The sequence below is a fragment of the Pristis pectinata genome, chromosome 9, assembly GCF_009764475.1.
Source record: "Pristis pectinata isolate sPriPec2 chromosome 9, sPriPec2.1.pri, whole genome shotgun sequence".
Classification (NCBI taxonomy): domain Eukaryota; kingdom Metazoa; phylum Chordata; class Chondrichthyes; order Rhinopristiformes; family Pristidae; genus Pristis; species Pristis pectinata.
This window is the reverse complement of record NC_067413.1, coordinates 94,155,189-94,227,277: the sequence shown is the minus strand read 5'-3', so window position 1 is coordinate 94,227,277 and position 72,089 is coordinate 94,155,189. Positions and strand designations below refer to the sequence as shown.

Here is a 72,089-nt window from a genome sequence, read left to right as displayed (position 1 = left end):
ACTTTAGCAATGGACTGAGCAGGAACGATCTCGTGACTAAATTTGTACGCCCTTTTTCTTAGGTCCCATCTTACCTGATGAACCTTATGCCTATATTGGGCAGCCTTTCTTCCTCCAGATTCATCAGCAGTCTACAGATCAGTTTCATTTTTTTCTTAATCATCTTGTACAGTCCCAAGAGTTCCCTTGTCTTTCCAGGAACTGCGTTTACGCTTGTTCTCCGTAGATCACTCCAATCCCCATTCCTGGAATATACCAAAGAGCCACAACTGGCAAAGCAGCCAACCCCGTATTGAAATAAACAGGAGACTCAGCAGTTCAGGCAAGAGATTATGGAGAGAGAAGAACAGTTAATGTTCCAGGCCAGGATTGATGTCTTTGCCCATTAAAGTTGCTAGAATTCTTGTCAAGTCAACTGACAAAGCTTGAAGGAGCCCCATCCACTGTCAGCTAGTGCATGAGCTGCTGTAAAATAATTCTGTCCAAAGTTGTAGCTCAGCAGCAAACCTCAGAAATACACCCCTTACTGCATTTTTACTTTATCTGACAGCAACAAACCCCCTAGCCTGCTTGAATTAGATTGATACTTTATTGTCACCAAAATAAGAGCAATTTTCTGCAGTCGATTCACACAGACCTAAACATTAATTGAGTTACTTTATATAGAACACTTACTTCAGCCCAAAGAGGACTTCATTGTGTTGTGCCGAAACTGCATTAATTTACAGAGGTCCGCTGAAAGACCACACCATTGAATATTCTCCTTTTATTTATAGCTGTAGCTAAATTTTAATGTTGTTAAAATCAGATTCTGAAATCTGAAGTAGAATGGAAAATGCTGGAGATAGTCAGCAAATCGGGTAGCATCTGTGGTAAGAGAACAGACTTTACAATTTAAGTTGAGCAGTTCAGATGAAAGGTAATCAACCTGAGATGTTAACTCAGTTTCTCTACAGATGCTGCCTGACCTGTTGAATATTTTCAGTGTCTTCTCTTTTATTTTTGAACTCTGTCAGTACTAATTTGGTAGCATTTTAATATGCGAGCGCATTTTCAACTAAATTGCACAAACCCGGACCTATTAAAATCGAGGAAGAAGTGAAATGGAATAGGTATCTCATTTCCCTACCCAGTTGGATTAGGTCTGAAGATGGTTGGGCACATTCAAGACTATGTGGGCACTTACTTAACCAATGGAAATGGGGGTCCTGTCTATAAAATAGGAACGGGAGGTGTTGGAAACACACAGCAGGTCAGGCAGCATCAGTAGGGAGAAAAACGGACCTAATGTTTCATGTTCCTTCATCAGAACTGGTGAACTGAGAAAAAAACATGGGCTTTGAAATTATAGAGAGGGGAAGGAGTGACGAGAAAAAAATGGAATGGCTGAGATCATGTGGAGACCAAGGTTGTCCAGCTGACACAGTGCTCAGTGCCATTTAGTTAATAGATGGAGCATGAGAAATTTACCAAGGAAAGAGACGTGGTGTCCTGTTCCTGACAGGATTTCTGTCTGACTCTTGAACCTTGCTCGCCCTCGATGGTTCTTACCCAATGCAGAGCAGTTGTTTTTTATCTTACAATTGCCTTCGGTCAAAATTCATGTCACTGGCTGCTGTTGGTGGACCGATCAATGACCAGAGTCTCTTTTGTTGAACACAATCTTGTCCTTGCAAGCCATCCACTCTTCCATCCTTCTTCAGAGACCAGAGAGAGGCATGTTTCTCTCCTTCTCTGATTTCCCTCTGCCCAGCTCGTACCTTCCTGGTGGCAGTCATAGCAGCCTGTTGATCAGATTTAGTGTGATTTTCCTTAGGAAACTCAAGGTCATAAAAGTGACCAGAACTTTTGCCAAACAAGTCAAGAAACTCTCAATCCAAAACATTGCCTGTCCATTTGCCTCCATAGATGATGCCTGACCCGATGAGTTCCTCCAGTGTTTTGTGTGTTGAGTCAAGAGCAATGATGGCTTCCCTTCCAACCCCATCCTTACTCAACTGAAATTTGCCTTCTGAGGACGCACATGATACCAGAACAATTTTGGCCTTTTTTAAATGGGAGCACATACACATAATACAGATGCCATCTTTGTCTGTACAGATTGAGGAAAGAACACAAATGGTTTAATAGTACCTCAGCAGAAGTGATCGTGTTAGTTTAGAGTAGAATCATAGAGGAAGCATTTGAACAAAATCTTGTTGTACATTTTGAGGAAGAATAAGTGTTCTGAAGAAAAGAAGGAACTGATAAATTATCTAAACTTTTGTGTGCAGACCAACTAAAGGTGTTGGGAGCGTAGGGGCATTGTTTAAAGAGAACATTTCTGAACTTGTATATCCAAGTGACTAATTTCCACAAACTGAAATTTTATCTAATGTTAAATGTTATCTAATATCAAGGGCAGTTTCATGCTGTAAGAGTCAAATGCAAATAGTCAAATTAACAGGAAACATTTTGTTTTGATGAAGCAGCAGCTGGGTGAAACATTTGATATACAGCAAAACCAATTATATTATCCCACCAGAACTATATCACACTTTTGCATGAATGAAAACATTGTCTTGAAGTGTTCATGTGTTTTAATATCTCTTCTAAGACTTGAGGCAGGTAACCTGATACTGACTGTAAACAATATCATGTGTCAGGCTGATATTAACTGCTTATTTTTATAATTGGTCTCCATGGATATATTGGCATTGGTTTATTATTGTCACTTGTACTGAGGTACAGTGAAAAGCTTGTCTTACAAACCGATCATACTGGTCAATTCATTACACAGTGCAGTTACATTGAGTTAGTACAGGGTGCATTGATGTAGTACAGGTAAAAACAGTAACAGTACAGAGTAAAGTGTCACAGCTACAGAGAAGGTGCAGTGCAATAAGGTGCAAGGTCACAACAAGGTAGATTGTGAGGTCATAGTCCATCTCATCGTATAAGGGAACCATTCAATAGTCTTATCACAGTGGGGTAGAAGCCGTCCTTAAGTCTGGTGGTACGTGCCCTCAGGCTCCTGTATCTTCTACCCGATGGAAGAGGAGAGAAGAGAGAATGTCCTGGGTGGGTGGGGTCTTTGACTATGCTGGCTGCTACACCAAGACAATGAGAGGTAAAGACAGAGTCCAGGGAGGAGAGGCTGGTGTCCGTGATGCACCGGGCTGTATATAATAAGAATAGCATATAATTATGCCATCCTTTTGTTGCAGAGTTAGAGAGTATGCAGTGCTTCACAATGATACAACAGTGACAGGACAGGGTAGATTTATCTTTGCTTTGGTCCCAAACACGTCCTTAAAAATAGTGACAAAGCAATGAGATGGCTTGGAGGCAATGCTATCTGTATGTGACTGATTGAAGATGTTTCAGCAAATTAAGGGGCATCCATTTGAACTGCTCCAGTACATCTGCTCCTAAGCCACAAGCCACCCTCAGAACTTCACTACCATGGTTCTAATAAAATCCCCTACCACCATCCCAACCAAGCCTCCAAAAACATTTCCACTGCCTCCAAACAAATCTCACCTTCTCCCTCCACCTCCCATCACCAACATACACATGCATGCATGTGATTGGCAAATCAGACCAACAGGAAGGTTAGATGGTTACAGGGAGCAGTGTTTTTGTCACAAAGGCAAGCAAAGAGCGAAATCACAGAGAACCCAAATGTGGAGCACAAGTACGAAACTGGAGTCGGGATGCTTCCTTGGAACCAAAAACAGGCAGTGACCAGAAGGAATCTTGCCTCTGCGCTCTGAGGCAGAGTCCCAACACAGAAACAGGATATCCTAGGAGAAACAGCAAAACCAGGACTGCCCTAGAGCTCTAAGCAGCCAGGAGACACAGTATACCCAAAAGCTGACCAATATTCTAGCAACTAGTGCTAGTGAAACCAGGGTTCTTATGCTAGTGTCCTGATGGGGCTCAGGTGTGTGTTGTTATGCGATTTGTAATGCATGGACTCCATGTGGTGCACAACAAGGCACCATCAATGGAGCCGAATCGAGGGCCAGCACTCGGAACCATGACAGTTTTCCATTGTTCATGCTGCTCCTGCTCAGTTGCAGGAGAGGGTTACAGTCAGATAGACAGTCATACATCAGTTGTAATAAATAGTTAGCAGGGATGCTGCTGCCCATAATTTCCAGTCTCTTAAGATGTATGAGTTGTGAAGTTGAGTAATGAGATTTGAGTCTGCACACGTCCACGTGGTTTCCATTTGGAACAACATGAAAGGCAACCAAACCAGCATGAATTAGAAATCTATCTCTCGGTATGTTTAGCAGTAAATTGATACGGACAAATGGAAATGCCCCTGGTAACAATACCAGTGACAGTTCACTGTAGTATTTACTTTAACACTGTGTAGTTTTTGTACATTCATTGGATGAGGTTATCTTTGGCAAATCTGTTTTGCTGAAAGTTTACTGTGATGGACCTTACAACTCTCTTTATTTTTCTTTTCAGCTCTTCATTATATCTCTTCTGTTACTTCCTCTGGTATCACTGCAGAATAATCGTAACAAACTGGAATCCTCTTCTACTCATCACTACCAGCATTGGGATGAAGAATTGTCTCAGCTTTACATGTGTGAGCAATGCCCCCCTGGTACCTACAGGAAGACTCATTGCAATACATCAAAGAGGACTGAATGTGCACCTTGTCCTGATTCACACTATACAGCTTACTGGAACTCTCTTGATGAATGTCAATATTGCAATGTGTTTTGCAAAGAGTATCAGTACGTTAAACATGAATGCAACAGCACCCACAACCGTGTTTGTGAATGTGTTGAAGGCCGTTATTTTGAATTTGAATTTTGCTTAAAGCATTCTGAATGTCCACCAGGCTTTGGTGTAAAAAAGCTTGGTAAGTAATTTTTGATGTTAGATGAAAAACACGATGATGCTGGAGGAACTCAGCAGGCCAGGCAGCATCCGTGGAGAAAAGCAGGCGGTCAGCGTTTCGGGTCAGGACCCATCTTCAGGACTTAAGATAGGAAAGGGGGAAGCCCAATATATAGGAGGGAAAAGCAGAACAGTGATAGGCCATCACTGACCTCATTACCTCGGGAGATCTCCCCCCAACAATTACCAACATGATAGTCCCGCAACCTAGCACTGCCCGCTTCTATCTCCTCCCCAAAATCCACAAGAAGAACTGTCCTGACAGGCCTATTGTCTCTGTATACTCTTGCCCCACGGAGCTCATATCCTCCTAACCGGACACTATCCTGTCACCCTGGTCTAATCTCTTCCCACCTACGTCCATGAAACATCGCACGCTCTCCAACTTTTCCATAGCTTTAAGTTCTCTGGCACGCACAACCTCATCTTCACTATAGACGCCCAGTCCTTATGTGCCTCCATTCCCCATCACGATGGCCTCACCGCCCTCCACTTCTTTCTTGACCAGAGACAGAACCAGTCCCCTTCCACTAACACTCTCCTCCGCCCAGCTGAATTTGTCCTCACCTTAAACCACTTCACTTTCGATTCCTCTCACTTTCTACAGACCAAGGGCATAGCTATGGGCACTCGCATGGGCCCCAGCTATACCTGCCTCTTTGTTGGCTACGTTGAACAGTCTCTGTTCCAAGCCTACTCTGGTCCCATTCCTCAACTCTTTCTCCGCTATATCAATGACTGCATTGGTGCCACCACTTGTACCCGTGCGGAACCTGACAGTTTCATAAATTTCATCACTAATTTTCACCTTGCTCTCCAATTCACTTGGACTATCTCTGACACCTCTCCTTCCTCGATCTCAGAAGATTCCTTATCCACCGACATCTTCTACAACCCCACTGACAACCACAGCTACTTCGATTACAGCTCTTCCTACCCTGTCTTTTGCAACGATGCTATCCCTTTTTCTCAATTTCTCTGCCTCCGCCGTATCTGCTCCCATGGTGGGGCTTTCCACTCCAGGACATCCGAGATGTCCAACTTCTTTTCTAACTGAGGCTTCCCCCCGACTGTGGTCGACAGAGCTCGCACCCGTATCTCTGCCATTTCCCGCACCTCCGGTCTCACCCCCACCCCTCCCAGACCCAACAGGGGTAGGGTCCCCCTTGTCCTCACATTTCATCCCATCAGCCGACGTATCCGACACATCATTCTCTGTCACTTCCGCCATCTCCAATGAGACCCCACCACCAAGGATATCTTCCTCTTCCCACCCCTTTCAGCCTTTCACAGGGACCACGCTCTCCGTATCTTCCTTGTTCACTCCTTCCCCCCTCCCACCCCTTGCACTTCCACCCCGGGAACTTTTCACTGCCCCTGCCACAGGTGCAACACCTGCCCTTACACCACCTCCATCACCTCCATCCAGGGACCCAAATAGTCCTTTCAGGTGAGATGGAGGTTCACCTGTACCTCCCATAATATCATCTACTGCATTCGGTGCTCCAAGTGTTCCTCTACATTGGTGAGACCAAACGCAGATCACAAGATCACAAGACAAGGAAGCAGAAGTAGGCCATTCAGCCCATCGAGTCTGCTCCATGAGTTTAAACTAAAACTATTCCCATCTCGCCCCAATTTCCGGCCTTATCCCCATATCCCTTTATACCTTGACTAATTAGATACCTATCTATCTCCTCCTTAAATGCCTCCAATGATCGGGCCTCCACAGCTGTACGTGGCAAAGAATTCCATAATTTCACTACCCTCTGGCTAAAGACTAGGTGACCGTTTCGCAGAACACCTGCGCTCCGTCCGTAACCGTGATCTGTATCTCCCCATTGCTGGTCACCTCAACTCCCCCTCCCACACTATCACAGAGATGACAGTCCTCAGCCTCCTCCACTGCCAGGAGAATTCCAAGCACAAACTGGAGGAACAGCACCTCATTTTCCATCTTGGAACCTTGCAGCCTAATGGCATGAACATTGAATTTTTCCAATTTAAGTAATCCCCATCCCCCCTTCCCCACAACACCCCCCTCCACCTTGCTTCTTCTCTCCTTCCTTTTCCTAGCCTATCTCTCTTTTACCTCCCCTTCCCTCTCTCTCCTTACCTTTGAGCCCTCCCCTGGTGGATCTGCTCTCCCCTCCTCCCCCGCACCTGCCTATCACTATCTCTTACTTGCATCTACCTATCACCACCCTGTGCACACCCACCTCCCCTCTTCTGTCCACCTATCGCTGGTCTGCTTTTCCCTCCTATATACTGGGCTTCCCCTTTTCCTATCTTCAGCCATGAAGAAAGGTCCTGACCCGAAACGTTGACCGCCTGCTTTTCTCCACAGATGCTGCCTGGCCTGCTGAGTTCCTCCAGCATCATCATGTTTTTCATCTAGATTCAAACAGCTGCAGCCCTTTCTTTGATTGATGCTATGTGGATATTTACTACCATTGTATTCTTTTGCTGTTTAAAAAGTTGGTTAACATAAATGTTACTTTTCACGTAGGTTGGTTAATTTGAGTTGCACAGTTCTCTGACTCAGAACCCATCAACAAAGTAAGATATTTGTTTCCCCCCACAAAAATATTAAACAGGAAACTCCCTCTGCAGATCAACTGTGGTTACGGTTTATTTCTTATGAACACTTTCATAACCCTTTCCTACCAACTGCACAGAGAAAAATATACTTCTATCATTGTGGAAAAAATTGAGATGCTAGAATTGCAGTCCTCAGAGACAGGGTTAAGGGAAGATTTACTGGTGATATTCTGAACTATGAAGGATTTTGATGGAGCAAAGGGAAAAAATTGCTTCCACACTCCGTAGACCGCTAACTGAACACTGACCCTTTCTTGCGTCTGCAAACACCAGAATTGGCTTAAAATGCCCATTTATCGAGACCTATCATGTCTTTGTGGGTAACATGGATGTGCCTAAGGTATCTCTCAGACACCACAGAAACCTTCAGAGACCAGATTATCCTCCCTCCGAGAAGGAGGATCAATCAAGCCAGATATATGCCACATACCACAATTTGGAAGTTGTTTGATGCTTTCTCTTCCAAAAGACCAGACTTCCATCTATTTCTTCACCAAATCGCAGAAACAGGGAGATTAGGTACAAATGTTTTCCTGCATCAGAGGCTTCCCCATTCCGCTGCCTCTCAGAGGCTGCACTTAATGAGACTTCCTGACAACATCCTGACTGGGGCACCTGGCTGTATCCCAGGTCTCTGTCAGAGTAGGCCGCTGTCCCATGTTAGGAGAAACATTCCATTTTTCAGTGGAAAAGTGTCCACTCCTGTCCTAACCAGTATCTTGCTCTTAATTTTGAAATATAGTGTTGGTAATCATCGAGAAACAAAGGACTGCAGATGCTGGAATCTAGATGTAAAACACGCTGATGCTTGAGGAACGCAGCAGGCCAGGCAGCATCCGTGGAGAAAAGCAGGCGGTCACCGTTTTGGTTCAGGACCCTTCTTCAGGGCTGGAGAGAGGAAAAAGGGAAGCCCAATATATAGGGGGGAAAAGCAGATTAGTGATAGGTGGACAAAAGAGGGGAGGCGGGGTGGGCACAGGGAGGTGGTAGGTCGATGCAGGTAAGGGATAACGTTAGGCAGGTGCGGAGGAGGAGGGGAGAGCAGATCCACCGGGGGATGGATCAAAGGTCAGGAGAGAGGGGAAAGAAAGGCTGGGAAGGGGAAGAAGAGAAGAAGCGTGGTGGGGGGAGGGTTTGTGGGGAAGCCGGGTGGGGATTACCTAAAGTGGGAGAATTCAATATTCCTGCTGTTTGGCGGCAAGGTTCCAAGTCGGAAAATGAGGGGCTGTTCCTCCAGTTTGCGCTTGGAATTCTCCTGGCAGTGGAGGAGGCCGAGGACTGACGTATCAGTGATAGTGTGGGGGGGGGCAATCATAGTCTCTATTCCCCCAACCTACATTAATACTCTAACAACTTGCTGGATAAAAATGTTTCTGCAGACTTCCTTATTGCACTCCTAATGAAAAGCAAAACCACAATTACTAAACCTTACAGATTATATTCCCATTTTCAATGTGGTATGGAGGTATTAATGGAGGGTTTGCAATTCTTGTCTGTACCTTCCAAACTTTTCCTCTCTGTCTCCCTAGGAACACCTTATATCAATACAGAGTGTATGCAGTGTCCGAAGGGATTCTTCTCCACGAACAAGTCTGCCATACAACCCTGTCAAAAACACACCAACTGCTCGCTGTTCGGCTTGAAACAAGTTCTTCAAGGGGATGCATTTCAGGATAATGTGTGTCTGCCATGTGAGAAGAGAGATGCATCATCTTTAGAGTGCTTGGACCCACCAATAGAGAAAGGTAGAGGCTTGTCTGTCTTTTTTTTCATGAACATAAAGTAATAATTTATATAATTTCATCCTCTGGATAATTTCATATTTAGAAACATTGACAGCTTGCTCCAATTTTCATTGCTTTTCTTAGAGAAACCTACAAAAAAGTTGATGGTCCACTTGTAATGTTGAAAATGTGGCTAGCAAAAATTTTGAGTAACATTAACTGGCCCTTTATAAAACATGGGGCAAGGACAAAGATCCTTAGTTCAGTTCAGTACTTTCTAGGTCCATTACGATACAAAATACACACATATAATGCAACGTCCATGACACATAACCACAAATTTAAACTTCCAAATGAAAGAGGTTGCAGGAGATTATAACCATTACGTGGGCAGTGGGCTGAATATAGAAGAGGCTGGGCATTTTACCACACTGCCATTTTCCCCTTTGTATCACTCAGCTGCCAGTAACAGCAGTGTTGTGACTTCCCTGAAGCAAGCTGCATTCTTCCAAGAAGCATATAGAGCCCTGAGGTATGTTCCCTGGCTTCTGCTTGAAGGTTTGGCATCATTAACTTGGCTTTTCTACAGACCACATTTTTTTTCTTTGACATATGCTAGTGCCACTAGAAAATAGGCTGAACAATTTAGTTATGAGATCTTTCTGTGTAGCTTGTGTGGTGACAATCCATCTTCTTGTTGTATTTAGCAATAATTTGCCTTTCGCTTTCTCCCATTACAAGTTGATTGTGTATGGAAAGGGGAAAGAGGCAGGAAAGGACCAAGTATTCTGAAAAGAAAAATCAGCAACTTCTCTCTTCATCTTGGCACTCTGCTGGGTAACAGAGGACAGCACATCAATCTGCTGGTAATCCTCCCAGACAATAGAAATCCTTGGATATTCAGTAACAGCCAGAGTTGAAATAACAATGTTTCAGCCTGACGATTAAAGGATCCATATCTTCATCTATGGACTATGTCAGTTCTCCACCAGAAACTCAGAAGCACACGCAGAAGAGAGACAGACATGAGAAAAAATACAGGTGCATGAGAGGAACCTTTCATTTCTGCTCTGCTTTACAGTGACATAGTATGATTGTGTCCACACTGAGTAGCCTGGAGATGAACTGTACATTTGCTAGATGCTTCCAAATGGAGCCCTATTAATCAGCAGAAAGAACAATTTATCATCATCCCACCATGCAGCCCCTTGTGGTACAGTGGGTAGAGCTGCTGCCTCACGGCTCCAGGGACCTGGGTTTGATCCCGGGTTCGGGCCTTTTCCTGTATTTTTGGGCAGGCACGGTAGCGTAGCGGTTAGCATAATGCTTTACAGCGCCAGCGACCCGGGTTCAATTCTGGCTGCTGTCTGTAAGGAGTTTGTATGTTCTCCCCGTGTCTGCGTGGGTTTCCTCCGGGTGCTCCGGTTTCCTCCCACATTCCAAAGATGTACGGGTTGGGAAGTCGTTGGCATGCTATGTTGGCGCAGGAAGCGTGGCGACACTTGCGGGTTGCCCCCGGAACACTCTACGCAAAGGATGCATTTCACTGTGTGTTTTGATGTACATGTGACTAATAAAGATATCTTGTCTTATCTTTTCTTATCTAAAAGTGTGCAGGCTTTGCTTTCAGCAACATGCTGCTACCTGATACAGGTGACAAAGTGTGTCTTCTTCATGAGATCGAGCATACTGTCAGAATGAGCAGTGGGCTGATAGTGAGGAGCAAGGCACTTCAAGCAGAGATAGTGGTGGTGGCAAAGTATCTCAGTGGGATCTGTACCTTTCTTGGGTGCTTGTACACCAGTTCTTAACCATTAATTTCAGTGACACTGAAGCATCAGTTGCCCTGTACGGGTTGCGCTGAAGGGGGTCCACAATACTCAGGTAAAGTGGGCTCCATAATTTATGGTGGGATGTTATATGCTGCCCAGGTGTGTCATCATGAGGGAACAGCCCTTGGTACCACATCAGGAGAGAAGCTGAACAGCACAACTAAGAGGAGGAAGAGAAAAAGAGGGAGAAGGGGTCAGAGCAGGAGAAGAAAGAAGAGTTGGGAAAGGAGAAGGAGTTGAGAGAGAGAGAGGATGAAAACGAGGAGGAAGAGAAAGAGAAGGGAGAGTAGGAGGGGTAGAAGGAGGAGAAGAGGCGAGGAGGTGAAAGAAGGAGGAGGGGAGGAGGAAGAAAATGAGTTGTAAGATGGGATGAGGAGAAATTGGAGGAGAAAGCGGAGTTGAAAGGAGGAAGTTGTAAGGAGGAAAGTGAAGAGGAAAAATTGCAGCAAGACGGGAAGAAGAGGAGGAAAAAATGAGGCTACAACCTAGACAGCTCCTTTTTGCTTCAAGTGTGTTATCTTAAACAGCAATCTTAACCCCCTGTCCCCTGAATATCCTCCACTCCTTACCTTACGTTGGTCACTGACCATCATTTTGCCCACTAGGCTACAAGCTGAAAATACAGATTAACACAAAATGAATATTCTAATCGAAGTTCACGAAATAACTCATTCCCTTAATGCTGCCGCTTGGTTGGTAGAAGGCAGCTGAGCTTCAGAGGAGGCGCAGATGGGCCCTAGTGGACAATTGTGAGCAGGTCTGTGTTCAGAAGGCCAGGCTTCAGACTACACCATGTTAGCACACTGGCTGTCAGGCAATAGCAGACGCACTGACGGAGTAACGGTGGTGGTGGTAGTCCTTCTGCCTCAACATTACAATTTATCTGTTAGAGAGAGGTAACATGCCTGCAGTGAGAATCTGGGTGTGCATTTAGACATTGTAATCAGCAGTCATGATAAGCAGGGTAAGGATGTTCCTACTGAAACACCTAGGGGTCACAGCTTGTGTTGCAATGGAAACTGAGACATCAACAATTGGACAACGTGTCATGGTGAGCTGGCAGCTGTGAACGTAGAACCGAGTCACGGCATGTCTTCATCATCAGCTTGTCCTTGCTGTTACTTTACTGCCTGGCCTGGTTGCATTAGGTCAGAGCATTTGTGGGAAGAGGAGGAATGGGCTGTGTGTGAAGAGAATCAGGCGTTTCAAGCCCGCTCTGACCATTGCCTCAAAAACGACCCTTTGATAATGATCCATGGCTCCATGGAGTTAGAACATGCAATGGAGCGACTCCCTTCTTGCTGGTTCCCTTTGTCTCCAATTGTGCCAATGAAGAGGCTGCATTTACCTTATGCAATAGGACTTCCACAGCTGAATAGCTGATAATGTTTCTATGTGATGTTAAGTATGAGTCCTGACAGATAGAGTTTCTGATGTGAGTGATGCATTGAGTAGCATCCCTGCTAAGTTGTGGGATTTGAAGAAATATTTACTCACCTAGACTACTCACCTGTGGTCAATGGAATTGTTCCTCTTCATCCAAGCTCTTGGGTCAAAACATCTGACATTGACCTCTGTGGCTACCTGCTTCCATTAGCTTCTCATTGTTTGACTGGAGTGCCCTTTTATCTTGAAAATACAGGGGGGTTCTCCTTCCTTCTGCCTTCTCTAACAGAACCACGAGTATAGCGTTGGAGAACCTTGCTGCCCTCTCCCCGGTGAGCCATTCTCCACTCGCTCATATTCAGCCGCAGAATGACTCCTAGAATCTGTCTCAGCCATTGAATTCTCCCTCTGTAGGAGAAACAAGCTCATTCTAAATTGTGCTTATGTAGAGAAGGCCACTTACAATATTGACACCAAAATATAAAATGCTGACAATGCTAGAAGTCTGAAATAAAAATTAAAAATGCTGGAAATCCTCAGCGCATTTGCATCTGTGCTGGAAGGGAGTTAATTTTTCAGGTTTTTGACATTAGCCTGACCTGCTGAACAATACTGGGATGCCCACTGCTCAGTGAATACCACAGTTAGAAGTCTTTGTGTGTAGAATCACTATTGCAAAAGGCCACAGTGAATTTGCACCTCGCCTGCATCACTCTGAGTGGATTACATGGGCAAAAACCCAGTTTGGTTGCAGTGGTTTTCCAGTTCAATGCTATTGAATCACCTTCCTACCCATGGTCAGCTCGATCCTATCAGATACCTTTTCTTCCTGGCTGGATTTCATATTCACACACTTCAAAGGATTTTCTAGGGCGTCTAATCAAAATATAAAATTTTATAGATGCTGTAATGTTATTTTAATGAGAACTTGGTTGCCAATTTTCCTTTTCCTTTCTGATTTCAAGTCAGCTGAAGGTTGGCTGTCAGAATACGAAAGTTTGAAGCACAGACTCATGGCATGGACATACCATTTGGAGACTGATTTATTGATAACACAATCTTCAACACCTTTTCTGGTTTTCCTCAGATATTGCCCTGTGTGATGAAGCCATCTTTAAATTTATCGCTCGTCAGAAACTGACTTCTAAACAGCTGAGAGTGCTGTTGGAGAGCTTACCTGGAAAGGGAGGAGGCACACAACACTCACAGTGGGTGCGGAGAACAAAGGAAGGCCAAATTCAAATGTTTATTCAGCTGAAACAATGGAAAATTGAAAATCCCAACATAGACACTGTTAAAGCACTAATGTGTGCCCTGAGAAAAGCCAATGCTCCCAATGTTTACAAAAAGCTGTTGCGCAAGTTTCGAATAAACAAAGGTGATAGGACTGCACTGGTCTGGCAGGAAAAGCAATAGGTTATGATAGCTTGGTATGGATGCTTATTTGCCATCAGTGACATTCGACAGCAGTTAAACTGTTGCGAAAAATGTACTGCATGTGGAAAGTACATCAGGATTTAATTAAGGCTCGGGTTAACCAAAAACAAGCAGCAAACACAACATACATTAAAAATTCAAAATGTTTCTTGTGTTATTTACATAAAATTGAGAATTTGATAAATGCTGTAACTTGGTGGATTGCAAAAAGTGTAATATAGATCATTACATTATTTTAATCAATATTGCCTCACATCAAAGCAAAAGAACTAAGTGCATCATCAAACCTTCACAAAAAGATTTAGCAAATTCAAACAAATTCTTTGATTTTTCATGATTCAAACTATAGTGAATCCTTGATGATCTTACTTGTCAGGCTAGTTCAGCTTTATGTAATGAAAAACAAATAATGATTAAATCATTTTCTTATGGAACATATATGACGCAAAGTTGCCATTGATATAACCAAAATATTTACCTAGGGAGTGGGTTGTCAGGATCACAGGCATGATGAAAAAGTGTATCTGAATACAGTGACTTCATCAGTGCAATACATGGAATCTGACAGCAAGGATGAACTATAAGCAGAGTTTGAATGCTGCTATAGTACTGTGTGGAACAAACAGCTTGGGGCAGATTTCAGGTAACATTGTTCACTTGGCTCCAACAAAATATTCCAAGGCTGCTCAGTCTTGACACCAACACAAACAAGACAAACATGGTCACTGTCTGAGACTGAACAGAGGCGCAATTGCCATTTGCCTCACTTGGTGAAAATCCTATCAACTTCCTTGGCACCAGGTATTTTGCATAGTTTAGAAATCCAATTGCAGCCAAACTGCACCTTTTATCTCCAATTGCCATTTATACTCTATGCCCAACAGGCTCAAGGTAGCCCACATTAACTTGCCTATAAAATGGATTCCCTGGACTGATTCTATAACACAGGGAATTCCCCAATGAAAGGATATTCCCTTCACCAAAATCTTAGCTGTTGATATTGCTATTGATATCTTGAAAGAAGCACCTCCCTCTGTTTCATAGAAGTATACACCAACTATAGATAATATTTATGATAAACAGAAACAGAAAATGTGTAAAATATTCAGCAGGTCAGGCAGCATCTGTCGAAAGAGAAACAGTGTTAAGGTTTCAAGTTGTTTCAGGTCAACTTTTATTGCTCTTTCCATTTGTGGGGAGCAGTCTAGTGATGTCTAGAGTCAGAGAGACAAAAGAAGATAGTCCCTTTGGAAACAGAAACCATCCCTTTGGCTCACTGAGTCCACACTGACCAAACATGCCTACTTGAACACATGGCCATGGCCCTTCAGTAACATGTGTGCCCAAGGGATAACCTTCACTGTGGATCAGGACTGTTAGCTGTACAGCTTGATGAGGTATAACAGATATCATCTTCATTGCGATGTTGACGAGGTCACCATACTACAGCATTCATTCATTTCCGAGTTCCTTTGGGTCTGTGGTCTCTGCCACAGGTACCATCTGTGAAGGTGTTGCAAAAGTGATTTCCGGTACCCCAGTGAAATCATCCAATTGTCCCTTTTAAACACATTCCACTTTTACCTTCCATATCCCTCACCTCCCCGCTATCTTACCTCCCCTCTATTTCTCAGTCCAGGTGAGGGGTCTTGACCTGCGGTGTCAACTGTTCATTCCCCCCACCGATGCTGCCCGACCGCTGGGTTCCTCTAGCGTCTTTTGTGTGTTGTTCCAGATTCCAGCATCTGCTGTCTCCTATGTCACCTACTGAACAATTGAGCAGGAGTGTGGCTTAAGCCCCTTAATCATGTTCTGCCGTTAGATGGCAGGCACGGTAGTGTAGTGGTTAGCATAACACTTTACGGCGCTAGCGACCCAGGTTCAATTCCGGCCACTTGTCCGTAAGGAGTTTGTACGTTCTCCCTGTGACTGCGTGGGTTTCCTCCGGGTGCTCTGGTTTCCTCCCACATTCCAAAGACGTACGGGTTAGGAAGTTGTGGGCATGCTATGTTGGCGCCGGAAGCGTGACGACACTTGTGGGCTGCCCCCAGAACACTCTACGCAAAAGATGCATTTCACTCTGTGTTTTGAGGTACATGTGACTAATAAAGAGATCTTATCTTATCATACAGCCCTATTACTTTCTGACCTGCTTCCTTCTTTCACTTCTATCCTGATGGCCCCATCTTCCAGCTGCCCTATATTTTAATAAGTTGGTAGGAGGTCCAATATTTCACCTGTAATAGCAATAGATGCAAGTGTGTACTAGATAAGGCGGGGACGTGGCGATTCAGCAAGGAGGGAGGGTGAAGGCTTGAAGCTAAACTGTGAATGTGTCAACGAGCTAAAATGTAAATTTGTACCCAGATGTTAAAGAGAAGATAAATCCCTAAAGTGGCCAGAGATTGAGGGCTGACCTGATAGAGGTGTATAAGATCATGAGGGCACAGACAGGGTGAAAGCACGCAGTCTTTTTTCCAGGGAGAGGGTGCTAAAAACAAAAGGGCAGAGGCTTAAGATCAGAGGCAAGAGACTTAAAAGGGACATCAGGGGGCAGCTTTTTCACACAAAGCGTGGTGCATATTTGGAATGAGCTGCCAGAAATAGTGGTTGAGGCGGGTACATTAGCAATGTTTAAGAGCCATGTAGATAAGTACATGAATAGGTGGGGTTTAGAGAGCTATGGGCCAAACACGGGCAGATGGGGTGAGTTCGCTGGGCAACACAGTTGGCGTAGACGAGTTGGGCCGATGGGCCTGTTTCCATGCTTTATGACTCTGTCACTCTATCTGTGATATTGGTCCAGCTTTTCCTGCTCCCTTTGTACAGAGCTGGGAAGTTCTATAATTGTACATGTTGCAATTTTCACTTTCCTTTGTTTGTATTATCACTCCCTGCTGTCATTTCTTATCTCTCTCTCTCTCTCTCTATCTCTCCCTGTATTAACCCATCAACCAGATGATCTCCTTTACACCTCTTGTCTGCAGCAACCCCAGCCTCACCATTCCGGAGATATTCCCTTTGTCCTCTTCACCCCTCCTCTATCCGCTTGGTCACTTGAACCAACTTGTTTCTTTCTTTCCCAGTTCTGATGTAGTGTCTTCAACCTGAAAAACGAACTCGATTTCTATTCAGCTGAGTGGTTTCCACATTTTCTGTTTTACTTTCAGCTGAAAGGAGGTGAAGCATCTTAAATACATTAATTCCAAACCCATTCCAACAAGTGAGAAACGGACAAGCATCTGCAATTTTTCTGATTTTCATCTGCTTGTCCAATTTCCACTTCTCAGAACGGGCTTGGAATTAATGTACTCCCTTTAGTATTTTAAGCTTGAAAAACCGCAACGATGAGGGCCAGAATGCAGAGATAGCTAAAATGAACAGTCTAGTCAGGATAAGGAAATTTTCAATCAGCATCTAGTGCTGGCACTTAAGAGCTTCTTTCAGAATACATGGTATTCCACTGAAAAAGAAAAATTCCAAGGGGATGTCCCACCATCAGAGGGTAACTTGAGTGGTTGAAGATAGCATCAAAAGTAAAGATGAAGCATGTAATTACACAAGTCAGTGCGGCCGATCAGAACATATGTCAGAATTTTAAAAAGGCAAAGAATGACTAAAACATCAATAACAAAGGAAAAATTACATTAAGGCTAGACAGAAATATTAAACACATACTAAGAGTTTTCATGGACATTTAAAAAAAAGGAAAGAGTTAACATAGTGAATGTTGGTTCTATAGAAAGTGGGTGATTAATAGAGTCATTGAGTTAGAAAGCATGAAAACAAGCCATTCGGGACAACTCATCCAGGTTGAGCCAGGTACCTTCCTGAGCGAGTTCATTTGTTTGCATTTTGCCCAGATCTCTCTAAATCTTTTCTATCTATGAACTTGTCCAAATGTCTTTTAAAAATTGTAATTGGTATTGGTATTGGTTTATTATTGTCACTTGTGCCGAGGTACAGTGAAAAACTTGTCTTGCATACCGTTCGTACTGAGGTAGCACAGGGTTAAAACAATAACAGAATACAGAGTAAAGTGTCACGGTTACAGGGAAGTGCATTGTAGGTTGACAATAAGGTGCAAGGTCATAACAAGGTAGATTGTGAGGTCAAGAGTCCATCTCATTGTATAAGGGAACCATTCAATAGTCTTATCACAGTGAGGTAGAAGCTGTCCTTGATTGTACCTGCCTCTACCACTTCCTCTGGCTGCTCGTTCCATATACCTACCACCCTCTGTGTGAAAAAGTTGCCCCTCGGTTCCCCTTAAAATCTTTCCCCTCTCACCTGAATCCTATGCCCTCTAGTATTAGACTCCCCTACCCTGGGAGAAAGACTGCGACCTTCCACCTTATGTCTGCACCTCAAGATTTTATAAACCTCTATAAGGTCACCCCTCAGTTTCTTCACTTGAGGGAAAACAGTCCCAGCTATCCAGTTTCTCATTAAGTCAAGCCCTCCAGTCCCAGCAACATTCATGTGAATCTTTTCTGCACCCTCTCTAGCTTAGTCGCATCCTTCCTATAGTGTGGTGACCAGAACTGCACACAACGTCCTATACGGCCATAACATGACATCTTGTACTCAGTGTCCCGACTGATGAAGGCGAGCAGGCCATACACCTTCTTCACCACCCTGTCTACCTGTGTCACCACTTTCAGGGAACTATGCACTTGTACCCCTAGGTCTCTTTGTTCTAAACACTCCCCAAGGCTCTGTCATTTACTCTGTAAGTCCTGCCCTGGTTTAACTTCCTAAAATGCTTCACTTCACACTTGTCTGGGTTAAATTCCATCTGCCATTCCTTGGCCCACTTTCCTAGTTGACCCAGATCCTGTTGTAACCTTAGGCAACCCTCTTCACTGTCCACCACACCACCAATTTTGGTGTCATCCGCCAACTTACTAATCAGGCCACCTGCATTCTCATCCAAACCATTGATATACATGACAAACAGCAGGGGACCCAGCACTGATCCCTGTGGCACACCACTGGTCACTGGCCTCTAATCTGAAAAACAACCCTCCTCTGCCACCCTCTGATTCCTTCCACCAGGCCAATTTAGCATCCGATTGGCCAGCTCACCTTGGATCCTATGTGATCTCAATTTTTGGACCAGCCCACTAGGTGGGACCTTGCCAAAAGCCTTGATAAAATCCACACGGTCTACCACCTTGCCCTCGTCAATCCTCTTGGACCCGCTTCAAAAAAATTTAATGAAATATGTGAGATGTGATTTCCCTCGCACAAAGCCATGCTGACTATCCCTAATCAGTCCTTGCCTTTCCAAACGCAGATAGAACCTGCCTCTGAGAATCCCCTGCAATAACTCTCCTACCATTAATGTTAGGCTCACTGGCCTGTACTTCCCTGATTTGTCCTTGTAGCCCTTCTGAAGTAAAAGCACAACATTAGCTACTTCCAGTACTTCACCTTTGGCTAAGGAAAGTACAAAAATCTCTGCCAGAGCCCTAGCAATTTCTTCCCTGGCCTTCCACAATGCCTAAGTGTACACTTGGTCAGGCCCAGAGATTTATCCACCTTTATGCACCTCAATACTGCCAATACCTTCTCTTTCATAATGTCGATATTTTTCAGATCACCACTGTTCTCTTTCCTGAATTCCCAGCTTCTGTGAACCTTTCCATGGTAAATAGAGATGAGAAGTATTCACTTCAGTCCTCACCCACCTCCCATGGACAATTACCCAGATCTATAAGGGGACCTATTCTTTCCCTAGTTACCTTTTTACTCTTGATATACTTATAGGATCTCTTAGGATTCTTCATTACCTTATCTGCCTAGGTTATCTCATGTCCCCTTTTTGCCCTCCTGATTTCCTTCTTAAGTGCACCTTACATCCCTTATACTCCTCAAGGGACTTGCTTAATCCCAGCAGCCTATCCCTTACCCATGCCCCTTTCTTTTTCCTGAGCAACCCCTCAATATCCCACGTCAGCCAGGGTTCCCTAATCCTGCCAGCCTTGCCCTTTATTCTAACAGTAGAAAACAAGGAAAAAGTTGATGAACTAAACAGGTAACCTCCATCAGTCTTCATCTTAAAGGATACAAGCTACATCCAGTAGTAGTTATAGTTCATTAATTGAAATGTAGGGAGAATTACAATCATCAGGGCAGTAGTCCCAAGCAAACAATTGGAGTTGTAGGCTGACAAATCTCTAAGTCCTGATGGACGTCATCCTAGAGTCTTACAAACGACCAGTGAGATAGTTTATCTATTGCTTCTCCTTTTCCTAACTTCCCTAGATTTGTGGAAGGATCCATTAAATTGGAAAGTAGAAAATAAAAATTCCTTATTCCAGAAGGGAGACAGAAAGTTGGAGTCTACAGGCCAAAGAACAAACTGCTGGAGGAACCCAGCGGGTCGGGCAGTATCTGTGGAGGGAAATGGGCAGTCGACATTTCAGGTTGGGACCCTTCATGTGGACTGAAAGGTAGAGGGGAGGTGGCCAGTATAAAAGGGTGAGGGGAAGGGGCGGAGCAAGAGCTGGCAGGCGATAGGGTGGATCCGGGTGAGGAGGGGTGACGGGCAGATGGAGGAGGGATGAGTGGAAATAGCGACAGAGGTTGGGAGGTGATAATTGGAGGCAGCAAAGGGCTGCTGATGATGGAATCTGATAGGAAAAGAAGTTGGAGCATGGAACCAAATAAGGAGGTGGGGGGTGGGCAGTTGAGAACAGTGCAGGGAGGGGACCAAATGGGAGGAGTGTGTGGGTGACGGGCAGATTGAGTGGGTGGAGGAGGAGAACGAAGGGGAAAGGAACAGAGTGATGAGGAGAGGGGTCGGTGTAGGAGAAACTGGGTGGATCAGGAGGAGGCAGTAAAGTCTCAGAGGGGAGCATGTTACCTGAAATTGGAGAACTCAGTGTTCATGTTGTCAGGTTGTAGATGCTGGACACCAAAATGCCTACAGGCCAGTTAGCTCAACATCTGTCATGGAGTAAATGGAAGAAGCTATTATTAAATATGTTACAGCAGAACTCCTAGAAAAATTGAAGACAATCAGACAAAGTCACAGCGGTTTTGTGAAAGAGAATTTATGGAGTTCTTTGAAGAAGTACATGAACAGTGGATAAAGGGGAACCAATACTTTAGATTTCCAGAAGGCATTCGACAAGGTGCCACATCAAAGGTTACTGTGAAAAACTAAAAACTCATGATGAAGAAGGTAGTACAGAAAAATTCCGATAATATGCTGTCCAACCATGTGAAAATCCCAACGGATCAGCATTGGGTTCATCTCAGCTGGCCATGATTCTCGCAATTCCTTCCACTTCATTTCATCAGATCTTAAAATCATACAGCATGGAAACAGGCCCTAACAGACCACCTCGTCCAGGCCGACTGTGATGCCTATCTGTGCTAAACTCATCTGCCTGCGTCCCTCCACGCCTTTGCTATCCAAGCACCTGTCCAAGTGCCCTTTAAACATTGTATCTTCCTCTACCACCTCCTCTGACAGCTCATTCCAGATAACCACCACTCTCTGTGTGAAAAACTTAACCTCAGTTCCCCTTTAAGTTTTTCCCCTCTCACCTTAAACCTGTGCCCACCAGTTCTAGACTCTCCTACCCTGGATAAAAAGCTCTGACCATCTATCCTATCTGTGCTGGGACCCTAACCTCCACCTCCCTGATTCCTGCAATCCCTTTCAACTCACTGGGTCCCTGGTTCCCATGCTCCCTTTCCGGTCAACGAAACCCCAGTCCACCTGCACAGAAGTGGTGAGCCGATTTCTGATCCATTGTTTGTCTAAGTGTTTCTTTCCTCGCAAATACTAGTGTTGTTCCATTTTTTGCCTCTCATGCTGATTGATGTCATTTAAGTGACTACAGACATAATTCTGCTCCTGCATTAGCCCTTTAGTTCTTACCCTCACTTAACCAGATGCAGACAGCCAAATACATTGGAGTGCCACCTCTTCAAAGCACAAGATGAATGCCTTGTAAATTGATGCAACTTCCTCTGGTCACATACTGCAAGTGTATGGATGGTTATTCATTCCTTGCATAGTCTTCATTCAGAGAGGACAATGTGAGACTAACCAAGGGTGCTGTGTCATGAAGCTACAAAGAATTAATTGTCTATGGTCACTAGCATCAGAGAGAGATCAGTGGTGCCAGCAGAAGCTGTGATTGTTGTGTTGTCTTGCAACATGATGATTAAATGTCTGTAATAGCAGTGACTTTTCCTGAAGATTCAAATGGTGACTTATGGTAAAGGCATGATTTCCTTGGAAATGTTCTCAGAATTTAGGTCTGTAGTTGAATAGACAAGTAAAGCAAATGGGAAGCATTGTTCAAAGATTTGGCTGCAATTGTAAATGACATTATGATGCCTCTGAGTGTATGCTTTAATCAAAGCAAAACAGTGATCATTTGCAGCTGCTAAGTATTACACTGTCAGGAAAAGATTAATAACTTCCTTTTTGACTTCATTGAGCATCACTTGATATTGTTTCAATCCCAAATATTCTTACATGATTTTGATCACGGATGTCTTAAGTGGCCATTTGATGAATACCTTTGGATCAACAAATGGAAAAAAAAAGCTGCATAATTCAGATTGATTCAAAATGCAAATGCTGTTAGCTTGAAATGGGAAGGCAATATATTGTAAATTAATATTTTGGCAAGTCTGTTTGATCACAACGGAACAATTTATTCAGTCCACTAACTTTTTTCTGAGAAAGCTTTGATGCAATGCTTGATTAAGATTGTTAAATGAAGCAGCAGCTTCAATCTGCTGTTTGCATGACATAACATCTCAATGCATTTTAAGGTGGGTAATTTCTGAAAAATCATTTACATTTGCAATACACAGTGGCAATAACTGACGTAAGGCTGAAACATACCAAAGAGGCTTGAGTATTTCTACAAGTGCATGCCTGTGCAGACCCTTAACGTGAGCAAAGCCCTGCTTTGAAAATCACTTACTGAAGAATGGGAGGTTATTCTAGAGGTAGCAAGTAATGAAAAGATGTTTGAATGATGAATGCTGAAATATTTTTGTTCCCATTTGTGACAAGGTTACTAAAAATCAAAAAAAAACAAACTGCAAATGCTGGAAATCTGAAACAAAAACAGAAAATGCTGGAAAAACTCAGAAAATCAGTAAGCATCTGTAGTAAGAGAAATAGTCAATAATTCAGGTCTGCAACCTTTCTTCAGAACTGGGAAAGAAAGAGATCTAAGTCGTTTTTCAGATATGGTAGGGGAGGGATGTGTAGAACACAGGGAATGTCTGTGATAGGATGAGTAAATGGGGACAGTTATCAGCACATTAAACCATTAGACTTGTGCGATGAGTTGTTAATGGTGGGTCTTGCCCGACAGGCTAGACTTAAGCAAGGAGGATAAAGAATAACAGAAGATGGAAAATGCTGGAAAAACCAAACCGGTTAGGCAGCAACTGTGGAAAGAGCAACAGTGAATGTTTCAGAAGAAAGACCCTTCATCAGATCTGAGAAAGAGAGAAATAAGCTAATCTGGGTACTAGCAAAATGTGGGTGAAACGGAGGGAATTTCTCTGATAGAGTAAACACATGATGTAGATGGGATATGATGCTATATTTGTCGCTGATGTGGTTCTAGCATACTGGGACATGATCAGCAGGCCAGACTACAAAGAAAGTTAAAGAAGCATGGCAGATGGAAATGATTCCTATTGGGACAGGAAGAAAGGACATGTTATCCAAAGTTAGAGAACGTGTTGTTTAGTCTGAAAGGTTGCAACATGCCCAGACAGAAGATGAGGTGCTGTTCCTCGAGCTTGCATTCAGTCTTGTTGTAGCACCTCCGGAGGGCACAGACAGAGAGATCAGAGTAGAAGTGGGATGGTGAAAGCTCAAGGCTTTCTGTGTGGACTCAGCACAGGTGATCACCCAATCTGTGCTTGGTTTCTCCAGTGTAGAAGAGGCCACATTGTGAATACTGAATGCAATACACTGGACTGGCAGAAATTCGTACGAACCACTGCATCACTTGGATAAGACCTTTGGGTCCATTTGTGGTGAGAAGTCAGATAAATATTCCTGTGAGCTTGGATGAATCAGGAATTGCATGCAATATACAAATGTTTTTTTCCACAATTAAATCTCTATTTAATTGTGGCACCATGAACTGAACACCTCTTCAACCATTGACTTGAGTACTCAGATCAGCAGGGAATATTTCCTCCATTTGTTAAAGGATATTCAACAGAAATGTAAATAAACAAAGAAATTTACCACCTGAAAACCTCTCCCTGTTTATATTGGAGCATGGAAGGTTTTAACTAAATGTAAAACTTTAGTTAGCTTGGGGCTGTTTTGGCTCTGGAAACATCTGCTTTCAGATTCCACAAAACCTTGTGAAAACAACTAAACATTCCTTCCATGTTTAGTACAACTTAATATGAATTAAATATTGACTTATTCCTGCAAAGCAGGTGTACCTACAATCATGCATTTTCATAGTTAATGGGAAAAAAACTGCAAATGCTGGAAATGTGAAATTAAAACATGAAATCCTGGAAAAACTTAAATGGTGAGTCAGCATCTGCAGTGACGTAGGGTAAGGGAGGGATAGGCCAAAGTCAATACCTGTGATAGGATGAGGCCAGGATTGCTTTGGCGATATGTTCTAGAGGTCCCCAGATTAAACGAATTAGTGGGGGAGGTGATAGTCCAAAGAAGTACAGTGCTTTTTCATAGTTCTATATACAAACCATCTGCTAGTTTGTTATCTAATTGTAAGCTAAATTAGAGCCAAACCTTTCAGGAGTGGAGTCAGGTAATGTTTCTACATTGAAAGGGTGTTGAGGAGTTTGAGATTATCTTCTGTAAGTGATGATGCTAGGTCAGTGGCTGATTTTACATTTAAGACTTTTGATAATCTAAATGTACGTAGGGATATTGGGAAAATATATGTCTATGGGAGTTAGGTTACACATTGGTCATGATCTCGTTGAATGGGTCAACTGACTTGAGAGGCTAAATAGATAAATCCTGTTTCCAACATGAACATACATTAATATACATGCACATATATCAATATTAACAGGTTGTTATACAATTTTATGAGAGTAAAGATGGGATAATCCATCTACTTACAAAGTTTGCACACATGTTGTATTGTTTTCTGGTATAGTAACCACCTTTCCTGTGAACAAATAGGATTGGGAACTGTGACAGAGATACCCATGTGGTTTGCAATCAATGATCTAACAATCTTACGGCTGCTGAAACACACAGTCTGAAGTTCTGGCCTATTGAAGAATGGTCTCCAAACAGCTATGAGAGGATTCAGATTGTTTGTTTTTAAACAGAAGCTATGTAGTTTTTAGCAATACAAAAAAATGGGGTTGAAAATTTGTTCTAAAATTTGAGAATAGTTTTATTTCATCCTTTTCTCCTTTTTTTAAAAAAAAATCCTGTCCTGGAAGTATTGGGGAAGAAAAGAGTGGCGTGTGGATACACAGCATCCTAGAGATTTTGAACAGCCCATTCTACCCATTTAGCTAGCCTCAGAATTCTCTCACATTCTACATGTTTAAACTCATTTTCTTGCCAAGTATTTGTCCAACTCCCTCTTAAAATTGCTATGATTGGTTTTAACAACGGACACACAGCTTGAGATAGTTACATCCAAACTGTCTATTCACAGTCCCATTTCTGAATTCCATCTCTATTTCACCAGAGAAAAAATTAATCTGGCTTTAACCTACCCATGCCCTCAAAGGCATTGAAGATCTCAGAGATTCTAGCTCAGATTTTACTTTCTCTATTGTGAAGAATTTCATCCCAATAAGATCTAGATCCATTTAGATATCTCTAGTTTTGACATCCTACTCTGTATCTTTTGCACACCCTTCCAACATTGGTGCCATCAGCAGATCGTCTCCATCTCCACTTTCACTTTCAGATGATTGATGTATGGGATAGAAATGTAAAGGTTCACAGTTGCTAAAGTTTATTTTCCTTGTCTCTCTGTACCATTCCGTCATGAGTTCTCATTGTGCATTTATCCATATTGTGTGTGTGTGTGGTTGGGCGTTGGGGGGGGGTGGTGGGGAGGTGGTGTGTGTGTGTGTGTGTGTGTGTGTGTGTGTGTGTGTGTGTGTGTGTGTGTGTGTGTGTGTGCGCGCGCGCGCCGTTGGGTCTTTGGTTACATTCCCAATGTGTGCCCTCTTTCCCATGAGACAGAGTCATCTCTCCAAGTGGTCTTATGTTGGTCGCATTCTTTCTTTTCAACTGAAATATTATCTGTTTAAATTCTACTCCAGGGAACTGACCACAAAATTCTAGGCTAGTATTACAGTCCACTTCTGAGGCAATCTTGCTTTTGCTGGGTGTGTACGTATGTATGCATAAATCTTTGTAGGAACATCTGTGTGTGGACACATATGTGTATGTGTTTACATGTACATACATCTATAAGGAAGAGAGAGACCTAAAGAGAAAAGCTTGACAATTGTTTTAACAACTCAGACTGTCTCACTCTCATGCACACAGACACACAAACACACACAAACACACACAAACACACACAAACACACACACACATGCACACACGCACGCACGCATGCACGCACACACACACACACACACACACACACACACACACACACACACACACACACACACACACACACACGGGTAAACATGCACAGAGTTCAAAGACTTTTTAAAACACTGACCAATACTGAGCAACTGCTGTCTCTGCTGATGCCTGTTGAAAACCTAATTACTAAGTCAGTTATTTGAAAACTAGTTGAAAGGAAAGTAATCTTGATATACTTTCAAGCCTTGATGAAGTTAGGTCCAAACTGTTGACAAAACTGGAACCTATGAAGAGAGTCGGGTTTTTATCCAAAAGTACCAGGATTGGTTTGAAGAGAATGGCAAGGCAATTGAGGAGATAATTAACCCTGACATAAGGCATTCCTGGATTGGAAACTCCACCTTAATTCTGGGATAAAAGAAGAGATCAAACATCCATATGCTTCATCACACTCACACATTTAGCATTGCTTCAAGCCTATTATCTACAGCTCACAGCCTGATCAATGGCCAGCTATAGTCAACCAAGGTAAAATGGGCACCTGAACAAATTGAATAACACTTTTCATTTCAGGATTGGTTGGTATACAACTACACACAGCAGAAGCTAACTGCCAGACAACAGCCACATCTACACATTCCAAGAGTCAGTACTGGCTGATACTGTAATTGACAATGGCTAGAGGATCTGCATCAATTTAAAGATGATGCATGCTTGTATAACAACCCTGCTCACATTTTACTTTGGCTTCACCTCACACACTCTTCTGAAATATTATGTTTCCCCCTTCTCCCCGCACCCCACCCTCACCATAGCCTCTGGGGTTTTGTTGGGTCTTTGGTTACATTCCCAATGTGTACTGTCTTTCCCACAAGACAGAGTCATCTCTCCAAGTGGTCTTATGTTGGTCGCATTCTTTCTTTTGAACTGAAATGTTATCTGTTTAAATTCTACTCCAGAGGACTGACCACAAAATTCTGGGTTAGTATTGAAGTCCACTTCTGAGACAATCATGCTGTTGCTGGTTGATAGATGGATTGTTAAACTTATGTCCTCGGGGATGAGAAAGACAATTTCAAGCCACAGCAGGAAAGTTGTTGCCAAACAGACTTACTGGTCTTAACTTCAGCCTCGGGATGTATTAATTACCAGACACTATTGAAGTGATGCCAATGCATTAGAATTCAGGGAGGCTGCCTACTTCATTGCATTTCATGAGAAGAGGAATTTCAGGAGAATTTTTGAGGGACGGAATTTGAGTGAGGGGAAATCCGGGGAAGGCTGTCTGACCAACTATCCAAAGAAGGCACCCTTCTTCTTCCTAGTTCTACAAAGGATAGTCTTTGACGAGTTCTGAACAGGTAAAGCAGAAATTTTGCAGTTATATAATGCCTTTCCCAGCTCAGCGTGTCTCAAACAGGTTTACAAGCATGAATTATTTTTGAGCTGTCATGGTTGTAATTTAGGAAACACAGCGGCTGAATCATGCACAGAGAGGTCCCATAAAAAGCCACTCATAATGCTTTATTAACATCAGCTGATAGACACCTGGAACTGGTAAATTTGTTTATTATTGTCACATGTACCAAAGTACAGTGAAAAACTTGTCTTGCATGCTGTCCATACAGATCAATTCATTACACAATGCATCGAGGTAGTACAAGGTAAAACAATAACAGAGTGCAGAATAAAGTGTTACAGTTACAGAGAAAGTGCAATGCAGGTAGACAGTAAGGTACAAAGTCACAATGAGGTAGATTGTGAGGTCAAGAGTCCAATTTATTGTGCTACGGGACGTTCAATAGTCTTATAACAGTGGGATAGCTGTCCTTGAGCCCGGTGGTACATGCTTTCAGGCTTTTGAACCTTCTGCACGATGGGAGGGGGAGAAGAGAGAATATTCGGGCGGATGTTCTCTCTTCTACCCCCTCCCATTGGGCAGAAGATACCTAATGACACCAAATGACAATCATCATACAACACACACTCTGACATAAACTAGAGGTCAAAGCTGCTGAAACAGCTGTCATTGAGCACAGGCACAATTAAATTACAATTTACTCCAGCTATCAGGACGGTTGCGGAACAGGCAGATGTGATGTGGCCTCTGTCTTTGCTTTCATGGTAGCATTGCCCACACCATTTGGCCCTTGGGCTGCCATTGTGGCCAAGCCCATGCAAGGAAATGTGGAAGTCATGGTCTCAATGTCATCTTAAGATAAGATAACATAAGATACTCTTTATTAGTCACATGTACATTGAAACACACAGTGAAGTACATCTTCTGTGTAGAGTATTCTGGGAGCAGCCCGCAAGTGTCGCCACGCTTCCAGTGCCAACATAGCATGCCCACAGCTCCTAACCCGTACGTCTTTGGAATGTGGGAGCACACCGGAGCACCCGGAGGAAACCCACGCAGACACGGGGAGAACGTACAAACTCCTTACAGACAGTGGCTGGAATTGAACCCGGGTCGCTGGCGCTGTAATAGCGTCATGCTAACCGCTACACTACCGTGCCTGCCTTGTGTATCTTGTGCATTCAGTGAGGCTGTCCTGAGGATGCACAAACCATGTCACTGGGCAAACATGTCATGAAAGCATCTCACTCCCTCCTTTATTGGTGTTGTTGAGTGGATCCAAAAAGAAAAGTTAATGTTTCATTTAAAACCTTTATGAGGTTAATCCAAGGTGAAAAGAGGTTCAAACTAAACAGGTTTTTCCTGGTCCTACATCATAAGCATGCAAATAAGTTTTTTTTGCTGAAGATTTATTCCAGGCTGCTGCTGGCAATGTTTGGGAGAGAACAACATGAGGGTGGAGAGAGATGAGGTGAGAGACTAATTGGTGAGAGGAACATTTGTCAGTGAATTAATCAGAGGTGAACTTGGTTGGGGAGAAGATTTAGGGAGGGGTGGAACAAGGGGGTGGGCCAAGGAGATGATCAGGGTATGACATGGGGAGGTGCAGCGTTGTTCAAAGGGGTGATTAGTAGTGTTTGGCATGGGTCAGTCAGGAGCACAATCACCAGCTTCTGACAGTATGGGGAGAGCGGGGATATTGGAGTGATCAGTAACAATGAATACCTAAAGTAGCACATCTCTGGAAGGAAGTGGACTCCCCGGCACATTCCAGTAAAGGTCCAAATCTGAACATCACCTTGGTCCTCCAGCTCAGACTTGCTTCTGTGTGCAAGGCCAAGAGTTCAACTGTGCAGTGGTGTTGGAACATATGTTGTGATGCCACTGTGTGAGACCAGTAGTATCCATGTGTGTGGGAGTCATACACATAGAGGATCTGGGTGAAAAGTCAGCACACATTTATAGACAACTTTTTAAAAGCTTTTTTTTTAACGTCCAAAAGTTTTCTTCATGTGATAGAATTTACAGGTTGTCATGTTTGTCAGTGCTTCCTAACAAAGTGATCAATTTCACATTTCCTTACATCTACTGAATCCGTGACCACTTCACTTATGTCCGTATCGCTTTACATTCTTACCGTGGGGAGGATTGCACAAAACACAAAAGAAGTCAACACTGAGCAACTGATCACGGGCTGACTAGTTGAAATGCAAAAAACATGAGAAATGGCAAAGTACCAGATGGGAGTGTCCCCCTTACTAGATCAGTCATCTTTGCCCCGACATGATTTAGCTAATGTTTATTTCTGAGTAGATGCGTCAGAATCAAATGAACAGTTTGTTTACATCGATAATATTCCATGAATGACACAGATATGCATGGATTATATATAGGGCATGTCTAAACACTCATCTTATTCATTCCTAATAATCAGCTTCACCTGAGTGTCAATATGTACTCTTTGAATATTCTTAAGTGTCAAGTGGTTCTGGAATATTATTACTTACATGATAAAAAAAATGGAGGGTTATGTGGGAGGGAAGGGTCAGGTAGATCTTAGAGCAGGATAAAATGTCAGCACAACATTGTGGGCTGAAGGGCCTGTACTGTGCTGTAGTATTCTACGGTAGCGTAACACTATTACAGTGCCAGCGACCTGGGTTCAATTTTGGCCGCTGTCTGTAAGGAGTTTGTACATTCTCCCCGTGTCTTGCGTGGGTTTCCTCCAGGTGCTCCGGTTTCCTCCAACATTCCAAAGACGTACAGATTAGGAAGTTGTGGGCATGCTACGTTGGCACCGGAAGCGTGGTGGCACTTGCGGGCTGCTCCCTAGAACATTCTATGCAAAAGGTGCATTTCACTTTGTGTTTCGATATACATGTGACTAATAAAGATATCTTATCTTATCTATGTTCTCTACAAGCTGTAAACAAGGGTCATGGTGGCCATTGTCACTTTGTAACTGGCTTCTATCACACAGACACTGCTGGCTGTATTTCCTGGCAGTCTGGTCCCATCTTTCACAGGCATGGTGGATGAAAGAGATGCATGGATGCCTGGCCTGTGCTACTGCTCTGTGTCATCGGGCCTCACCTTTTGGTTCTCATTTCTCTCTTCATCACTACCATCATCCTCCTCCCCCTGTGGGATAAAGTGTTGCAGAGGCAGAGCAGAGTCACAGAATTACAGCCATTTGGTCCATCAAGGCCATACTGGCTCTGAGCATTCCAGTTGGTCCCACTCCCCCATGGTCTTGCCAATTCTTTCCTTTCAGATACCTTCTCAGTTCCTTTTAAACACCACAGTTGAATATGCCTCTGCTACTATCCCGGCAGAATATTCCAGGCATCTAACACTCATTGCATAAAGATACATTCCCTTGAGTCGCTTTATTTCCTTTACTGTTCACCTTCAATCCATATCTCCTGGTTCTTGACCTTTCTGTCAATGGGAATAGATCCTCTGCCTATAATTTCAACAGTGAGAGACTAACAGGGCAGCTAAAAATGGGATTAAAGAGTCAGGGAAAAAGAACAGGTTGGCAATTCAATATAATCATTTCACACCACATATTGTCAAAAGTCACTGTCACTCTCAGGGTGCCTGAAATATTTGTCAGGGGTGAACAAGTACCCCTCCTCCACTGCCCTCACCAACAATTGCTGCTGACGTTCGAAAAGCTTTCAACCTATCTTTTACAACTCCCCTGATGACAACTTGCTCCATCTCCTAAGCAGTGAGGCCAGAACAGTGGCAGGGCTGTGTGTGAAATATTCTGGCTGCATGGGTGTACCAGGACATACCCTCCCCACAAAACAGCTTTACCGGCTGTCAAAATCGTGAGGACCTCTGAATGCTTCTGAATCAGCCTGAATTTCAATGATATTTAAAAACTATTAAAAAATCAATCAAACAATTAAAACATCTCGAAAAAAGAAAAGTAATTAAAACATACAAATCAATTAAATACACTTTGAAATAATTACAAAGGTTAAAGAAAAAAATGAAATATATATACATATTTGTCCTTCCCCTCATTGTCATCCCCATTTAAATATCAAGGTATGCTTTTCTGGCACTGTCTAACCTAGAACAGGTTCATCAGGCAGACAAAATACGAGGAAAATCATTGTGATCAACCACAAAATTCCATCAGTTGGGGTCCACTCATTATGATTGGGAAATCCACATCCAGTTGGCAGTCCAGAACTTGCAGATGTTACAAGAGTGAACAGTGGCATTTTACCATGTGGTTACAATTATTTTCCAGCAAATTCCAATCCAATATTGATGCTGGTTCAGCACTGAGATTTACACGTCTTGCCGGACATTTGAAACTCTGCCAACTCTTAAGCTGTTGAGCCAGCTATTACATCATGAAAGTATTTTTTAGATTTCATTGGGACTAAAGAACAATGGAGGTAGGAAGTGTAAATGTCCTTCCTTCTCAACAATGCACACAAAATGCTGGAGGAACTCAGCAGGTCAGGCAGCATCTATGGAGGGAAATAAATAAAGGATCGAGACCCTTCATTGGAACTGACTCACATTGCTTCCTTCTTCCTTCTTTAACACCACTTGTGATCTCTATGATCTAGGAGACATCTTAAATCATTCATTAATTCAAGCTCTTCTGACTAGGCTGTTTAAATGTTCTTGAAAATCAATAACCTGCAAATGCTGGCAGTTTGAAATTTTAAAAAAACAGCAAATGGTGGAAACACACAGCAGGTCAGGCAGCATCTGTGAAGCGAGAAGCAGAATTAACATTTCACATTGGAGACCCTTACCAGCTCTGATGAAGGGTCTTTGACCTGAAACACTAACCCATTCCAACCTACTGAATGTTTCCAATTCCACTTTCTTCAATGGTTTGTGAATGCTATTGTCATACTTTGTTTTTAGTTTGCTTCAGAATTCACTTGATTATTATTTTTTAACAGTTCAGTACTTTTAATTTTTGGATCAACATGCAGGCAAACTTGAATCTCTATTTGGAAGCTAAAAAAACAAAGGATTAACGTAAAAAATCATTTAATTGTTTCTCCATTTCATTATGGCCACATTTTGTTGGACCCAGGCTGCTACAAGGAGTCTCTGCCTGAGGTTCCTGCGAACCCACACTTGCCTGGTCCAGGCTGATCTCACTAGCTTCTCACACCCATGACTGAACGGCAACGAGACCCCCAGGAAGTGGAATGCAGAGACCTTGCCCCAGGTTGCCGCTGACAGGCTTCAACGAGGATTTAAATAAATAGTAAACACCTCCGTCTTAAAAAATAAAATTGGTCAATGATTTAAAATCTTAGATGAAGAAATGATTTAAAATCTCAAAACGATAAATAATTTAATACATTGAAATAAACTAGTAATCAGAATCAGGTTTATTATCATTGACATATGATGTGAAATTAATTGGTTTGCTGCAGCAGTACAGTGCAACGACATAAGATCTATAAATTACAAAACAAGATATGATCTTTATTAGTCGCATGTACGTCGAAACACACAGTGAAATGCATCTTTTGCTCAGAGTGTTCTGGGGGCAGCCCGCAAGTGTCACCACACTTCCGGCGCCAACATAGCATGCCCACAACTTCCTAACCTGTACGTCTTTGGAATGTGGGAGCACCCGGAGGAAACCCACACAGACACGGAGAGAACGTACAAATTCCTTACAGACAGCAGCCAGAATTGAACCTGGTTTGCTGGCACTGTAATAACGTTACACTAACTGCTACACTATCATGCCTGCCCAAATAGTTCAGAAAAAAGGAAGAATGACGTAGCGTTCATGGGTTCATGGATTGTTCAGATCATTTACCTTCCCTTTTATTTTCTTATCTGTAAGTCCAGAATTCCCACAGTGAAGTTACTGAGAACTCCAGTCCCACACTGGATCCAACTTGTCTGATGCAAATCAGGGTTTCAGCTTTACTGAGACTTCAATGGCTTCAGTGGTTCTGCTCTGAGCCCGACTCCAATAAGATTGTGCAATGATATATTTGCAAAGTAGCATTTATTTCAGAAGTGTTTTGCATTCAACTACAATAAAATAATTTTCAGTATGAGATCCAAATAATATACTTCTGATGATGCATAATTTAGTTTTCAGATTCATCCTTTATGCCCTTATTAAAGTGGAGCATCAATGTGTATTTTTTGCAGAAGGCAATGTTCCAAACCAGACTAATTTTATAAACCCTTTCAGCAATGATATAAAGCCAACTGTGTTTATGCATTACTCTACTTTGTTGAATATGTGATTTATTAAAAGTGTAGACAGGTCAGGATCATGCCTTCTGTAGGACCACTTGCAGGCTGCCCCCAGAACACTCTACACAAAAGAGGCATTTCACCGTGTGTTTTGATGTACATGTGACTAATAAAGAAATCTTATCTTATTTCCACCTATTGCAAAAGGAATGAAGAGTGCTTTCAATATCAACACCTGCCTGTTGAAAAGTAACTTCCAAGTTTCTGTCCTATGGATATACAAATGTTAATCATCTTGCAATGTAATGTTGATGACACATTGATGAAACCCCACCTGAAATTTGATTTACATGCACAGATCACCTCATTCAGGTCATCAATATGCAACTGGCGTTCCAGATCTCGGCTGTTCAAGCTGTTTGGGAAGTGATTTTTTAAAGGAGAACTTCTCCACATTTTTGTTTGGCCTGAAGGAATAAACGATACAATAAGTTGAAGATATTACCTAATTTGTTCGGTCGAAGAGATTTTACTCCACAGTCTCCGGCATTCATCATGAAAGAGAAACAACGAGCAGTAGACACAATAAACTTCCAGGAAATAGAGGAGATCAACAGGCCTTGAGAGGGTGGGAAAATGGAAGAGATTAGTATAATTGAAACAAATAGTGTTGGAGAAATGATTGGGGCTGAAAGTCAACAATCCCAGGCTCTTTCAACGTACACCTAAATAAATAAAATCTGTCCAAGGGCCGTAAATTAGAGTTAGCTTGTCTGTTTTCTTCATCGTAGCACGAGGAAATGTTTTTTACACAGTGAGTGCCTAGGGTCTGGGATTCTATATCAGGGGTAATGATTGTGGCATTCAAAAGGAATCTAGATATGTATCAGAAAGAAACGAAGTTGCAGAGGTGTGTGAGGAGAAGTTGTGGGAATGAGTTCAGTTGGATTCCTTTTATATAAAGCCAGGATTGGTTTCCTTCCATGCCTGATTCACTCTGGGATTTTGCTACACTGAATCATAAATTTGTGGCTTCAAATCCAACTTCCGCCATCTCCAACAGGATCCTACCACCAGGCACATCTTCCCCTCGCCCCCTCTCTCTGCTTTCCGAAGGGACCGCTCTCTCCGCCACTCCCATGTCCACTTGTCCCTACCCACCGATAACCCTCCCCCTGGCACTTATACATGCAACCACACCAGGTGCTACACCTGTCCCGACACCTCCTCCCTCACAACTATTCAGGGTCTCAAACAATCCTTCCAGGTGAGGCAGCGCTTCACCTGTGAATCTGAGGGTGTCATTTATTGCATCCAGTGCGTCTGGTGCGGCCTTCCCTACACTGGTGAGACCTGACGCAGATTGGGTGACCGCTTCGTCACGCACCTTCGCTCCATCCACCGCAACAGCCAGGATCTCCTGGTGATCACCAACTTCAATTCCACATCCTATTCCCATACTGACATGTCTATCTATGGCCTCCTCTACTGCCACGTTGAGGCCAGGTGGAGGAACAACACCTCATATTCTGCCTTGGGAGTCTCCAACCTGATGGCCTTAACATCAATTTCTCCAACTTCTGGTAACCCCACCCTTTCTTCCGCCCCCCCACTCCTTTGTCTTCCCTTATTCCTGTGGCTCCCTTCTCCCACCTTGATGACCTGCCCATCTTCTCTCCGCTATTCCATGGTCTACTGTCCTCTCCTAACGGATTCCTTCTTCTTCAGCCCTTGGCCTCTTCTACCTATCACCTCTCAGCTTATTACATCTTCTCCCCCCTCCCCCACCTACCTACCTTCCCCCTCTCACCTGAACTCACCTATCACCTGCCTGCGTGTGCTCCTCCCCCCTCTCCCCACATTCTTATTCTAGCATCTGCCCTCTTCCTTTCCAGTCCTGATGAAGGGTCTCTGCCCGAAATGTTGACTGTTTATTTCCCTCCATAGATGCTGCCTGACCTGCTGAGTTCCTCCAGCACTTTTTGCGTATTGCTCCAGATTCCAGCATTTGCTGAATCTCTTTTGTCTCTGAAGGGGAAAATCTGAGCATAAAATTTAGTCCAATGCTGAGGGACAGCCATATTGTCAGAGGTGCCATTTTTCAGATGAGCCGCTAAACTAGGATCCCATCTACTGACTCATGCAGATGAAAATGTTCCTATGGCAGCATTTAGTAGGAGCAAGTAAGTTGTCCTGACTCTCCCCACAATCAAGCCCATTGATTTAGCTTAAATCTCATCTCTCTGCATTTTGGATCGATGTCTTTCCATCAGGACTGCAAGGTCATTGATATGAAACAGTAGCTTTGTTTCTCCCTGCACAGTTGCTACTTGACCTGCTGAGTGTTTCCAGCAGTTTCTGGTTTTATTCCAGATATCCAGCATCTGCAGTTTTCTCATTTTGCTCACGTCCAGAATTTTTAAAACATTCTTAACAACAAGAGACCTTTCGTCTGAAACTGATGAGTGGAATACTTTAAACAAGTCGAGTGAGTGGGCAAATGCAATGCAAATGCAGTATAAAGTTGATAGATGTGAAGTTATCAACTTTGGTAGGAAAAACAGAAAGGTAATATAATGGTTAAATAGTGATAAATTGGGAGATGTTGATGCACAAAGGGATTTGGTTGTCCTTGTACACCAGTCACTGAAAGCAAACATGTCGATGCTGCAAGCAGTTAAGAAGGAAAATGGTATGTTGGCCAAAATTGCAGGAGATTTTGCATGAAGGCACAACGAAGTCCCACTACAATTCTATAACAACACTTGGGAGTACCATGTACAATCTTGATCTCCTTGCACGGTAGTGTAGCGGTTAGCGTAACGCTATTACAGCACCAGTGACCCGGGTTCAATTCTGCCCGCTGTCTGTAAGGAGTTTGTACATTCTCCCTGTGTCTGCGTGGGTTTCCTCCGGGTGCTCCGGTTTCCTCCCACATTCCAAAGACGTACGGGTTAGGAAGTTGTGGGCGTGCTATGTTGGCGCCGAAATCGTGGCGACACTTGTGGGCTGCCCCCAGAACACTCTACGCAAAAGATGCATTTCACTGTGTGTCTTGATGTATATGTGACTAGTAAAAATATCTTAAGTAATTTCTTACTTTTGAGGAAGTACAGTGAAGATTCACCAGGCTGATTACTGGGATAGTATTATTTTCCTACAAGGAGAGATTGGGAAGACTGGAGTTTAGAAGAATGGGAGGGTATAGGACATACAACACTACAGCACAGTACAGGCCCTTCAGCCCACAATGTTGTGCTGACATTTTATCCTGCTCTAAGATCTACCTAACCCTTCCCTCCCACATAGCCCTCCATTTTTCTATCATTCATGTGTCTATCTAAGAGTCTCTTAAATGTCCCTAATGTACCTGCCCCCACCACCTCTGCTGGCAGTGCATTCCACGCATCCACCACTCTCTGTGTAAAACAACTTACCTCTGACATCCCCCTTATACCTTCCTCCAATCACCTTAAAATTATGTCCCCTCATGTAAGCCATTTTCGCCCTGGGAAAAAGTCTCTGACTGTCCACTCGATCTATGCCTCTTATCATCTTGTACACCTCTATCAAGCCACCTCTCATCCTCTGTGGGTATCCCATAGAGTCATAGATACATACAACATGGAAACAGACCCTTTGAGTCTGAGCTGACCCGTAACTACCCATTCAAGCTAATTCTACATTAATCCCATTTTTTATTTTCACCACATTCTCATCAATTCCCTCCAGATTCTACCTCTCACCCGCACATCAGAGGCAATTAACAGAGACAAGTTAGTAACCCACACTGGAGTAAATCAGAGGAAAACTGAGCAGACACAAGGAGAACCTGCAAATACACACCAGCAGCACCAGAGGTCAGGATTGAACCCAGGTCTTCGGCACTGTGAAGCAGCAATCCTGCTAGCTGTGCCACTATGCCGCCTTAATTTTGACAGGAGTCAATGGACGAAATTTGGACAGGACTTGACGGACAGGACTTGACTGACTGGATATGGGAGGATGGTTCATTTGGGGGAATGGGTCAAGAATGAAAGTTGATGGTCTCAGGATATGGGGTAAAGCACTTCAGGCTGAGCTGAGGGTGTGAACTTGAAGATAGAAGGCAGAAGAGGCCAAATCACTACACTTATTTAAGAAGGAGACAGACAGATTTCGAGACACACAAACGTCAAGAGGTGTACATTAGAATGGGCATATGGTATTGGGGTAGATGATAGCAGGTGACACATGGTGCAGAAGTTAATCTTGTTGGCTCAGAACTCCAGTGACCCTGGTTTGATCCTGATCTCGGGTGCTGTTTGTGTGGAGTTTGTATGTTCTCTCTGTAACTACGGGGGGTTCATTTGGATGCTCCTGTTTTCTGACATTAATTGGCTGCTGGAAATTACCCCTAGAGTGGATGAGTAGTGGGAACAATGATAAGTATGTGAAAGAGAATAGGTCACAGGGCTGGGCTTGCTCATGTTTGGATTTTTATAAGATTTCTTTATTAGTCACATGTATGTTGAAACACACAGTGAAATGCATCCTTTGTGCAGAGTGCTCAGGGGGCAGCCCGCAAGTGTCGCCACGCTTCCAGCACCAACGTAGCATGCCCACAACTTCCTAGCACGTATGTCTTTGGAATATGGGAGGAAACCGGAGCACCCGGAGGAAACCCACGCAGACACGGGGAGAACGTAAAACTCCTTACAGACAGCAGCTGGAATTGAACTTGGGTCACCGGCGCTGTAATAGCATTACGCTAACCGCTACACTACTGTGCCTGCCCATTTTAAAACATTGTTAATAAAAAGGGATATTTCGTCTGCTATTGATTGGTGACTTAAACAAGTTGACTGAGTAGGCAAATACAATTGGTATTGGTATTGATTTTATTACTGCCACACGTACCAAGATACAGTAAAAAGCTTTTGTTTGCGTGCCTTCCGGACAGATCATGCCATACATAAGTACATCAAGATAGTAAAAAGAGAAACAGAATGCAGAATATAACACTGTCACTACAGAGAAAATGAGTGCAGATAAACAAATAAAGTTTCAAGGGCCATTTGGAAGTAGACTGGGAGATCAAGAGGTCATCTTGGATAAATGTGGACTCTGGGAGGAAAAGTAGTATAATGGTTAAATAGTGATAAATTGGGAGATGTTGATGCACAAAGGGAACCACAAGAAAGACTGCCGGGATGTGGGGCAGCACACTGCTGGAGGAACTCAGCTGGTCAGGTAGTATCTGTGGTGGGAAATGACAGTGAATGGTTTCAGGTGGAGACCTTCCATCTGGACTGATAGATGGAGGGGAGATGGCCAGTATAAGAAGAACACCTGCCTCCCCTCTATCTCTAACCAGATGAAGGATCTGGATCATAAATGTCGACTGCCCATTTCCCTTCATCGGTGCTACCTGACCCTCTGAGTTCCTCCAGAATCTCGTCTGATGCACAAGGGGGATCTTGGAACAGTTAGGAGGAGATGGAACAGAGAGGTTTGAAGGCATGGAGAGAGTAGATGGGGAGAAGCCGTTCCCATTGGCATAGGGGTCAAGAATCGGGGGTATTAGATGAGTGCGGGAAACCAAAGTGATGTTCAACAGGCGAGTAGCTAAGGGTGTGAAATGCACAGGCAGGGTTTGTAGTGGGGTCAGATTCAAGGTGATGGGGGGAGGGAAAGTAATGGGGGAATGGGACTGAGGGCCACCGAGGGAAATGTCGCCCTTCTGGGTAGTATGAGAAAAGGTCACAGTGACAGACAGTGTGAGCCGCGGAAGCACACGGTCATGTTTTACGAGGAGTCATAGGTATTACGACATAGGTGGGACTGAACGCCTCCGCAAGCCGGCGGGGGGTTTCCCGTTTACTTCTGCCAGGGTTTAAACTCCGTCCGGGTCCGCGGCGAAAAGATGCAGCGAGCTCTCGGCTCCGGCGTGTGTGTGGGAGCAGCGAGGCACGGCCAGCGCCAGGATGCTGGGCAGAGGGGTGAGTGGGTGAGCGGACGGGCAGTGTGTAGCGAGCCCAGCACATTGACTGGGGAGTTCCGGGCTTCGGGATCAAAGGTAGTTAAACCAGAAAATGAGTGGAAATACTCATCAGGTTAGACAGCACCTGTGGAAAGAGGAACAAGGTTAACCTCTCTTGAACTGGCGGGGAAATTAAGTGTGAAAATTGTTAATAGTTGGGTCACAGGGACACCCCAAGGTGTAACGAACGTGGAAATCTGGTGGGGACGGGCAACACGGTCAGAAATCTGCAGTCCAGAGAATCCAGAGACGGCAGTATGCAGCAGATTACAGAATGTGTTCTCTGGACTGCAGATTTCCGAAAGTCACCTACTAATTCTGAATGCGGTGGGATTACCTTCCGCTTGCATTGATTTGGTTAACGGCTCTCAGAAATAGCTTGCCAGGATTTGTCATGACTAGCCATGTCTGAAGGGGAAACTATGACGTTAGAATTCGTACTCCGCATGGAGGGGTTTTAGGAATGTGGTAGATGGGAGAAACTGCCTTTCCTTTCTCTCTTTGGAAAGATGGAACAGAGAGATTTGAAGTCCTGAAAGGTGCGGAGAGAGTAGATGGGGAGAAACCGTTCCCATTGGCATAGGGGTCAAGAATCGGGGGTATTAGATAGAAATGGAAGGCATGCAAAACCAAAGCGATAGGGCAAGTGGTTGGACTGTGAAATCCACAGGCAGGGGTTGTAGAGGAGGCAGATTCAAGGAAGATGTATGTGCACCTGAAAGAAAAATTCTCCATAGATGGAAGTAAAACTGCTGATGCTGGAAATCCCAAGTAAAGACAGGAAACGCTGGAAACACTCAGCGGGTCAGGCAGCCTCTGTGGAAGAAGAACCAGGGTTAATGTTTTGCAGCAAAGACCTTTATAAATTCTGACAAAGGGTCTTCGATCTGAAACGTTAACTTTCTTTCTCTTTCCACAGATGCTGCCTGACTGCTAGTGTTTCCAGTGTTTTCTGTTTTTATTGTTCTTGTATAAACCCTGCATTAATGAATCAAGCAACCCCCATCCATGTTGTGGTTATTCTGTGATGTCATGTTCCAGCAGTATTTTGCTTCTGTTTATTCTAGTAACGCATACTGTTGTCATCTTTTGAAAAGGTAAATACTTCAGACACTGGAAATCTGAAATAAAAACATGGAATGCTGGATACGCACAGGTCAGGCAGTATCTGTGGGGAGAGAAACAGCCAGGACCACCTAGTGTTATCAGATCCACTGAGTAGCGCGGAGAAAATAGTCATGAAACTAATTGTAAAACATGTCAGGAAAGTAAGACAAAAGTGGTTAGTAAATAATTATTTGCGTAGGTGAGCAGTAAATAGGTGGAATGGGTTGCCACTGAAGGATTTTATGTTTGGGACCCTGAATTATTTAAGATTAATTAGATGTTGTATGAGCAAAAGGTATTTATTTTCAAGAAAAATGGTAACCAATAGGCTGCAAGGCATCTTTCATGGAAAATTTCTTGAGTTTTCAAACTTGATTTGAGATAGTGGACCACTTTCCAAGATTAAACAGCCCTGTGCTAACCTAGGCCCCAATTCTCACCCTCCCCTTCCACCAACCAGCGCCCCAGATCCCCCATTCTCTGTCCAGTCACTACACCCTGCTTCCTCCTGTTCCCCTACCACTCCCTGGGGCCCTGGTTCCCTGCTCCCCTTCCACTCCCTGGGGCCCTGGCTCCCCTGTTCCCCCTTCCACTCCCTGGGGCTCTGGTTCCCAATCTCCCCTTCCACTCCCTGGGGCCCTGGCTCCCCTGTTCCCCCTTCCACTCCCTGGGGCTCTGGTTCCCAATCTCCCCTTCCACTCCCTGGGGCCCTGGCTCCCCTGTTCCCCCTTCCACTCCCTGGGGCTCTGGTTCCCAATCTCCCCTTCCACTCCCTGGGGCTCTGGTTCCCTGCTCCCCTTCCACTCCCTGGGGCTCTGGCTCCCCTGTTCCCCCTTCCACTCCCTGAGGACCTGGTTCCCTGCTCCCCTTGCACTCACTGGGGCCCTGTTCCTGCACTTATTTAAAACTTAGCTGATTCTGTTTCCTGTGTTGTCTTTAAACTTGTTGGATTAATGTTGAAAATTTATTATTATTCTACCGTGTAACATCGAAAAAAGTGAACTAGACTTGTAGTATTAATAGAATGGCATCGAATAACCTGGAAAATCTGCTAGTCCATCATTACCAAGGTCCCAAATGTGCCAGGCTAACAGCATTTTACTGTTATAAGTTTTACAATCAATGGAAGATGTTTTGATGTCGTCCCTGTGTAATCATTGATAGTGCCTCCAACTTCTCTCAAACTGCAGATTGTCCTGGTTTAGTAAGTACTCCCCCATAGCATTACGACTGAGATAGAAAGTTCCATTTGGGGAGCATGAAGCAGGAAAATGCACTTTTCCAGAGCATTTTCTCAAAACATTTCTGATTTTTTTTCATAATATCCATTGTCAGTAGAGTGTCACAGAATATAATAGTTGTTTTTCATGATTTCATTTGAAGTGTTAAATATATCTCTCCACAGTGAATCCAGTTTTCTGCCACTCTGTTTTGTTGATATCAGCAATATGCAGCAAAAATCTCTGCAGACTTGATTTATTTCCGAATGTGAATGAAAAACAATCAGTCATTAATTAATAAAGTGGAAGGCAAATGTTTTCAGCTAATAAAAATGAATCTATAGTGTTTCATTTAGGATCTACTGCAGTCGACATGTTTAACAGGTAAGTGGTAACTGTTACCAATACTCTTAACTGATTCCACAATTTATGGAACAAAGCTAATTTCCACAACTACATACACCCACCTGACTCACTTTCCAAGTCAGGCACATAATCGAGCCTTGGTGAGCAAGGAAATATAGATAGTTTTATGTATTGGGTTCAAGTGACATTGCATTCAGAGGCTATAATTGAAATTATCCTTTCTTTCTCCTTAGTGGTTCTTCAGCTTGGTTCTTGCCTCTCTTATCTATGCAAGTGCAAAGGCCAGTGTAACTGAACATACCTATCAACATGAAGGTCGAACCTGTTCTCGTTGCCCTCCAGGACTTTATATGAAGACACGTTGCACAAAAAGCCAAGATACAATTTGTGCACCTTGCCCAGCAAATCATTACACACAGTTCTGGAATTATGTACAAAAGTGTCAATACTGCAATAATTTCTGCCAAGAAAATCAATATGTTAAGCTTGAATGTAATCAGTTCCACAACAGAGTGTGTGAATGCAAGGATGGATACTTTTGGAAGTATGAGTTTTGTATGAAGCAGGCAGAATGTCCTCGTGGATTTGGAGTTAAAACTGCAGGTAAAATGTTAAATATTTGTGAACTGTCTACATTAAATGTACATCTTTGTTTTCATTTACAGACTGATAATTATGTAGTATAAAGCATTTAATGCACAGAAGCAGGTTATTTGACTCAATTGGTCTAAATTCATGCTTTTCTGTTTATTCCTTAACTTTCTCTCCCTCTTCTACCTATTTAGCTTCCTGTTGAAAGAATTTATGCTATTTACCCCAACCAATTTCACATTCTAATCACACATAGTGTAAAGAGTTTCTTTTGAACTCATTAGTGAATATATCAGTGACCATCTAGTTTTAGTCTCTCGCCATCTTACAGCAACTTGTATTCATATTGTGTCCTTAATATAGCAATATGTCCCAAGACATTTCACAGCAGTGTCTTCAGCTATATTTTCAGCAGACCACATAAGGAGTCACATGACAGCAACTGGCTCTAAGCTTGCTCAAAGAGGTAGAATTTTCTCAAAACAGAATTAACACATCTATACTGATGCTTTTTTCTAATATCGGTTATCAGTAGTGTCACAGAAGGAGCATTTTAATGAAGAAAAGAGCAATGAAAGATCAACAGTGATTAGGCAGTTTGGGGCCTTGGTCTGAAGGTAGAAAGAAGGATCAATTTGGAGGACACTACTGGAGGAGCAGAGATAACTTAAAATATTGTGGAATTGATTCAAGTTATTTGGATAAGGATGGATAAGGAAAGATTGGAAAACGGGTGATAAAGGTACAGAAGACAGAATGCTGAAAGAAGTCAGCGGGTCAAGCAGCATCTGTGGAGGTAAAAGGTGTATGTTGATGTTTCAGGTTGTGATCCTACATCAGGACAGGTGATAAAGGTGGGTAGGTCAGTAAGTACATGGGTGTTGGGTAAATGGGATGCGATGTGAGACAGGACCAGTAAAGTTGAAAATGATCTCATGTCTTTGGATGATACAATGTGAACAGCCAGCCAGGTGTGCAATGGTATAGTGAAATATTCAGGAAGCAAAGGTGTGGATGAGGGCTTAAGCAGTGTAGAAGATAAGAAACAGGTCAGAGTTGGGCAGTGTAATAGAAGTGGATCAGGTATGTGGCCCAATGTGTGCTTTAGGGTCAAATATGTCATCAAGTCCAAGAACATTGAAGTGCAGACTCAGATAGTTGCCCTGGATGTGGATGGAGTCGTTACTGGGGAACTGATAACCAAAGCTTTGGACCTTCTAATATTTAGATCTGTTCATTTGGAACTGGATTTTGGGGAAAGTAGTGTGCCAGTCAGAGAGAGTGGAGGAGTTGAGAGAGGCACTCACCAGGTAAGTCTGGGAGTCATCAGCAAACATGTGAAAATTGACCCTGTGTTATCAGATGATGTTACCAGGGAAAGCCTGTGAAGGAATAGTGTGAGCGGATAGATCTACCCTATCAAACCATTCCTTTTCTTTTAAAGACTCCCTTTAGCCTTCTTCACCCTCAAAAAAAAATCCCAATTTGCTTGGGAGTTATACCTGATAAAGTTGTATGCTTTTCTGAAACTTCTCTCCCCATTATTTGTAGTTCTGTGTCGATAATCTCAGGGCAGATTCTCCCTCCAAAATGAAATCAACGTTTATTTGATTTATTGAATTTTTAATATTGAATTCACTCTTAAAGAAACAAAAGATTTTGTTCCTTCTTTTGTTTGAACTTGTTGTTTATTTTTCTGGGTACGATTCTATAACCTTTGTCTATTCTCCAGGTACTCCTCTAAGCAATACAGTTTGTGTGAAGTGTCCTCCAGGTTTCTTCTCGTCAGTGAGTTCTGCCACTATGCAATGTAAGAGGCATACAAACTGTACTGAACTGGGCTTAGAACTGGATATTGCTGGCACTGCATGGCATGACAACTTATGCAACCCCTGCCAGCCCCATGAGTCTGAAGGTATTTCCAAAGATTTCTTACTCCTGCCTGTGAATTTGAATGGAACATGAACAGTCCTTTAATTGTACCTGTCTGGGTTAAGCAACAAACTCTAGAATTGCTTGTTATTTTTTAGGTTAATTAAAATTCCAGGCTAATTATTTGCTGTGTACTTTTCACAGAACAGGGCAATGGGAGTTTAGACAAGTTCTCAAGTGGTTAATAAAATGGGAGCACCATAACAACGGGATTTATATAAAATATTTTGCCAAAAAGTTTGAAGCAGAAAGAGCTCTCACACTGTTCTGAATTTTTAATCTCATTAATTATTGGAAGAATGCTCATACTTTGAAAACAAGGATGAACTTGTTTTTTTTTGGCTGGGTATAAAACAAACTAATCTGTTAAGTGGCTGCCTCACAGCTCCAGTGACCGAGTTTGATTCTGATCTCTGGTCCTGTCTATGATGAGTTTGCACATCCTCCCACTGTGAATCTCCTTCAGATGCATCCTAAAGGTGTGCGGGATGGTGGGTTAAAAAGCCGTTGTAAGTTGTTCCTTGTGTGTAAGTTGGTGATAGAACCTGCAGTGGGAGTTGATGGGAATGTGGGGAGAATAAAATGGGATTAGTATAGTGGGTGCTTCATGGTTGGCATGGAGTTGTTATGCTGCATGACTCTATCCATTCATTTCTTGCTGGTGAAAATGTGACTTTTGGCAAAATCACCAATTTGTTTTCCTTCTGATGACAAACCATTTTTTGCTTCTCTGCTTCAACCAATCCCACTCTGAATAGTAGAAGCACTGAATTAATGCTGAGTCTGTATTCTGCTATCCTGGAGAAAGATATATAAAAGATTAGCCCCTGTGCCATTAAGCCTGCCCATTGAATCTGTGACTCCACTAATTTGCTTCATGTAGTGGATCTGTTCTGGCACTGGCTCTCACTCTTCTGATCATGTGTTAGTTTTCACTGAATATATGCAGTGCAGTACTTTTTCCTTCATTTGTGGGCTCAGGCTCATCACTGTGTGCTTGAACTGAAAATCCCAGGGATCAACGAAAACATTGCCTCTGTCCTCATTAGCAGACCCATCAGTAGCCAAGGGTGCTGGTCACATCACCACAGACAGCTGGCCAAGTGCGGGCAGGAGCATTTTGTTACCCACTTGGCTGGCACAGGCCACTGTCTAAGTCTCAGGAGCAGAGCAATGTGAGCAGATAAGTAGGGAAACTGCAGAGCTGGAAGACAGGATTGCTTCTGCCTGTCCCATGGAGTGTTCATAAAAAGTAGAATAGTTTACCTTTCATAAGTGACTTTCTGGTCATCAAAGAATCCTACTCAATTTTCCAGTGACATATTTAACAAGGGCCCCTTCCACAGACAGTAGGCACCTATTATAATCATTTCAAAAGCCGAGCACCCTTGACAAACATCTGCTTGGGGCAGCAGCAGAAGAACTCAAAGTTTTAACATGTGGCCAGTCCCTGTGTACATTACCTGCACATGGATTCACTGCTAAATCGAAATGCTTTGTGCAGCTCAGACTCCAGACAAATTCAGGGGGGATCAATGGCCATCCATTGGAAACAGCAGACTGTACTTACTGCTGATGCATATGGAAAGTCCCTTTGGATTGAGATGCCTGCACTTTCTAAGCTGCTGCCTGACGTTTTCCTGTAAAGACTTCTTTTGCTTTCATCACTCAGACACGGGTTTGTCTTTTAGTTGTGTCGGGTCATTAATTGCTTACTATACAAACAAGAGATGGAAGGATGACAGTTAAGGGAACCTCCAGTAAAGCAGCCAGCATAATCAAAGACCCCACCTACCCCGGACGTTCTCTCTTCTCCCCCCTCCCATCGGGCAGAAAGTACAAAAGCCTGAAGCACGTACCACCAGGCTGAGGGACAGCTTCTATCCCACTGTTATAAGACTATTGAACAGCTTCTAGTGTGATAAAATGGATTCTTGACCTCACAATCTACCTCATTATGACCTTCCACCTTATTGTCTACCTGCACTGCACTTTCACTGTAGCTGTTGCACTTCACTCTGGATTCTGTTATTGTTTTACCTTGTACTACCTCAATGCACTGTGTAATGAATTGATCTTTATGAACGGTATGCAAGATGACTTTTTCACTGTACCTTGGTACATGTGACAATAATCAGCCAATTCCAATTCCAAGCATGTTTATGTTTCTGTAAGGTAGTTGTGGCTGGGTAGATAGCTGTAACCATCATTATTCTACACATAATTCCCATCATTTGCCGCCAACATCAGATTTTAGACAAAAAAAAATGCCTGATCAAGAACACATGTTAGTTGAGCTCATGACCAAAGACACTAATAACAGGAAAACATTTATATTGTAATTTTGTAACTGATATTCCTTTGTTGGTCTGGTAAAAGATCTTTTAGTTAGAAAACAAAATCTAAACAAAACTTGTTTTTATTATTTGTTTCAGAGGGTACTTCAGAGTGCGAAGCAGCGCTTTTTTACTTCGTGGTACGGCAAAATATCAAGCAAAAGAAATTATTGCAACTCGGAAAGGTACTCACCATCTTGAGCCAGGATGACATACGGCAAATAAAGAATGGCAAACTGCAGATTTTGCCTTTACTTAAAAAATGGAAGATGCAGCGGGGTGGAAGCATATCTGCCGAAGACTTGGTGAAAGCTCTGAGAGAAGTTAAGCTCAATAAAATTGCAAAAAAAGTTGCAAAAAAGTTCCTCAAATACGAAAACAATGCAGTGTGTGCTTTGCCAGAAAAGTAAGGATGGTAGTATGTGGGAAATATGAATGCAGCTCCATCAACTGTTTAAAAACCCATTGCTCGTAATCATTCAAAATCCCTCCTCATTTCACTTTTCCCAGGCACCTTTCCAAAGAACACTATATCATCATTTTAGTTTAGTCTGTTCAGTTCTATAGTATAATAAAGTTCTGGATATCCATCGAATGTCTGCAGGATTTCAGCATGTGAAAACTAATTTGCTGTTTTCTAAAAGCAAGCAGGCAAGGTAAACAAAAGTACACAGCAACTGATTCAGTGCTGAGCAATGAGTGGTCCTATTTTTCAATGTACACTGCTGTTAAATGACCCAGGAATAAATACATGTTGTGATTATAGTTTAAATAAATTTAGCTTAAACATAGTTCACCATTGTTACCCATCAGTGGTAACTATAAAGATAAGCTCCTAGTAACACGCCCAGAAAAATATGACTAAAACAATAGAAATAATGTCCTTTCCTTTGCTTTTCAAAATATTACTATTTATTTTTCATGCTTTGGTTGGAAAGGCACATCAGATATAATTTTACCATTTAGATTTTACTATGATTAAGAGGTGTTACTTGATGTTGTGTTTGTATTCTATATATGTGGAGACTGTAGCAGAATGTGTTTACAAGCCTTGAAGATTGTGGCTTCCACTTCTTCCTTACCACTAGGTGGACTTGTTCATTTGACAAATAATAAATCTTATATAATAAAAGAACAAATCTTATTTGAAAAACCATTTGATTAACTTGAGTAGGGTCCAAAATATCACTACAATGATGTTCATTTCAAGAAACTGCTAAAAGGTATGTTTTAACCAATTCTAGTGGATGGCACAACTTTCTTTTAAACTGTATTACTTTTTGATTTAGTTTTTCGTATCAGTTGGGATATAGAGAATGACATTCACCGATAGCTGAAAGGAAGAGGCATTTTAATGTTATGGAACTGATCCTATCAAATTTGTAGACCGTAAATGTAAAGCATTGATCTGGTGTTGTATATAAAGCGACTATATAAAATAATAATAGGGCAGACATTTAGATCAATTGCAGGTAAGGCAGCGAGGAAGTATTATCTAATATCCATTTGATTTTAAAAATTTGGCTTTGCCAGGAACTTCTGTACAAATCTGTCATTTTGTTTTTATGGACTAAACATCAGGTTCTCATTGCTCAGAAGACCGCATTGTTAAGATAACAATTGTAGCTGCAGCAAGTGACAATAATAAACCAATACCAATACATGGTATGTTTGGTATTGGTTTATTATTGTCACTTGTACCGAAGTACAGTGAAAAACTTGTCTTGCATACCGATCGTATAGGTCAATTCATTACACAGTGCAATTACATTGGGTTAATACAGAGTGCATTGAGGTAGTACAGGTAAAAACAATAACAGTGCAGAATAAAGTGTCACAGCTACAGAGAAAGTGCAGTGCAATAAGGTGCAAGGTCACAACAAGGTAGATCGTGAGGTCATAGGTCATAGGCCATCTCATTGTATAAGGGAACCGTTCAATAGTCTTATCACAGTGGGGTAGAAGCTGTCCTTGAGCCTGGTGGTACGTGCCCTCAGGCTCCTGTATCTTCTACCTGATGGAAGAGGAGAGAAGAGAGAATGTCCTGGGTGGGTGGGGTCTTTGATTATGCTGGCTGCTTTGCCAAGATGATGAGAGGTAAAGACAGAGTCCAAGGAGGGGAGGCTGGTGTCCGTGATGCACCAGGCTGAGTCCACAACTGTCTGCAGCTTCTTGCGGGCCTGGGCAGAGCAGTTGCCATACCAAGCCGTGATACATCCAGATAGGATGCTTTCTATGGTGCATTGGTAAAAATTAGTGAGAGTCAAAGGGGACAAACCAAATTTCTTTAGCCTCTTGAGGAAGTAGAGGTGCTAGTGAGCTTTCTTGGCCATGGCATCTATGTGATTTGACCAGGAAGCTGTTGGTGATGCTCACTCCCAGGAACTTGAAGCTCTCAACCCTCTCGACCTCAGCACCATTGATGTAGACAGGTGCATGTACACCGCCCCTTTCCTGAAGTCAATGACCAGCTCTTTTGTTGACATTGAGGGAAAGGTTGTTGTCATGACACCATTCCACTAAGCTCTCTATCTCTTTCCTGTACTCTGCACTTACCTGGTAACTTACAATGCTTGTACTTCAAAAAGTTATGATTTAATAATTAACAACCATCTTGTTTATATAAATATAGAATGATTGATCGGTGTGCTAACATTATTGTTCTATTGAAAAGCTAAATGCTGTACTTCCAAGCTGATTTAAACAAAGAGGAACAAGTTATAGTAAATATGTACATATGGTGTCCAAAGCTTCTCACTATTCACATCCCTGATGATACTCTGCAGCTCTATCCCCACCTGTCTTCAACAATGCCTCTTCGTGCCATTCATCCATCCTTGGCTAAATGGGTTGACGACCAAACTGTTCCTGGATGGGCATTATGGAATGCAGAAACAAACAAAATTGTTTCTGTTTGTTACTCTGACTTAACCAGACCTTTTGCTCAGTTAAGATCGGAAATCTCAGCAGGGTCACATCGAAGTTGAGGCCTACTTACACGTTCTCCGGGATCATGTTTACACATCCTTACTTTCGGATAGTTCTTACTCTTCTGCAAAATAAACAAATTGATCATTTCTTTAAAAAAATAGACCACTTGTTCAAATCAGCTACAAACTGACTCAGAGCTAAGACAGGAGAAACAATGTGTCATGGATACCTCCTCTCCTATCGGATTCCTTCTTCAGCACATTGCCTCTTCCACCTATCACCTCACAGCTTCTCACATCATTTCCCCCTCCCTCCCCCACCTGCCTACCTTCCCCCCTCACCTGTCCCCTGCCAGCTTGTGCTCCCCCCCTCCCCTGACATTTTTATTCCGGCTTCTGCCCTCTTCCAGGCCCGACGAAGGGTCTTGACCCGAAACGCCGACTGTTTATTTCCCTCCATGGATGCTGCCTGACCTGCTGAGTTCCTCCAGCACTTTGTGTGTGTGTTATAGATGCAGTATGTCCAGATATGTAGCACTAAAACAGATTGCTTGATCATTATCTCATTGCTGTTTGTGAGAGTTTGCTGGGCAGGAACTGATGTTTGTGTTTCTTGCATTATAGCAGTGAGTACGCATTAAGACCCCTTTGGCTGTAAGTTCTCCGGGTGTCCTAAGGTTGTGAGAGGTTCTATGTCAATGCAAATGTTTTATTTCTTTTTGTAGATTCTTTATTTCTATTTTATGCAATGTTATCAATTTAGTTTATTTATATAACTGAATCTACTTACCTGCATTCTAATTTCTATTGACATGAATCTTTGCAGTTTTTGTTTAGGTTGAGATTTATATTTATTCAACACTGGCACCTAGAAACATTTTGATTAAAAACAATTGAAAATGAACCACTTACAGACCTTGGTCTTCTTTTCCTCCAGCTTTTATCTCTGTAGCATGTGTCCAGGTATTGAGATGGTCTTGAAGTTTGCTAGATCTGAACTTATAATGGCTGCCTTGTTTGATATGTAAGATATTTTCTCAGCTATTGCTTCCTAAGTGACAGTGCTCGATAACCAGTCTATTAAGTGAATGGGCAGAGATAAGAGATAAAAGTAAGTGGGACAAAAATCATAGATGGAAATAGTCATAGATGGAAAAATCATAGATGGAAAAATCCCTTAAACAAAAGCAGAACATTTTGGGAGACAATCAATTAAGAAATAACGAGAGCTTGCTTCATTAGTGATGCAATAATCATGGGACATTTTATTGTTCATATATACTATTCAAATCAGATTGCCAGAGTGATTTGAAGGGTGCATTCAAAGAATGCATTTAGAACAGCTTTCATGTGCAATATATGTGGAATCAGCTAAGGCTATTTTAGACCTAGTATCGTGTAATGATATAGGGTTTAATGAGTAATCTCGTGGTAAGGGAAAATTGAGCCCTAAATGATTGACATTTTTATTCAATTTGGGAGGGACACAGTTCAGTCAGAAATCAGAGGTTTGAACTTAACTGAAGCTAGTGACATTGTTATGAGAGTCAATTTGTTTATGGTCTATGTGTTCATTACAGAGACCTGGTTACGTGACGGACAGGACTGGCAGCTCAATGGTTCAGGGTTTCAATGTATTCAACGAGATAGAGAGGGAGGTGAAAGATAAGATAAGATTTCTTTATTAGTCACACGTACATCGAAACACACAGTAAAATGCATCTTTTGTGTAGAATGTTCTGGGGGCAGCCCACAAGTGTCGCCACGCTTCTGGTGCCAACATAGCACGCCCACAACTCCCTAACCCGTATGTCTTTGGAATGTGGGAGCAAACCAGATCACCCGGAGGAAACCCACGCAGACATGGGGAGAACGTACAAACTCTTTACAGATGGCGGCTGGAATTGAACCCGGGTTGCTGGCGCTGTAAAGCGTGTGGTGGAGTTGCAGGTACTAATGTCACAGCTGCACTCAGAGAGGACATACCGGAGGGCTCGTTTACTGATGCAATGTGGGTAGAGCTCAAAAATAAGGAAGGTGCAATCCCTCTGATGGAATTGTACCATCAGGTCTTCATACAGCCACCAGGAGACAGAGGAACATATATGTAGACAAATTATGGAAAAATGTAAAAGTAACAGGGTTGTCATAATGAGTGACTTTAACTTCCCCAACTTTGACTGGGACTTCCTTCGTGAAAGAGGCTCAGATGGGGCAAAATTTCTTAGGTGCATGCAAGAGGATTTCTTGAAACGGTACGTGAATAGTCGAACTAGAGGAAGGACCATATTGGATCTGGCTTTGGGAAATGACCCTGGCCAGGTGATTGGTCTTTCAGTAGGAGAGCATTTTGGGAACAATGATCACAACTCCTTAAGTCTTAGGCTTAAGTTTAACTCCTGACGCTATCGCCACTCTCCCCTCCCCCATCTGCCTATCACCCCTCCTCACCTGAATCCACCTGTCACCTGCTAGCTCTTGCTCCGCCCCTTCCCTCTACTTTTTTAGTGGCTATCTCCCTTCCATCTTTCAGTCCCGATGAAGAATCTAGACCCAAAATATTGACTGTCCATTTCTCTCCATAGGAATGCTGCCTGACTGGCTGAGATCCTCTAGCATCTTGTGTCTTGCTCCCTAGGTTTTAAGAAAGTCCTGAATCAGGATAAGTCTGAACCTTGTGGGAAAGTACTAAATTGGGGGAGGACAAATTATGACGTTATTAGACAGGGGAAGTTAATTGGGAGCCGCGCATCATAGAAGCAGCATTCACAAGAAAAACATTAATTAAGCATAAATTATGCACAATTTTGACAAGAAAGAATATGATTAGAACAAAAGTAACACGAAGTCGATTTTAGTGCAAAGTGATTAAAGTGGTCATAGTGTTGCTAAACTGTAGTGGTTAGGTCGTGGCTATTGGTTCAAGAACCAAATGTTTGAAGGGAAGTAGCTGTGCTTGACCTGGTGGTGTGGGACTTCAGGCTTCTGTACCTCCTGCCCGATCGGAGCTGCGAGAAGATGACATGGCCCGAATGCTGGGGATCTTTGATGATGGATGTTGCACCTCCTGTAGATATTACCGATGGTGGGGAGGTATGTGTCTGTGATGTATTGGCCTGAGTCCACTACTCTCTGCAGCTTCTTGCGTTCCTGTACATTCGAAATGCCGTACCAGACCATGATGCAACCAGGCAGGATACTTTCAACAGTACATCTGTAGAAGTTTGTTGGAGTGTTCAGTGACAAGCCGAACCTCCTCAAACTCCTAAGAAAGTAAAGACACTGGCGCACCTTCCTTGTGATTGCATCTATGTGCCGGGCCCAGGGCAGATCTTCCAATACGTTAACGCCCAGGAATTTAAAGCTGCCGACTCTCTCCGCCGCCGATCCCCCAATGTAGACTGGTGCATGATCACCCTCCCTCCCCTTCCCGAAGTCAACAATCAGCTCTTTAGTTTTGCTGATGTTGAGCATGAGGTTGTTGTTGTGGCACCACTCAACCAGGTGTCCTATCTCGCTCCTGTACATTGATTCATCACCACCTGTGATTCATCCAACAACATTGGTGTTGTTGGTGAATTTGTAAATGGCATTGGAGCTATGGTTAGCCACACAGTCATGTGTATAGACAGTAGAGCAGGGGGCTAAGCACGCAGCCTTGAGGTGCACCTGTGTTGATGGTCAGTAAGGAGGAGATGTTGTTACTGATCCTCACTGATTGAGGTCTGCTAATGAGGAAGTTGAGTCTCCAGCTGCAGAGGGACGTACAGAGGCCCAGGTCTTGAAGCCTGATGATGTGTTGATGGGATGATAGAATTGAATGCCGAGCTGTAGTCGACGTAGAGTCATAGAGTCATAGACCAACACAACACAGATACAGGCCCTTCGGCCCAACCAGTCCATGCCGACCACGGTGCTCACCTAGCTAGTCCCAACTTCCTGCGTTCGGCCCATATCCCTCCAAGCCCCGCCCCTCCATGTACCTATCCAAGTGGTTCTTAAATGATACTGTTGTACCTGCCTCACCCACTTCCTCTGGCAGCTCGTTCCATATACTCACCACCCTCTGCGTGGAAAAAGTTGCCCCTTGGGTCCCTTTTAAATCTTTCCCCTCTCACCCTAAATCTATGCCCCCTAGTTTTGGACTCCCCTACTCTGGGGAGTCCACCTTATCAATGCTCCTCAGAACTCTAAACATTTCAATAAGGTCGCCCCTCATTCTCCTACGTTCCAAGGAATAAAGACCTAGCCTGGCCAACCTCTCCCTATAACTCAGGCCCTCTAGTCCTGGCAACATCTTTACAAACCTTTTCTGCACTCTTTCCAGTTTAACCACGCCTTTCCTATAACAGGGTGACCAAAGCTGTACACAGTGCTCCAAGTGTGGCCTCACCAATGACTTATACAACTGCAACATAATGTCTCAACTCCTATACGTAGTGTCCTGACTGATGAAGACCAGCGTGCTAAATGCCTTTTTTACCAACCTGTCTACCTGTGACGCTGCTTTCAACAAACTATGCACTTGTACTCCTAGGTCCCTCTGTTCATTACACTCCCTAGTGCCCTACCGTTCTTAGTACAAGTCCTACGCTGGTTTGACTTTCCAAAGTGCATCACCTCACACTTATCGGTATTGAAATCCATTTGCCACTCCTCGGCCCACTTCGCTAACTGATCAAGATCCCCCTGTGATCTACAATAACCTTCTTCACTAACAATACCTCCTAATTTTGTGTCATCCATAATCTTACTGATCAAGCCTTGTGCATTCGCATCCAGATCAGTTTTATAAATAACAAATAACAAGGGTCCCAACACTGACCCCTGCGGCACACCACTAGTCACCAGCCTCCATTCTGAGAAACAACCTTCAACCACCACCCTCTGCTTCCTACCTCCGAGCCAGTTTTGAATCCACCTGACTCACTCTCCCTGGATTCCATGGGACCTAACCTTCCAGGTCAGCCTACCATGTGGGACCTTGTCAAAACCCTTGCTAAAGTCCAGATAGACAACATCCACTACTCTTCCCTCATCTACCTTTCCGATTACCCCTTCAAAAAACTCTAAAAGGTTTATCAAACGCGACTTTCCACGCACAAAGCCATGCTGACTCCTCCTAATTGGACTCTGTCTATCCAAATGCTGGTAGATCCTGTCCCTCAGAATTCCCTCCAGTAATTTCCCCACCACTGATATCAGGCTGACCGGCCTGTGTTTCCCTGGCTTGTCCTTGCTACCTTTCTTAAACAATGGAACAACTTTAGCCACCTTCCAGTCCTCGGGAACTTCGCCAGTGGCTAACTATGAAGCAAATATCTCCTCAAGGGCCTCCGCAATTTCTTCTCTCGCCTCCCACAAAGTGCGAGAATGCACTCGGTCAGGCCCTGGGGAATTATCCACCTTAATGCGCTGTAAGGCTGCAAATACCTCCTCCATGGTGATACAAATATCCTCCAAAACATCTCCACTTATCTCTTGAGCAACCATGCTTTTCTCCTCATTAAACACCGAGTCCTGCAGCTCAAGACATAGGCAGCCCCGCTAATCTCTAAGGGGATCTACTCTCTCCCTAGCCACCCTTTTACTCTTAATCTAGCTAAAGAACCTCTTGGGATTTTCCTTAACCTGTCAGGTCCATCTCATACCCTCTCTTTGCTCTCCTGATTTCCCCCTTAAGAATATTCTTAATTTTTTTTATAGTCATCAAGGGATTCACTCATTCCCAAACTCCTAAACCCAATGTATGCTCCCTTCTTTCTCTTGACCAGAGCCTCAATATCTCTCGTCAGGCAAGGTTCCCTAAACTTTCCAGGTTTACCCTTCACCCGAACAGGAACATGCTGCTCCTGGACTCTTAATATCACACTCTTAATAGCCTCCCACTTGCTATTTGTTCCTTTCCCTTCAAACAGGCCCACCCAATCCACCTCTGCCAGATCCTGCCGAATTACTCCCATATCAGCCCTGCTCCAGTTTAGGACCCTAACCTGTGGACCTGTCTCATTTCTTTCCATCACTATCTTGAAACTAATAGAATTATGGTCACCAGAGCCAAAGTGCTCCCTGACTACCACTTAGGTTACTGGTTAAGGAAAATCCCAAGAGGTTCCAAAGCTATATTCAGTTATGTAGTCGAGCTGCAGCCTGATGTACGGGTTCCTGTTGTCCAGATGGCCCAGAGCAGAGGGAAAGCCAGAGAAATCGCAACTGCTGTTGACCTGTTGTGGCAGGAGGCAAATTGGAGCGGATTCAGGTCATCTCTGAGGCAGGAGTTGATTCGCACCATAACCAACTTCACAGAGCACTTCATTACAGTTGATATAAGTGCTACCAGATGGTAATCATTGAGGCAGGTCACCCTCTTCTTGGGCACTGGTACAATAAATTCCTTTTTGAAGCAGGTGGGAAGACCACAGAAGCGAGAGGTTGAATATGTCTGTGAGTACTCCAGCCAGCTGGTCCGCACAGATCTTTAGTACTCAGCCAAGTAAACTGTCTGAGCCAGATGCCTTTCGTGGATTCACCCTCCTGATGGATGCCCGGACATCGGCCTCAGAGACTGAGATCACAGGGTCATCCGGAGATGTGGGTGTGTCATAGTTCTCCCTGCTGAAGCGTGCATAAAAGGCATTGAGCTCATCCGGGAGTGATGGGTTGTTGCCACTTGTGCTAACCGATCTCGCCTTGTAGGAAGTTGTATTGTGCAAGCCCTGCCACAGCTGCCGAGCATTCGTCTGTGATCCCAGTTTCGTCCGAAATTGTCCCTGCGCACTTGCAATGGCCTTCTGGAGGTTGTACCTGGATTTCTTCTATGACTCTGGGTCACCAGTCCTAAACACCACAGATTTAGCCCTCAGCAGATTACGAACCTCCTGGTTCATCCAGGGCTTCTGGTTGGGAAAGACTCGGAAAGTTTTTGTGGGTACACACTCGTCCACACATGTCCTTATGGTTCATGACAACTGTGGCATATTCATTTAGTTCTGCTGATGAATCCTTGAACGTGGCCCAGTCCACCGACTCGAAGCAATCCCAAATTCGCCCCCCGCCTCTGCCGTCCAGCTCTTCATCCTCTTCACCGGTGCCGTGCTCTTCAGTCTCTGTCTGTACACAGGCAGAAGAAGTGCTGCCAGGTGGTCGGAGTTATCAAAGTTCGGGCGAGGGATGGAGTGACCGGCGTTCCTGATGGTGGTATAGCAGTGGTCGAGTGTGTTGGATCCTCTGGTGTTGCAGGTGATGTGTTGATAGTAGTTAGGCAGAAACTTCTTCAAGCTGGCCTGAGTAAAGTCTCCCGCCATGATGTGACAGACATCGGGTTACGCCACTTCGTTCTTGTTGATCGCAGTACTCAGTTCCTCAAGTGCCAGCTTGATGTCTGCCTGAGGTGAGGTGTAGACCGCAGTCAGGATGACGGCAGAGAACTCCCGCGGTAGGTAGAATAATCAGCACTTCACTGCCAGATGTTCCAGGTCAGGGGAGCAGGAATGGGACAAGACTGCCACGTCCATACCCCACGATGAGTTTATCATCCATGGGCAGGCACCGTAGTGTAGCGGTTAGCGCAACGCTAATACAGTGCCAACGACCCAGGTTCAATTCCAGCCACTGTCTGTAAGGAGTTTGTATGTTCTCCCCGTGTCTGCATGGGTTTTGTTACGAACTAGCAACAAAAGAAACACACTGAGTCATGATTGTGTTAAAAACTACTTTATCATAATAACTACTTATGATAATAAGAAAAATAAAAGTAAAATTGTTAGAATGTTAGAAGTAAAAATGTTAAACCTTGAACATTAACCCCAAAACTAAACTCGTTGTGTATGTGTGGCAAAGTCCCAAACTCCAAGTCCAGGAATGGTTCTTAAAGTTCAGTTCCGCAAGCCATAAGCTGAAACATGAGCAAAGGCTTCTTCAACAACCACTGTTGTCTGAAGATAAGACGTAGATGTAGAGAGAAAATAGAGAGTAATTACAAAATCCAAATGTTCCACAATGGAACCCAAATGACACCTCAGTGTTTACTCGGTAGTGACTTCCTCACCCCGAAAAGCATCCGAATCGTGGCCGTCCACACAATTACCTGTTTCCCTCCACAGGTTAACGACAAAGTGGACTCCACCGGATTACTCCAAATAATCCATACATGGATTGTAGTGACAGACACAGTTATTGTTTCTCATCCATCGATAGAGAAACTAGCAGGCTGGTGTCTCTCTCTCTCTCTTCTCACTGACTCCTTCAACAACGTCCTTTATCTTCTGTTGACGTAAGCATGCCACACACACACACACACACTATGCCCTATCTTAAAGGGACATTCACCAACAGTAACCTAGTCCGTAACAGTTTCCTCCGGGTGCTCCAGTTTCCTCCCACATTCCAAAGACGTACGGGTTAGGAAGTTGTGGGCATGCTATGTTGGTGCCGGAAGCGTGGCGACACTTGCGGGCTGCCCCCAGAACACTCTACACAAAAGGTGCATTTCACTGTGTGTTTCAATGTACCTGTGACTGATAAAGAAATCTTATCTTATCATAAAGTACACATTGCCACATTCTCCTTTGCCCAACGCTGCTGTCTCGTCTGTGCAGTGGATCAAAAAACCCTCGGGCTGGAGTGCTGTGTCAGGAGAGTTGGGGGTGAGCCATGTCGCCGTGAAACAGTACACAGCAGTCCCTCATGTCCCTCTGATAAAGCAGTCTTGCTCTCAGGTCCTCAATCTTGTTTTCTAATAGTTGCTTAAAGCGCAGCTGATCAGAGTTCAGCACCGGCACGTTCCAGTAAGGGATATGGACCAGGATGGCAAGGTAAGGGAGCCTTGGATGATAAGAGAGTTTGTGAATTCAGTCAACAAGGAAAAGGAAGCTTGTGTAAGATCTAGAAAACTAAAATCAGACAGGATTCTTGTGGAATATAAAGAAAGCAGGAAAGAACTCAAGCAGGGGATTAGGAGGGCCAAAAGGGGCCATAAAATGGAAGATAAGATATCTTTATTAGTCACATGTACATCGAAACATACAGTGAAATTCATCTTCAGCAATGTCCTTGGCAAGTAGGATTAAAGAGAATCTCAAGGCATTTTATTTCCAGCATTTTCACTTTTTATTTCCGATTTCCAGCATCTGTAGTTTTTTTTAAATTTCACTTAGGTGTAATAGCAGTCACTTAGAAAATCATGATGTGATTACATAGAGCCAGCATGGTTTTATGTAAAGGAAATTGTGCTTGACCAGCCAAATACAATTTTTTGATAATTTAATGAGCAGGGTAGGCACCTGTGGATACAGATTATCTGGATATTCCAAAGACCATTGACAAGGTACCATACAAAGTACTGTTACATAAAATAAAGGCTCATAGGTTAGAGCAACACACAAAATGCTGGAGGAACTCAGCAAGTCAGGCAGCATCTATGGAGGGAAATGGACATTCGACCTTTCGGGTTGAGACCCTTCATCAGATTTCATCAGATACCAATGTAGTCTAGTTTCAATGAATTAATTCCTGGAACAAGGAGGATGTGGGCCAAATGGCCTGTCCAGTGCTGTACTGTTCTATGTTCCATGTTCTATGGATATCCTTTGAGGAGAAATTGAGCAAGACTGATTTACACACACTGGAGTTCAGAAGAATTAGAAATTCATTGAAATGACATTTGGTTCTGAAGGTGACTGACAGAGTCGAGGTCGTGAGGCTCTACCCTCCTTGGTCATGGTTCCAAAGTCAAAGTCAAGTTTATTTCCATCTGCATAAGTACATGTGTGCACAGGTGCAATGAAAAACTTACTTGCAGCAGCATCACAGGTACATAGCATCAGATAAGCAACATTCACAAGAAAAACATAAATTAAACATAAATTATACACAATTTTTACAGAAAAAAACACAATTAGAACAAAAATAAACAAAGTCCATTTTAGTGCAAAGTGATCAGAGTGGTCATTGTGCTGCTAAACTGTAGTGGTGATTAGGGTTTTGCTGGTTGGTTCAAGAACCAAATGGTTGAAGGGAAGTAACTGTTCTTGAACCTGGTGGTGTGGGACTTCAAGCTTCTGTACCTCCTGCCCGATGGTAGCTGCGAGAAGATGGCATGGCCCGGATGGTGGGGATCTTTGATGATGGATGTTGCCTTCTTGAGGCAGCACCTCCTGTAGATACTACCGATGGTGGGGAGGGATGTGCCCGTGATGTATTGGGCTGAGCCCACTACTTTCTGCAGCTCCTTAAGTTCCTGCACATTTGAATTGCCGTACCAGACTGTGATGCAACCAGTCAGGATACTTTCAGCAGTACATCTGTAGAAACTTGTTGGACTGTTCAGTGACAGGCCGAACCTCCTTAACCCTCCAAGAAAGTAAAGACTCTGGAGCACCTTCCAACCCATTTTTGTTAGGTTCAACCCATTTTTGTTTTTGTTCAATTGCATTTATGTTAGGGTTATTGCTGGTGCCTCACAGCTCCAGGGACTCAGGTTTGATCCCAACCTCAGGTACTGTCTGTGTGGAGTTTGAATGTTCTCCCCATGACTGTAGGGGTTTCCTCCAAGTGGTCTTGTTCCTTGCCATATCCAAAAGATGTGCTGGTAATTACTTCTTACTGTTGGTAAGGGGTAAAAGGTTCAAAGAGGGAATTGATGGGCACATGAAAAGAATAAGTTGCAGGTCTGTAGGGAAATTAGAAAGGCAATGGCATTGATAGGATTACCTTGTTGGGAGCTGGCATGGACCCAATGGATTGAAAGGCCTCATTCTCTGTCACAGCAGGTAAATTCCAGGAAAGTGGGTGTAATTTCAGGATAATGAGCCAACTGCATAAAACAAGATGAAAAGAAATTTCTTAGTGGTTTGTAAATCTTTGGAATTATCTTTTGGATCTGGGATAGAGGAGCTGCAGAAAGGGTTAAAATCGTAAATTCTTTCTCTTCACCCACAGGGCTTCCTATCTGTTTAACTGAAAACTGAGTTGTTCCAGAACAGTATAACATAATTTAGACATCACAGCGCTAAGCAAATTGTTTTCCAGTTAACATGCAAGTACTAGCAGTGTGAGACAGGTAACCCACTTAATTGCATCTGCTGCTTCTGCTGATTGTGGCAGCAAACATAAAAAGAACTCAACATCTGGAAGGTATTTAAAATGTGAAGTGTGTGGTGAGTCCGTCAATGTTTTTAAAGACGTTCTGGTACAATGCCCTTAAGCATTGTGCACTGCAGAACAGGCCTGGCATGAATATCATGCTGCAATACCTTTCCTCAACATGCTCTGACAGTGCAGGTCAGGTGCAAGGAAACAGGTAGATCGGAGGTCTGGAAGCAATGCAGGTGGGGAGTCCTGTGGGAGTAAAGCCTCCGGGAATTCAGGGTTGGAATGGCATTTTCAGGGGTGAGAGGAAGAATTAGGTTTATGATCGACATGTCAAGGTATTGGGGAGTTTACAATCAGTGGAATAGTTGCCATTGGGTTGGGGTAATGAGCATTGGGAAGCTTGCGAGAGATCTACTACGAGGTGTACATTTTTTATTTAGTGTTAAGAAACACTACTTAAAGTAAAGGACTTCATGGGCTGGGTTCTGCTCAGGTTTAAGTTGCAATCTGTAGATAATATGTGGGCGGTGGGCACCTACAGTGTTCTTTAGTGTGTTATATGAACAGAGAACCTGGAAGGAAAATTGTTGATCCCCTGCTCCACATGTAAGAACCCGATTGTGGTTTCTGATCATGTTTTTCCCATTCAATTATATGGGGCACTTGTTGCATTGCAGTAGAATTTCCAGAGTGCTTTGGCTTTCCGTTCATTTGTGAAAAATTCTCCTTACCTGAGAGTTTAGCAAATGGACACTTAATATTCCTACATCTGCCCTGTTTCTGCTTGTTATTAATGTATCTGCTTTTTTATATACATTAACAACTTGTCACTGGCAAGTTGGTTCTTACTTTTAGGTGGCATCCCCTGGTCTCCAATGAGCCATTATATTTCCATTAGCACCAACATTGTGTCTGCTAACATTTGTCTCGAAGCTCATTGGAAAGACAACCAAACTGACGACATTGTTCTGTCCCAAGGCTACATCCCTAGAACTGAGGCCGGTCACACCGGGCAGGTTACATTTTTCCCATGCCTGGCACCACTGACTCTTCTGAGCTGTGTCATGGGAAAATATGATCAAGAGGAAATGATCAAGGATGCACTTGAAGCTTCCATGAAGAAATACAACATCCCCAGTGAGTCTGGGGAATGTCTCCAAGTGGAGAAGGAGCATTCACGGTCTTATTGAGAAACTCAAGGCCTTGAATTGGGAGCACACTGAGGCTTTATACAAGTACCAAAAGGACTGTGTCACCTCAGGAACTGCTTATCCACCCACCCCATTAGCTACCTCCTGCCCCATCTGTGGAAGAGTCTGTGATTCCCACATTGGCCTCACCAGCCACCTCAGAAACCAGAGTGGAAGTAAGTTATCCTCGATACTGAGGGACTGCTCAAAAAGTAGAAAATCTTCAAATTATTTGTCAGTAATTAACTGCTGGTGATTACTTGATAAAAAGACCACCGATCTTCATTTCTGTTACTTTGATGTGGTTGTAAGGAGTCCGTGCTTAACTCAAGTTCAAGTTTATTGTCAGAGGCATACATACACAGGGTATAAATGCCATGACAATTAGCCTACCGCAACAGCACGGTACATTACAAACATTGGAATTGAATTTAAGAGCTGAGGAGTATTGTTGCAGCTATATAGGACCCTGGTCAGACCCCACTTGGAGTACTGTGCTCAATTCTGGTCGCCTCTCTACAGGAAGGATGTGGAAGCCATAGAAAGGGTGCAGAGGAGATTTATAAGGATGCTGCCTGGATTGGGGAGCATGCCTTATGAAAACAGGTTGAGGAAACTTGGCCTTTTCTCCTTGGAGCAACAGAGGATGAAGTGAGACCTGATAGAGGTGTATAAGATGATGAGGGGCATTGATCGTGTGGATAGTCAGAGGCTTTTTCCCACGGCTGAGATGGTGGCCACAAGAGGACATAGGTTTAAGGTGCTGGGGAGTAGGTAGAGAGGACATGTCAGGGGTAAGTTTTTTACTCAGAGTGGTGAGTGTGTGGAATGGGCTGCCGGCAACGGTGGTGGAAGCGGATACGATAAGGTCTTTTAAGAGACTTTTGGATAGGTACATGGAGCTTAGAAAAATAGAGGGCTATGGGTAAGCCTAGTAATTTCTAAGGTAGGGACTTGTTTGGTACAGCTTTGTGGGCCAAAGGCCCTGAATTGTGCTGTGGGTTTTCTATGTATCTATGTTTCTAAGACAAACATAAGTTAACATAAACTTAAATTAACATAAATGATACATAACATACATGACAAATTAAACATAATGACTCTCATGCAAGCTGAGAGAGAGAAAAAGAAATATAGTCTCAGGTAGTGTTGGGGTTTTTCAGGTGGTTTCAAGAACCTGATGGCAGTGGGGAAGAAGGTGTTGTTGAACCTAAGGTGTGGGTTTTCAGGCACCTGGACCTCTTACCTGATGTCAGCAATGAGAAGAGGGCATGGCCCGGATAGTAGGGGTCCCTGATGATGGACGTCGCCTTACTGAGACTTCCCCTCTTGTAGATGTCCTCGATGGTGGGGAGAGCCGTACCCGTGATGGAACTGGCTGAGTCCATCGTTCTCTGTAGCTTCTGTCTCTGCCAGAAGACTGTGGCTAGTTGCTTCCCCCGCTCACCAGTTCCCACGGTCAACCCCACTCTCAGATCCACCCTGCCGAATGGCTCAGCACAGCAACCTTGCAGTTTCCTGTCTTCCTAGAGCCAGTGACCCGTAGTGCTGCCCTTGCCAAGATTGCTGCCTGCCAGCTACATTGCAATAATCTGTGCTTCCCTGTGTCTGCTCAATGGCCCCATGATCAGTCTGGGCAGGACCAGCTGCCTTTCCGCTCTTTGATGCATTATTTGATTACATTCCATCACCATGGACTGAAAGTACTCTGATTTCCACTTCCTTCTTAAAATGCAAATCACCTCATTGATCTTCCTTTGTGTTTTTAAATAAGTGGTTCCACCCAATTTCTTGGCTCAGTGCTTCACTTTCTTGACATAACAACAGAACTATCTAGTTTAAAACAAAGATTCTGCCGTCTTTGTACCACATCCTTGTCACTTCAAATTTCTTTTAAACCTCTTCATCTGAGGCAAATTTTCTGCATAGATTGGTCTTTTTTTTGCTACAGAGACTAATGGGGGCCTTACAACGCTTCTGTTTTTGGTGCTCCATGGGTCCAAATCTAAAGTCATCCTCATTTCACCAACGAGGTTCCACCATGATTCCAGCTTTTCCCACCAGTGAGGGCATCTACAAGGGATGATATCTCAGGAAGGTGGCATACATCATTAAGGACCTTCGCCATCCGGGACATGCCCTCTTTGCATTATTACCATCAGGGAAGAGGTACAGGAGCCTGAAGACCCACACTCAACAATTCAGGAACAGCTTCTTCCCCCTCTGCCACCAGATTTCTGAACGGTCCACGACCCCATGGACACTACCTCGTTATTCCTCTTTTGCACTATTTATTTATTTTTGTAACTTGTAGTAATTTTTATGTCTTGCACTGCACTGCTGCTGCAAAACAACAAATTTCATGACGTGTCAGTGATCATAAAACTGATTCTGATTCATGATTAAGGTGAATTGGTGAATTGGTTTATTATTGTCACATGTACCGAGGTACAGTGAAAAACTTTGTTTTGCATGCCATCCATACAGATCATTACATCACATCAGTTCATTGAGATAGTACAAGGGAAAATTAATAATAGAATACAGAATAAAGTCTTACAGTTACAGAGAAAGTGCAGTGCAGGCAGACGGTGAGGTGTAAGGCCATAACGAGGTAGATTGTGAGATCAAGAGTCCATCATATCGTACTAGGGGACCATTTAATAGTCCTATAACAGCGGGATACGAGCTGTCCCTGAGCCTGGTGGTACATGCTTTCAGGTTTTTGTATCTTCTGCCTGATGGGAGGGGGGAGAAGAGAGAATGTTCAGGGTGGGTGGGGTCTTTGATTATGTTGGCTGCTTTACGGAGGCAGAGAGAAGTATAGACAGAGTCCATGGAGGAGAGGATGGTTTCCGTGATGTGCTGAGCTGTGTCCACAACTCTCTTCAGTTTCTTGTGGTCACAGACAGAGCAGTCGCCATACCAAGGCGTGATGCATCTGGATAGGATGCTTCCTACAGTGCATCTGTAAAAATTGGGGATGGTCAATGGGAACATGCTGAATTTCTTTAGCCTCCTGAGGAAGTAAAGGCACTGCTGCGCTTTCTTGGCTGTGGTGTCTACATGGTTAGACCAGGACAGGCTATTGGTGATGTTCTCTCCTAGGAACTTGAAGCTCTCAGCACTCTTGACCTCAGGACCATTGATGTAAACAGGAGAATGTTTACCACACACACCCCCCCCCCACCCCCGCCACTCTTCTTGTAGTCAATGACCAGCTCTTTTGTTTTGCTGGCATTGTTGTCATGTCACTAGGCACTCTTTCTCCTTCTTATACTCTGACTCATCGTTGTTTGAGATTTGGACCATTACGGTGGTGTCATCTGCAAACCTATAGGACCCCCACCATTTGGGCTGTTGGGGATTATTCTGGACTTGTGAAATTATGGATAGTGGATATTAATTAAAGTAGGAACCAGTCTTTGGGAAATAAAACCTGTTCACAATTTAACTTACACTGATGCCTTGGGGTCATCGAAACCAATCATTGGGTGTGGAAAATTCTGATTCTGTACCATTGAAGCTACTCAGGGGAAGGCAACTAATGAATGTTCATCTTGACTAGGGGTCATTGAAAACGAAAGGATGAGATCAGGGAAGGCACTTAGTGGCCATCCCCTGTATTAACGTATTGTTAAAGGTGTATCCCTGCCACTTAATGCACATTTCAAGATGGGTCTGCTTTGTCACTTCATATTCTGGCTAGTTGTATGTTCAGGGAGCTGTCTCTCAACACTGTAACAAAAGAGGATTTATAGGATAAGGTTTCTTTATTAGTCACATGTACATCGAAACACACAGTGAAATGCATCTTTTGCATAGAGTGTTCTGGGGGCAGCCCGCAAGTGTCGCCACGCTTCCAGAACAACATAGCGTGCCCACAACTTCCTAACCCCTACGCCTTTGGAATGTGGGAGGAAACCAGAGCACTCGGAGGAAACCCACGCAGACACGGGGAGAACGTACAAACTCCTTACAGACAGCAGCCGAAATTGAACCCGGGTCGCTGGCGCTGTAATAACGTTATGCTAACCACTACACTACCGTGCCTGCCCATGACCGTGATGACCATGGATCCTGTGGTGTGGGACCTTTCAGTGAGATGTTGGAGATATAAGCAGTGTGTGTACAGGAGGATCTGCTGGAGAAAATCAGTGGATCAGGCAGCATCATGGAGGGAAAAGAATAGTCAACATTTTGTGTTGAGACAGTATCAGGACTGAGAGCGTGGAGGGAGGGCAGCCAGGATAAAGAGGGGGGGGATTGGGGAGGCAGGAGCCAGTAGGTGGACCTAGGTGGAGTGAGGGATGATGGGAAGATGGAGCCAAGTTTGGGAGGGGTGGGATAGACCAGGGAGGCAGAAGCTGGAGGCGAAAGGTGGGAACAGACATGAAAGGAAAAAGAGGGCAGAAGGAGCCAGGTAGAGTCAGGGGATGGTGAAGATAGAGACGGAGGCTGGAGAGTGATGTGAAGGCCCAAGAGGAGCAAGTGATGGACTCTGGTTAGTGAGGAAGGTGATTAGTTGAACCTGATAAGGGAGGACCAATGGGTGGCTGGAACCAGACGAGGGCAAGGGGGCAAAACTGGGTGATGGGGGTGGGGGGGCTAGAGGGGATTATGGGAAAAGAGGGTGGAAGACCTGTGGATCGGGGGGGGGGGGGGGGGGAGAGAGGTGGAGGAGAGAGAGAGAGTGAGAGAGAGAGAGAGGGAGGGGAGAAGAGAGAGTGAGAGAGGGAGAGAGAGAGAGGGAGAGAGTGAGAGAGTGAGGGGGAGAGAGAGAGTGGGGGAGAGTGAGGAGGGAGGGAGAGTGAGTAAGAGAGGGAGAGGGAGAGAGAGAGTGAGAGGGAGAGGTAGAAAGAGAGAGTGAGAGGGAGAGAGTGAGAGAGAAAGAGAGAGAGAGGGAGAGAGGGGGAAGTGAGAGAGTGTGAGAGGGGGGAGAGAGAGAGTGCATGTGAGGGAGAGAGTGAGAGAGAAAGAGGGGGGGTAAGGATTGGGGTAAAGATTACCTGAAGTTGGAAAATTCATTGTTCGTACAGAGACTCAAGAGATTCTGCAGATGCTGGAAATCTGGAGCATCACACACAAAGTGCTGGAGGAACTCAGCAGGTCAGGCAGCATCCATGAAGGGAAATAAACTCTCAGCGTTTTTGGTGGACTGACCTTTACCTTGCCAAGGCCTGACGTCAAGTCTTGGACACCTCCTCTTACGTATCCCTCAACCAGGACCCCACCAAGGAGGATCAGGCCATTGTCTATCACCTGTCAGCCTGTGCTCCTCCCCCTCCCCCCACCTTCTTATTCTGGCTTCTGCCCTCTTCCTTTCCAGTCCTGATTGAAGGGTCTCGGCCCGAAACATCGACTGTTTACTTCCCTCCATCGATGTTGCCTGACCTGCTGAGTTCCTCCAGCATTTTGTGTGTACTGCTCATTGTTTATACCATTGGGTTGTAGACTATCCAGGCAGAGTAGGAGGTGTTGTTCTATAATTTTGCATTTGGCCTCACCCTGGCAGTGGAGAAGCCAAGGACGGTCAGGTTGGTGTGGGAATTGGAAGGGAAGTTGAAACAGTAAGCAAACAGGAGCTCGGGATAGTCATTGCAAACAGAGCGCTGGTGCTCTGCGAACCAGTCGCCTAGTCTATCCTTGGTCTCACCGATGTAGAGGAGGCCACATCGAGAGCACAGAATGCAGGAGAGAAGGTTTGAAATCAGAATCAGAATCAGGTTTACTATCACTGACGAACGTCGTGAAATTTGTTGTTTTGCGGCAGCAGTACAGTGCAAGACATAAAAATTGCCCTAAGTTACAATAAATAAATAAATCGTGCGAAAGAGGAATAATGAGGTAGTGTTCATGGTTTCATGGACCGTTCAGAAATCTGATAGTGGAGGGGAAGAAGCTGTTCCTGAAACATTGAGTGTGGGTCTTCGGGCTCCTGTACCTCCTCCCTGATGGTAGTAGCGAGAAGAGGGCACGTCCCGGGTGGTGAGGGTCCTTAATGATGGATGCTGCCTTCTTGAGCCACAGCCTCTTGAAGATGTCCTCGACGACAGGGAGGGTTGTGCACATGAATGGATATGATCTAACTTCCATCATGGAAGTGCCGCTGCAGAATGGCAAAATCTAGGAGCTGAACGTTTAGGGATATTCAATATTTAGGAAAGAGAAGAAAAGGGAAAGGAGATGGGGTGAAAGGGATGTGATCTGCACTGTGGTGGGAAGTGATCTTCGCTCAGCAGATCATGACGTAGAATTAGCATCCAGCTTGGGCTGAGCTAAGAAGCAGTAAAGGGCAAAAGAAAACGTATAGGTCACCAAATAGTAGTGTTAGTATTAGATATGGCATAAATCTGGTTGTTAGAAGAGCAGGACATGGCAGGGATCTTTGGAATGTTGTACAGAGAATGTTGGCCATGTTCATAATTCCCTGAAAATGACAACACGAGGTACAGTAATGAAGAAGGGATTTGGCATGCTTGCTTTTAAAGGTTGAGGGACTGAGTATAAAAACTGGGCTGTCATGTTGCAGCTGTACCAAATGTCAGTTTGGCTGCACTTAAAGTTTTGTGTACAGATCTGGTTGCCATGCTACAGGAAGGATGTGGTCACATCAGAAATAATGCAGAAGGGATTCACCAAGATGTTGCATCAAGGCTTGGTATGGCGACTGCTTTGCCCAGGACTGCAAGAAACTGCAGAGAGTTGTGGACGCAGCCCAGCACATCACGGAAACCAGCCTCCCCTCCATGGACTCTGTCTATACCTCTCGCTGCCTTGGTCAAGCAGCCAGTATAATCAAAGACCCCACCCACCCGGGTCATTCTCTCTTCTCCTCTCTCCCATCAGGCAGAAGATACAGGAGCCTGAGGGCACATACCACCAGGCTCAAGGACAGCTTCTATCCCACTGTGATAAGACTATTGAACAGTTCCCTTATACGACTCTTGACTTCACAATCTACCTTGTTTGACCTTGCACCTTACTGTCTACCTGCACTGCACTTCCCTGTAGCTGTGACACTTTACTCTGTATTCTGTTATTGTTTTTACCCTGTACTACCTCAATGCACTGTGTGATGAATTGATATGTACGATCGGTATGCAAGACAAATTTTTCACTGTACCTCGGTACAAGTGACAATAATAAACCAATACCAATGTTGCGTGAAATGGAGGGCTTTATATGATAGGCTGGGTTGTTTCGACTGGAGTATAGGAGGCTGAGAGATGAACTTCTAGAGGTTTATACAACTATAGGGAAGATAGAGTTTTTTTCTCCAGTGTTGGGGAGTCTAAAAGTATAGGGCACAGGTAAAAGGAGAGAGGGGAGAAACTTAAAGGAGGTCTGAGGAACATGTTTTTCATACAGAGGAAGATCGCTATACGGAGGTGCTGGAGGCAAATACAATTACAATAAGTAAAAGGCACTCAGGCAGGTAGTTGCATAGGAATAGCTTAGAAGGATATAGGCCTAATGCAGGCTGATGGAATTAGTGTAGCCAAGCATCATGGATGAATTGGGTCAAACGCCTATTTCCGAGCAGTACTGTCCTGTAACTCCATGTGTCTCTAAGGTGAAGGTTGAATTAAGGGAATGTATAAGAGATAGTATTCGAGATCAATATTTCGATGAACCAGCCAGGGAAAAAAGTATTTTAGAAATCTTGTTTTATGCAATGAGAAATGATTAATTGACAATCTTGTTATAACGAGGCCTTTGGGGAAGAGTGACCATGATAGAATTTTACATTGCATTCTAAAATGATGTGATTCAACCCAAAACAGGGCTTTAAATCTAAACGAAGGTATGAGGAATGAATTGGCTGTGGTTGACTGGGAAAACACAGTGAAAGCCATGATGCAACAAACAATTTGCTGGAGGAACTCAGCGGGTTGAGCAGCATCTGTGGTGGGAAAGGAATTATTGATGTTTCAGGTCAAAACCCTGCATCAGGACTACGTCTTGTGTCTCTGAAAGGTATGATGGTGGACATACATAATTCACCGAAAGCAATATATTTCGTAATGGGACAAAATCCAACAGAAAAAGTGGTCTATCCATGGCTGACTGGAGAAATTACAGATCATATTTAATCCAAAGAAGCGGCTTATTTAGTTGCCAGAAATAGCAGCTGGCCTGAACATTATGAGCATTTCTGAATTCAGAAAAAGACGACCAAGGAATTGATAAACAAAGGCAAGATAGAATGTGAGAGTACGCTGGTAAGAAACATAGAAATAGCTGTAAATTCATCTACAGGTTTGAAAGGAAGGCAAATGAGGATAAATGTGGGTTCCTTACTGGCAGAGACAGGAGATGTTAGATTGGGGAATAAGGAAATAGAAGAGGATTTAAACAACTACTTAGTGTCAGTCTTCAGAGAAGAAGGCACAAAAATATCTGCCAGAATTACCAGCAAGAATGAGGACCTGAAGGAAGTAGGCATTAATAACATAATATGTGCTAGAGAAGTTGGTGAGCTTCAAAGCAAATAAACCCCAAGAACTCAATGATCTACATCCCAAAGTTTTGTAAGACTTGGCTTTAGAGGTAGTGGTTGTTCTGGTTGTCATCTACTAAAATTCCATAGGTTCTGAAATTGTTCTTGTGGATTGGAGGGTAGCAAGTGTGACACCACAGTGTAAGAAAGTGGGAAGAGAGAAAATAGGGATCTATCGACCTAGAGAAATAAAGGACTACAGAAGCTGGAATCCAGATGCAGGAGAATTCCACACACAAACTGGAGGAACAGCACCTCATTTTCCATCTTGGAACCTTGCAGCCTAGTGGTATGAACATTGCATTTTCCCACCTTAGGTAATCCCCACTCCACCCCCCACCCCCACCCCCGACCATGCCTCTTCTTTTCCCTCTCCTAGCCTCTCTTTTTTCTACCCCTCTCTTTTCCTCCTTACCTCTGACCCACCCCCCGGTGGATCTGCTCTCCCCTCCTCCCCCCCCCCCCACCTGCCTATCACTATCTCTTACCTGCATCTACCTATCACCACCTTGTGCCCACCCCACCTCCCGTCTTGTGTCCACCTATCACTGCTCCCCTTTTCCCCTTTTAGATAGGTTCCCCTTTTCCTATCTTCAGTCCTGAAGGGTCCTGACCCGAAACGTTGACCGTCTTCTTTTCTCCGCGAATGCCGCCTGGCCTGCTGAGTTCCTGCAGCATCATTGTGTTTTTGAATGATCGACCTGTTAGGCCAATGTCACCTGATGGGAAGGTGCTGCAATCTGCAATGAAAGACGTAATAACCAAACACATTGC

The 72,089-nt window shown here is 43.7% G+C and overlaps 2 protein-coding genes across 6 annotated transcripts in view; both read left to right on the top strand.

The window, feature by feature from the left end:
* LOC127574437 (tumor necrosis factor receptor superfamily member 11B-like) overlaps nucleotides 1-14,298 on the top strand; it is a 22,182-nt gene extending 7,884 nt beyond the window's left edge. For 2 of the 5 annotated variants that reach the window (XM_052023447.1, XM_052023448.1), the window contains exons 2-4: nucleotides 4,465-4,867; nucleotides 9,036-9,251; nucleotides 13,536-14,298. In XM_052023447.1, coding sequence (XP_051879407.1) covers nucleotides 4,465-4,867; nucleotides 9,036-9,251; nucleotides 13,536-13,864 — 948 coding nt within the window. In that variant the 3' untranslated portion in view covers nucleotides 13,865-14,298. Of the gene's footprint in view, nucleotides 1-4,464; nucleotides 4,868-9,035; nucleotides 9,252-9,689; nucleotides 9,763-9,971; nucleotides 10,783-13,535 lie in introns of those variants that run through there. The other 3 variants (XM_052023450.1, XM_052023451.1, XM_052023449.1) reach the window with 3 other exon arrangements.
* Nucleotides 14,299-39,714: 25,416 nt separating this feature from the next.
* Nucleotides 39,715-51,435, top strand: LOC127574569 (tumor necrosis factor receptor superfamily member 11B-like). The gene is made up of 4 exons (XM_052023673.1): nucleotides 39,715-40,008; nucleotides 42,976-43,345; nucleotides 45,066-45,248; nucleotides 47,701-51,435. Exons 1-4 carry the CDS (start codon nucleotides 39,994-39,996, stop codon nucleotides 48,009-48,011), a joined length of 879 nt encoding a protein of 292 aa, XP_051879633.1. The 5' UTR covers nucleotides 39,715-39,993; the 3' UTR covers nucleotides 48,012-51,435.
* The last annotated feature ends 20,654 nt before the right edge of the window (nucleotides 51,436-72,089 follow it).

Coding starts and splice junctions, on each gene's coding strand:
- LOC127574569 (XM_052023673.1), top strand. Junction 43,346..45,065: donor ATTTGGAGTTAAAACTGCAG/GTAAAATGTTAA, acceptor TCTATTCTCCAG/GTACTCCTCTAAGCAATACA. Junction 45,249..47,700: donor CCAGCCCCATGAGTCTGAAG/GTATTTCCAAAG, acceptor TATTTGTTTCAG/AGGGTACTTCAGAGTGCGAA.